Genomic DNA, 58,126 nt, shown 5'->3' with positions numbered 1-58,126 from the left:
TCCTCCGCTCGCCTCCTCTGCCCAGGCCTTCGCCTTCTCCCGCTCCTCCTCTCATCCGTCTGTCTCGGTCTCTTTCTGACTGAAAAAATCTTTTCTTCTCTACGTGGGTCGCGTCCTGCCGAAGTTGCTCGGTCACCAGACCCCAGTAGTCCGCAGTGTGTCCCCTGTGGCCCCGCACAGCCGCTCCTCTCCAGGGCTCAGGGGCCGTTTCCTTCCGGGCCTCAGAAATGGGGTCGCAGATGTTGGCATCTCTCCAACCAGGACAGGTGAAGGCAGTCGTGACTCGGCCTTGCCTCGGACCCTGTCGTTTTAACGCGATGTTTTAGCAGTGCAGTCCGCAAACCGTTCTCCAGCTGCTCCTCTTGCCCGGACGATGTGTTACGAGCAGATCATGCAGGTTGAATGAGGTTCCGTCTCTGCTCCCGAGGGGTTTGGTCTCTAGGAAAACGGGCATGAAAACCCAGGGACTAGAGTAAGGTCTCGAAAAGGGACGTAATACTTAATACTGAGCCTTGGAGATATTTTGTAGATGTGCAAGATGGGGGAAAGTTCCCTGCAGAGAAAGTAAGTTCAGAAGTAGCAGAAGTGAGGCATCATGGTGCGTTCTGGAAACTGCAAGTAAGGCAGAGAAAGGTTTAAAGAGGGAGTCTTTAGAGGGGTAGTCAGGTCAGATGGTGGAGGTCTTTTGAGAAGTCAGTAAAGGAGCACCATTGAAGATACTTGCTGCTGGAGCCAGGCATATGGATGGAAAATAGGATATTCTGGATAAAGGCAAGAGTCTAAATATACTCAGACAGATGGGTAAATGAGGACTAGTCATCTGCAACAGGTGGAGTTTTTAAAGGATGCAACTCAGTTCCCACATTCTTAGTGGATAAAAACTGCAGATATTTGGAGTATAATAGTGACTTTTAGGGAATATGGGATAATCCCTTAAGCCTTTTGTAATAGTAAATAGTAAAGGTTTTTCTATTATACAACTAAATTGCAGATGACTCCAGTGGACTCTGTTTGCAGTACGCTCTGGCCCATGGTATTTTGATAATACAGAGTAAGAATGAATGGAAATTTTAAACCGTGACAGGGTTGTCAGAGGTGGAGGTATAGGAAAAAATTTCTTTTAGAAAACTCTTAAAAGAGTGTTGTAAATCTTATAGGTGAGACAGATGCTTTTTTTTTTTTTTTCCTTTTTGTCTTTTTTACTGACCGGCAACGGGATCGCAACCCTCGGTGTTGTGCCCGCACCGCGCTCAGCCAGTGAGCGGGAACCAGTCTCCACATGGGATCCGAACCCTCGGCAGGAGCGCCACCGCGCTCCCAAGCGGCCCACTCTCCAGTGCGCCACCGGGCAGCCCGAGACAGATGCTTTTTATAGCTACACTTTTTGTGGGCATCAGAGTGCAGAGTGCACCACCTTTCATATTTCCGTTTCTGTTTCTGTGTATACGTGCCATATCTTTAGGCTTCAAGGAGACAGCCTTCATTTTATAATGCATGAATATTTAGTGATAAAAAGGTTTCTTACCAAGCCTGCTTGTTTTGGTGCTCAGAACTCAGACCTGGACTCATTGGTGGTTATGTGGTAGTGGTAGTTTGTCTCCCGTTAATTATGGTATATAATTTAAATTTTACCGTGTCAGATTCCACTTATTGTAAGTTATGTCCTTAAAATGCAAAAAGTTATGCCCTTAAAAGCAGATCTGCAGCTCTTACTGTTTCATAATAATGAGATTTAAGTAGGTGCATTTACGTTTTCCCTCCATTCACTGATACATTTGGAAAATATTAAGAGTGCTTCCAATGTTCCAAGCGTGGTGCTAAGCTAGAGATATAAAGATGAGGACAGAGGCTTTACCTACCTTTAAGGGCTTATGGTATAGTAAGAGACAGATATGTAGTCTGCATAACATGTAAAAGTTTCTGTGATCTGAGTATGTTCAGGGGAAACAAATTGGGGATATTTAGTTTTGTGTGGGGTAGTAGTCTCTAAAGTCTTCTGCGATGGTCTAAAAGATTTGTTGGGAAGCTTCTGAGAAGAGCCTTCCGTGTTCTTTTTCCTGTCAGCTGCACGTGTTTAAAAAAATACTTTCAAGCTTAGGTGAAATCTTGAAAAGTCACCATTCCTTCTGGCAGAACCATGTTTATTGTGTTTCTTCTTAAGAAAAAATGGTGCATATTTGAAAAGTGGGTTGATCAAAAGGCAGTGTTTCCATAAAAAAGAAGTAAATAACCAATATTTTAAAGATGTTATAAAAATCATCTGTTTATTTGTATTTATATTTGATCCTGGCTTCTTAGGGTATATCCAAGTGTTGGTGCTGCTTTTTATTACCTGGCACCAGACCTTATGAAATAAGTGTGTTATAACATTATGTAATAGCTCAACATTAATTCGGTTAAGTTTGGGTCTTGGCAGAGTCTTGTTAATGATGCACTTCAGTGGTTGCAGTGGAGTGAATTAATGGATAAACTGTGGTATGTTCATAAATGTTTAAAATGGCTAAAATAAAAAGTACTTTTTAGGGAATAGGTACACTAAAACTATGTAAATAAAATACGGAAGGAGGAAAGCAAGGAAATAAAGAGAACAGGATTTGGGAAATCACATGGATGGGTTGGGGAGTCATATGGTTGAGTGTGGTTTCTTGTCTAAATCCTGTCTTTTGTTTTGGATGGTGCTTGTAGCATTATAATCTTTAAAAAGCGGACCATAGGTGAATGGATGGATTGTGAAGAGTGTGTTGTTAAAATGATTAATCTGGTTCTGTGAACATAAAGTTGAGTGAAAACAAGAAAAACAAAGAAAGGCCTTCCACATTTACTGTGATGTAGAGATTTGATTTTATAAGCTCTGTGTTAAAGAAAACTAGCAGATGCTGGTAAGCTGGCATTGTTTCTATTATTTAAAGTGTTTTTGAAGGTTTGAGAAGAGAAATGAACTTTAAATGAACTTAAGATTTTGCTGCACAATGATTTTTAAAGCTTGCAGAGCAAGACAAATCAAATGGAATTGTCAACAAACCATCTTAAATGAAATAGAATGAGGAGAAGTATGGTCTCATAAAACCTTATGAATTCAGCAAGGAAATTTTTAAGTATCAACTTCTTAGATGGAAAAACTGTTGGAGGCTGAGATCTACACTGCTTGAATTTAGGAAAGTATTTCTATCAGAGTTGACTCTTCTGAGTAGGGAGTGTTGTACTCGTGTTAACTAGTGTCACTTACTTCTTACCCCCCAGTGCTGCTTCTTTGCCTATTCTTTTATTTTTTTATTAACTTTTTTTTTTTTCCTTTTTGTCTTTTTTACTGACCGGTAACGGGATCGCAGCCCTTGGTGTCGCGCCCATACCGGGGACCGGCAACGGGATTGCAACCCTCGGTGTTGCGCCCGCACCGCACTCAGCCAGTGAGCGGGAACTGGTCTCCACATGTGATCCGAACCCTCGGCGGGAGCGCCGCCGTGCTCCCAAGCGGCGCATCTCCAGTGCGCCACCGGGCCGGCCCTTTATTAACTTTTTAAATTGTAAAATATACATAAAATTTGCTAACTGTAAGTGTACAGTTCTGTAGCATTAAGTATACTCACATTGTGCAACCATCGCCATCATCTATCTCCAGAACCTCTTGCCTATTCTTTAACTTGTGCACATTGCTTAGTTTCACTGCCAATTCATATGGCTAAATAGACTGTTTATTTTATTATTAATATTTTTATTAGATGTTTAAAAGTGTTTATTAGATGCCTTCTCTATAACAGAAATTGGAGATGCAAAAATGGATAAGTTAATCTTTCCCCTCCTAGTTTAATGGGCATTTGGTTAACCTATTTCCATTGGCACTAATGTATTTGTAAACACCTTTGATGAAGTTCTCAAGTTTTTTATGAAGAGATACTGAAAAAAGTTAATATCGAAAGTGGAGTTTGGTTTGGGTTACAAATTTTGATAATTTGTTTGTAATTTCCCAGAAAGTGTCATTGTTTATATTTGTTTCTTAGAATGTATTAGTCTTCCCCTGCAATTATATGAATAAAGGAAGAACAGGTGAACCCATAGTTTAGTAGGCTTTGAATTGGTGATCAATTGAATGAAGAGGGCTCAAAAGATTAAACTGAGTTAGATGAAAAATGCATGGTCATTTCTGAAGTAGTTTTTTAGGGAACCACAATGCTGAGCTGGACACTTAGTATTGTTTTTTTTTTTGCTATTGATCTGAGCTTTTTCAGATTTAAGTTTAAGGATACGCATCTAGATATGAACAATAAGCTTTGAATTCTGCATAAGCTGGAAGAAAAGTGCACAAAAGCCTAAGAAGCTGTTTGGTGCAGTGTTCTTCCTGCTGGCCAAAGTAATTGTTGGCCAGAAATTTCTAAAGAGGTGGATTGGGAGGGCTTTGCAAGTAGAGTATTAAGTGTGTGTTTGGCCTCATTTCCTGTTTGGCTCTGAGTTAGACATTGATCTTAGTCTGGGCCTAAAACAGTGAACAGGACAAACTGGATCTGGGTTTTCATGGAGTTTACAGTAGAATGGATTAATAGATTTTAAGTGGACCCCAGGAAGATTCACTCTAAAACTTTGAAGACATGTTTGTATTTCAGCCATACTTGTTTAGAAATGGAGTTCATTCCTTTTTCTTGATTCGACCTCAGTGCCTCAAGCATAATGTCACAAGCATGGCCAAAGTTCCTGAACCAGATGTTCACTTTGGCACTGAAGGAAGGGCACGTTCCCTGGTGGACGTCCTGCTGTCCACCAAGCTGGTGAGTAGTTAGAGAAGCCTTAATGGGGAGGAGAATCTGTAGGCATTTCTCTGTTTTTATATGCTTTGTTGGAGCAGTCAGCCACTAACACCCCCAGCAACTATGCTTCTATAAACCCTGCTTCTCTGAGGCCATGTGGGTCTTTTACTTAAAAATAAAAACAGAGAAGTTTTAAGTAATCCGATTGTTCATGTATGAGAGAATAGAAGAAACTGAGAAGTTCCGTGGGGTACTGATTTCAGGCAGGGAGTCACTGCACTTAAAGACCAGAGCAAATGGGTCTTTTACTTAAAAATAAAAACAGAGAAGTTTTAAGTAATCCGATTGTTCATGTATGAAAGAATAGAAGAAACTGAGAAGTTCCGTGGGGTACTGATTTCAGGCAGGGAGTCACTGCACTTAAAGACCAGAGCAACTATCCCAGGGGAATAAAAGTTGGTATCCACTCCCTGTGCTCCACCCCACATGTGGAACTAAGGTCAGCCCTGGTGTTGCGGTGGCAGGGCCTTAGAATACCAGTAATGGGAGGGCTGAGGAGGAAGAATACTCCAAAGAGAAATGCTTGCTGTGGGTGAGACCTGCTCGGTAGGTGTGGAGGGATATTTTCCTTCTCTTCTAAGTGACAGAACACAAATGGTTTCTGTGGGAAACCATGGTTTCTATGGGAAAATGCTTTCTGGGCCCCTGGGAGCTGACAGACTTTTGGAATGTGTCCAAAAACTGGGAACTATGGTGCTAAGCATTTATTTGCAATTAATGGATTTCAGTTTAAACTTTGTCTATTAGAAAGAAATTGATCTCTTATTTTAAGAAGTGGTCCATGTTGGTAGGTTTCAGGATGTTGAGGTTTTTGTGAGGTGACAGTTGGGATTTACTAGCAAGGGCTCTACATTTAGCTTGACTGGGTTGGAAGAGGCTTCCCACTGTGACCTTGGGCAAATTAATCCCCTAATCCTCAGTTTCCTCATCTATGAAGTGGTGGGCTTTGTTGGTATCTACTGCGTTTACTGCATTTGATGGTACCTACATGCAAATATTTAACATCCCTGGCCTGACAAGGCTCAGCAAGTGTTAACTCTTACTATGTTGTTGCTATCTTGCATTCTTCTGTTCTGTAAGGATATTGTGTATTGCTTGTTCACGTGTAGATTGTTGATTATCTCTTTGTAATTAGTGCTGTTAAAGATTACAAACTTTTACTTGGTGGGATATGAGGAAGTCAGAGTATTTAAGACATAACCCTTTACTTCCCCTCAACAGACAATCATAATTTACAAAATTACAGGATTTGTGAGATCATTTTTGCCTTTTTTTTTTCTTTTTTCTAGGAGTTTGTTTAAATACTTTCTTTATAAAAGGGTAGCTAATTGTGCTAGATCAACCTGGTAATTGGCATTTTTGTAAGGCTTCTACCTTTTGCCATTGAGATAAATAGAATTTTGAAAAATTGGGCACATGTAATTAATAATGCACCAAATCTATAATTTCTGTCTTACCTCATTATATGCTGTAGAACTGAAGGATTTCACTCATGAATCACTTGACCACATCATCTTATAGGTAGAAAAAATTAATTCTGAATGTCCGTTTTTTAAATAATACGTGATGTAGCTTCATGTGTTAGAAAGAGCCCTGCATTGGTGATATCAGGGATCTTGGCCTCTGTTGCTGAAGGGTTCTGGACCTTTTACTTCTAATATTTTATTATACTCTATTACTTTAACATGAAAAGCTTTAAAATCTTTACTGCGTCTTGACTTCTTTAATCCTTACCCACTTGCCTTTCAGCATTAAACGGAAAAGATGTCCCTGTACGACGACCTGGGAGTAGAGACCAGTGACTCAAAAACAGAAGGCTGGTCCAAGAACTTCAAACTCCTGCAGTCTCAGCTTCAGGTGAAGAAGGCAGCTCTCACTCAAGCAAAGGTAAAGACAAGCCCAGAGCATGACAGCAGGAGTCTGCAGAGCAGGTTCCTTGTTAGGTTTGCGAGTAATCTGGTTTTAGCTTGCTATTCTCTCTTTTTATTGGGTAAATAGTGTTAAACATTTACAGAGACAGAGGAATGAAGAAGAATAGTATGCTTAACTTCCAGTACTGACACTGGTTTTCAAACTTCATATGTCTAAAATTGACTGAGAACTCATTTAATATTGCTAATTCTGTAGCCATACTCCTGATATACTGGTAAATTCTGATTGTAGTCTGGGGCCCCAGGAGTGTACGTTTTTAAGTAGCTATATTAGTACATTTTCTATTGCTTGTAACAGAATACCTAAAACAGTAATTTATAAAGAAATGAAATTTATTTCTTACAGTTTTGGAGGCTGGGAAGTCCAAGGTCCAGGAGGCACGTCTGGTGAGGGCTGCTTTCTTGGTGGGACACTCCGCAGAGTCCCATGGCGAGCATGAGGGGTAGCACGTCAACATGTTTACTTGCTTTCCTCATAAAGCTGCCAGCGCCCCCCCTGTGATAACCCATTGTATTAGTCTGTTTATGTTGCTTATAACAAAGTACACAGAACTGGGTGATTTTTAAAGAAAACGAAATTTGTTGCGTAGAGTTTCCGAGTCTGGGAAGTCCAAAGTCCAAGGAACACATCTGGCTGTGGCGACAATGACCCAGGGGTCTCATGCTGCAAGATGGTAGAAGCAGAGAGAGCAGAGAAAGAAAGACAGACTCTCCTCTTCTTTTAAAGCCCTCAGAATCATGCCCCTGACCACCACTTTTAATCCATTCACTACTGCAAGGTCCTACAATCCAATCACCTCTTCAAGGCTACACCTTTCAATTACCATAATAGGATTTCCCACCCTGTTCGCAGTCACAGTGGGGTCTAAGTTTGTAATACATAAAATGTGGGGGATACAATTGAAGCTTCAATGAGTTTTGGGGGGACATAATTCAATCCACTACATTCTGCCCCGGCATCACAAAACTCTTGTCCTTCTCACATACAAATATGTACATTTTATCCCCAAAGTCTTATTTCAACTCAAAAGTCTGAAGTTCAAAGTCCCATCTGTGAAATTCAAAACAAATCGTCTACTTCCAAGATATAATTGTGGGACAAGCATAATGTACATATTCCCATTCCAAAAGGGAGAAATAGGCCAAAAGAAAGGGGTAACAGGTCCCAAACAAGTCCGAAACCCAGCAGGGCAGGCATTAAATCTCAAAGCTGGCAAATCTTGTAACTTGACTCCATGTTCAATGTCCTCTGCATGCTGGTGTGGGGGTTGGGTCCCCAAGTTCTTGGGCAGCTCTGCTCCTATGGCTTTCCTGGTCTTAGGTAATGCTTTAGTTCTCACAGGCTGGCATTGCACGCTGGTAGTTCCACAGATCTGGAGTCTCCATGGCAGTCCCTTTCTCATGGCTCCACTAGACATGGCACTGATGAGGTTTCTCTGCTGCAACTCTGACCCCACGTTTCTGCTCGGCATTGTTGTAGTGAAGGTCATCTGCAGTGACTCTGCCCCTGTGACAGATCTCTTCCTGGGCCCCTAGACTGTTCCATACATCCTCTGAAATCGGGGTGGAGGCTCCGCAGCCTCCACACCTTTAGTATTCTGCAAGCCTGCAGACCTAACACCACATGGATGCCGCCAAAGCTTCTGGCTTGTATTTTCCAAAGCTACACGACCAGCCACACCTGGGGCTAATTTACCCATAGCTGGAGCAGCCAAAGCAGTTGGAGTGCTGGTGCTGGAAGCAACTTCTTGAGGTGGTCCTGGGCATTGAGCCTGTGGAGGGCTCCTCAAGCCTGTTCCCCAAGACCATTTTGTCTCCCTAGGTCTTTGGACCTGAAATGGAAGGATTGGCTCTAGAGGCTTCTGCAATGCCTTTAGGGCCTTTTTCTCCTTCTTTTGATAATCCCTTTCCTTTGTACTTATCTTCCTAGCACCATTGGATTTTTCTTCTGAAAATGCTCTCTGCTTCTCTACCACGTGGCCAGGCTCCAAATTTTCCAAATCTTGATGCTCTGCTTCCCTTTTAAATTCTGGCTTTATGTCATGCTTTTGCTGCAATAACTCAGCGTAGGCTGTTACAAGTACCCATGCAGCTTCCTTAATGCTTTGCTGCTTAGAAATTTCTTTGGCCAAGTACTCTGGTTCACAACTCCTAAATTCCAACTTCCACAAAGTCCTGGGGCATGGACAGAATGCAGCCAAATTCCTTGCCAGTTCACAGCAAGGGTGATCTGTGCCCTGGTTTCCAATAAACTCCTTATTTTTATCTGAGGGGTCTTTACAGACCATATTTTTATCAGCATTCTGCTCGCCACCATGTAACCAGTCTCTAGGACATTCTAAATATTCACTCGTGTTTTTTCTTCTTAGTCTTCCAAACTCCTCCAACCTTTGCCTAACACCCAGTTCCAAAGCCAGTTCCATATTTTCAAGTATCTGTTACAAGAAACACCCCACTTCTCTGGTACCAATTTTCTGTATTAGTCCGTTTATGTGGCTTATAACAAAGTACATGGAACTGGGTAATTTATAAAGAAAACAAAATTTATTGTTTACACTTTCTGAGGCTGGGAAATCTAAAATCCAACGAACACATCTGGTGGTGGCAACAGTGACCCAGGTGTCTCACATTGCAAGATGGTGGAAGCAGAGAGAGCAGAGAAAGAAAGACAGACTCTCCTCTTCTTTTAAAGCCCTCAGAATTATGCCCCTGACCACCATTTTTAATCCATTCACTACTGCAAGGTCTTACAATCCAAAACCGCTTAAAGGCCCCACCTTTCAAATACTATATTGGGGATTAAGTTCCAACATGAGCTTTGGAGGGGACAACATTCCTTCATAGCAGTAGTACTCCTGCTGGTTTATTACAGGTGCTTTGGAAACAGCACTTTGAGAATGAGGCTCCTCAGAATAACTGAGCTGCTGCGTGTGCATTACTGAGTGCTCAGATTGCTTGTGAATGCATTGGGCATATGTAGTTTGGATGGTATTGCTTTTGTTCCTGTTGTATACATGTTGGGCACTGGCAATATCCTTGAAATAATTCAACATGTAAAACATTAAAAACGTAGTTGTTGACTGGAAATTTGTTATGAAAACACACTGTCAAATATTCTTAGGAATGAGAATGGTATTATGGGTTGCTCGTTGTTTTAAAGGTTCTTATGTTTTAGGACATACACCCTTATGGAGGCTATATCCCCCCAGATAGGGTGAATATTGGTCCTTAGGGGGTGTAGTGGATTGAATTATGTCCCCCCAAACTCCCTGAAGCTTGAATTGTGTCCCCCAAGTTTTATGTATTAGAAACTTAGCCCCCACTGTGACTGTTAAGAGTGTGGGAGATCCTATTATGGTAATTGAAAGGTGGAGCCTTGAAGAGGTGATTGGATTGTAGGACTGTGCAGTAGTGAATGATTAAAAATGGTGGTCAGGGGTGTGGTTCTGAGGGCTTTAAAAGAAGAGGAGAGTCTGCCTTTTGCTCTCTCTTCTCTCTCTGCTTCCACTGTCTTGCAGTGGAGACCCCTGGGTCACTGTCGCCACCACCAGGTGGACTTTGGACTTCCCAGCCTCAGAAACTGTAAGCAATAAATGTCACCCAGTTTATAAATCACCCAGTTTCAGGTATTTTGTTATAAGCAACATAAACAGACTAATACAGGGGGTGATAAAATCTTTCTCTTTTAATGCATAAAGCCCTGATATAAATATTGCACATAAACAGATATACAGCGTATCTCTGGTGTTAAAATTTCATGGGTAGGATCCTGGTTCAAGAAAAATTAGCTACTTAAAAGACATTTTGGGGATAGTTTGAAAAATCTCATTATGAACTGGATAGGAAATGATACAGGAGAAATCTTGTTTTAATAGGTGTGGTGATAGTATCATGGTTATGTAGAATGTCCATAGCTTGAGGAGATTAGGGGTAAAGTGTTGTGACATCTCCAACTTTCTTTCAAGTGGTTCAGCCAAAAATACAGGTGTAGGGTAAAGAAAATACGGTAGAACATTAATAGTGGTTGAATGTATGTGAATGATCATTTTTTTCTTTTTAAAATTTTTTTCCTGTTGGTTGATAATAAAAAAGGTAGGGCAGGGTTTCATATTCTAGTGGGAGGGAAGAAACTCTAATCTTCCAAGTATCTTTGGCCCAGGATGTAAAAACATACCCATTTCTTGTGAAAGATCCACACAAGTTAAAGTATAATGTGCTGCAGATGTGCCCTTTTGTGGTCAGAGGGAAAGTGCAATACAGAGCTTTTTTCATGTATTATTTCACATGTAAATTTAAATAAAAGTGACTAGGGTTACTGTTAACCTTTCACAAAAATGTCAGAAAACTGGTGTTTAAAAAAAAAAAAAATCCAAAGAAAATAGTATATGATTATAGTAATTGAGTTAAAAGGCAGTTATTTTAAGATTATGGTTTTCTCAAAGATTGTTAGAGAGACCAGAAGAAATCTTTGTTGCAAATAATGTGAATTTGAATTTGAAACTCTAGTACTTTTTTCTTGTTTTTGATGATCATAGAGCCAAAGGACAAAACAAAGTACAGTCCTTGCCCCGGTCATTGACCTAAAGCGAGGTGGCTCCTCAGACGAACGGCAGATTGTGGACACACCACCACATGTCGCAGCTGGGCTGAAGGTAAGCCCACACCTGCCTGTGACCTGAACACAGTTTCCTACTTTCTGTACATAGACAGAATATTTTTATGTATATGTCACTATTAACAGGTTTTCACCTCAATAGGCCTTTGAAATCTAATCAATATTGTTTCCAACTTAATTTTTGCTTTTGTTTTATGAATTCTAAAGTATTTATGTATTTAAAATAAATAGTTCATTATTAATAAATTGGAAATGAGATATACAAAGAGAAAAACAAATGACCATAAATCCTACCCTCCAGAGATTAAAAACTTTATATATGGAATGTGTTTTCATTCTGTGCTTTCTCTAGCTTGTTTTTCCCACTTAATGTATTGTGACTATCTGTCTGTGTCAAAAAATATAGGACTGTATGATCATTTTAGTGACATCACTATTCCCTTGTATGGGTGTACTATAATTTATTTAATTCCTTTAATGCTAGATATATGGCTTTGTTGTAATTTTTGCTATCATAAACAGTGTTACTGCTTATGGTTTTATTGCGGATTAAAACAGAGAAAAAGGTGCTTGGAAAAAAACCACCAAAACAATTCTACCACTCTAACCTTTATTATCCCAGTGATACACATGCTTAGAAACAAAGACACAGGTATAGTCAACTCTCCATAAACTGGGTCAATGAGGATGAAGAAGATTTGGAAATGGATAACTCAAAAATCATAGTTAAAACTAGACAAAATGCGGTACATATGAATTTATACAAACTGTAGTTAAAATTACACTCACTTTTTTTTTTTTTTCCTTTTTGTCTTTTTTCGTGACCGGCAACGGATCGCAACCCTCAGTGTCGCGCCCGTACCGGACCGGGACCAGCTACGGGATCGCAACCCTCGGCGTTGCTCCCGCACCTCGCTCAGCCAGTGGGCGGCCGGTCTATATGTGGGATCCGAACCCTCGGCGGGAGCGCTGCCGTGCTTCCCAAGCGGCGCACTGTAGCAGTGCGCCACCGGGCCGGCCCAAAATTACACTCACTTTTAGTTATACATTTATCTTTCTGTAGATGGCATTCAAATAGTATGACTGTGGTAGTTTAAACAACACCATGCATTGCACAAATCACTTGATGAAAGATGACCAAAAGATTAATGATAGATTATGCTGCTATTGTTGATTCTTTCTCAGCAAGGTACTCCTTCCCCGCTCATCCCCCATCTGTTAGGAAGGACCCAGGCTGAGACACAGTCCCAGCTGCATGCTCCCTCCCTTCTTTATTTCCTTTCACCATTGTCCTAGTTTTGACTGTTCTGGATTGGACTCTGCCTGCTCCCACCGTCCTTTCGTTCTGATGCAGGCTGCAGCTTAGCTCTTGTAGCTTTTCTAACCAGAGGAGGTTGTGCTGCTCCTGAAGGCTAAGAGGGAAGGCATTCCACAGTGGAGGTGTTTTTTTTTGGCTGATTATTAGTTATTTAACATTTTTCCCATAAATCTGCTACCAAATTTTTCTTACTGCGTCTAATCAAAAATTGGTTCATCATCTTCTGTAGTTTTATATTGATTCTAGAATCTATAATGTTGTCTCCCCCATTTAATCAATAAGCATTTTTCCTTCTTGTTACATAATTTTCATGACTAATGTTTAATCGTAAAATTTTCCCATCAAGGGAATTCATCCCACTTTACACAAGCATTCCCAATCTGTAGAACCATCTAGATCTGCTTTTACGTTGTCTGATAAGTAACAGCCTAATGAACATTTGTACAGAGAGCTTTCTATGTGGTAGAGTTATTTTCTTAGTATAGATTTCCTGAGGTGGCATTAAGAGATGAGTCATTTTTGTGGCCAACTTATTTTAGCGCCAGCTTGTTTCCCGCAGTATACAATGTGACCTACCGTACGTGAATGTTTTAGTTTTACCCCATTCTTCCCTCCCCAGAATTGGAATATTAACTTTTAAATTTTTTTTAACTTGAACAAACTGCTTTATTTTTTACAGCATTTAGAAAGGGATGATTCATTATTAAGCTTATCAGGGTTTATACAGTAAAAGTTGTTTCCTTTCAAATTTTGAAATGACAGAGAATTAACCTTTATATTAACAATTTGTTCTCTTAGATACATTGTGATAATAATATTAGTATAAATTGAGTGGCTGATTGTTAGTTTCTCTCCAGTTGTAGTAATAACTGAAAAGGAATCTCTTTCATGTGCTTTTGTGTTTTTAAAATGTCTTTTATGTGAATACAAATTTATAACTACCCTTTAGAAGCCCTATGTTAAATAAATTTTCCAGTGGTAGGGCCTGGGAGGTGATCATAGTTATCTTCCTAATTGCTTTTATTCATCGGATCACAGGGTTTTTGGGTTTTTAGTCTAAGGAAATGATAAAGCGTTTATCTTACAATGTAAAATGCCAAACAAATAGTGGACTATGAGAATTGTTAGATTTAGATCTGTTGATATTGAACATAAGCTGTCTTCATCATGTCACTCCTGTGTTCATATACAAATACATTTTATAAACAATCCTGTTGCCTTCGATAATATCTTGGCAGTGCACTTCCTGAAAGAGGCACAGACTGGGCCCTCAAGGGCACTAACTCTAACGTGTGCTTGTTCAAGGTCTCTGTATAAGCAGCACAGGCATCTTATTGTTACAGAAAGTAAGGAAGAGTTATGCTGAGAAAGCTAACTGAAGTATGGAGGTTTAGGAAGGTTGGGTCAGGGCTTAGAGAACTGCATGTAGATCAAGGCTACCATTCTAGGATAAAGCCCTGTTTCTAATCACGCATTTTCTAGTGCTCTGCTTCCCTTTTGTTTTTTTTCTAGTTTCTTTCTTAAGGCTACCTCTTTTTTCTCATAGTAGTCCAAGTTTCTAATGTATAGAAGAGAAAATTTAAAATGTTATACTCTGAACCTGATCTTAGTGAACCTTAAAAAAATTATGATACTGGGAAGGAAATTACATCCACTTGTGTCAAACAAATTGCCTGAAATGCATCCTATCTGGGGGGGATGTATGTTCCAGAGGATTTATAAAGACCAAGAGGATGCTTCCTAAAATCTTAATATATTGTTATCTCCATGTAGTCAGAATCTAAAGTTACTCTATTAAATGATAACTAAAGAATGTTCTGTTTTTTAAGTTTTCGTAGAGAAGTGTTTATTGCTGTACTGTACATAGTCATATTTTTTTGCTTCAGTGTACCAGTGTCTTAAAATTTTAGTTGGTGGTGGCTTATTTAGAAGTTCCAGGAAAATGCCATAGAGAATTATGGAAATAGTGCTAAACTAAGAAGTGAAATTTTTTGTCATGATTCTGCTGCCACCGGCTAAGTGTGTTGCAAAGGGGAGGGGAGGGATGACCCTCAAGGCCCCTTTTAATCTCATTCTTTGACCTTAGTTTTGAGTAAACCTGTGAGACATGAAGACGGTATTTACTTTGATGTCTTTACCTTCCTCAGGACCCTGTTCCCAGTGGCTTTTCTGCAGGGGAGGTTCTGATTCCCTTAGCAGACGAGTATGATCCTATGTTCCCTAATGATTATGAGAAAGTGGTGAAGCGCCAGAGAGAGGAACGGCAGAGACAGCGGGAGCTGGAACGACAGAAGGAAATAGAAGAAAGGGAAAAGTAAGGCTGCATTTGGACTTGGGGGTGTTTTGCAGTTGAAGTGTTCATTAGAATATTAATGAACGAACTTTAGTGCTGTCTGTAAGGCACTGTTAGTTGTCACGGTTGAGCAGTCAACAGAAAAAATCACATTGCTTCTAAGAATTTGTGGTGGTACATCCCAGCATGACGACAAACTCACCTGTATATCTATATCTATATTTAGATACAGATAGTGTATTTTTCATCTGTAGACTCTGAAAACCTGAAGTATAAATTTTGGGTGGGGTTATTAGAAAAATAACTTAGAAACCTGATGTTTAAATTTTTTTCCTATACTGTGATTCTACTAGAATCAAAATTATTTAAAATACTTAAAATATTATTCTGAACTTTACTATTTTTGAGCCAGATGGAATTTTTTAAAACTTACATGCATTTATTTATATTTTTTGAAAATTATGGGTAACAGAATTTAAAATATTTAATATACATTATTAAGTAATGTATATTAAATTATACTATATTATACTCAATTATATTATTATTATTATTTTTTTTCCCTTTTTTGTCTTTTTTCGTGACCGGTAACGGGATCGCAACCCTCGGTGTCGCACCCGTACCGCGACCGGCAACGGGATCGCAACCCTCGGTGTCGTGCCCACACCGTGCTCAACCAGTGAGCGGACCGGTCTCTATATGGGATCCGAACCCTCGGCGGGAGCGCCGCCGCACTCTACCGAGTGTGCCACCGGGCCGGCCCCTCAATTATATTATTAAGTAGTGTATATTTAATATTAATATACTATTTCCCATTTATTGAAGTATTTCATGAGTGCATGTGAAATTGTTAAACTATTACTATGTTGATATGTTTTCAAATTGAAAGAGGTAAATGTCAAGGAAACTTTTTTCTTCCTAGTTACACTCGTGCACCTATTAAATTTGTTCAATTTATTTTTAAAATTATTTTCAATTTTCATACTTTTTCTACTTTAGTCTTCAACTAGTTTTTCTTTCCGCCCCTGCTCCCCACAAATTAACAGTTTATTGTGAGAGAGGATTTGGATATTTCTGGCTAAGAGGAAGTCAAGGTGACATCCCAGGTTGACATCTCTAAATGAGTTCATCTGAAACGAACTTGTGATTCATTACCTTTCTTACCACAGGAGGCGTAAAGACAGACATGAAGCTAGTGGGTTTTCAAGACGACCAGATCCAGATTCTGATGAAGATGAAGATTATGAGAGAGAGAGGAGGAAAAGAAGTAAGGCGTGAACATGAATACTTTGTTTTAAACTTGGCACAATTCCACTGTTTGCTTTTTATGTTCAACTCAATAAGTAATTCATTGGACATGATTTGGGTAATTTTCTCTCTGAGATCTCTGCATTCCACATTTGCATAACAGTTTTTTTTTTTTTTTTGTCTTTTTCGTGACCGGTAAGGGGAATGCAACCCCTTGGTGTGGTGTAGCGAGCGCACGCACCGGCCAGTCCTATATAGGATCCGAACCGGTGGCAGGAGCGTCACTACGCTCCCAGCACTGCACTCTCCCGAGTGCGCCACGGGCTCGGCCCTGCATAACAGTTTTAATTTATATTGTGTTTTCTCATATATTCTCCTTTGAGCTTCACTTTCTAACATTTATTTATTGGATATTTCGAGAATAGCTTAAAACACATTCATGTACTTTTCTCTACTTGCAGCACAGTCTTGTTTGCCTTCTCGGTCAGGCTGCATTTCTGAGAAGCACTAGACTGGGAGTGGACAACCGTCTCCAGAGCATGTTTGCCACTAGCATGCATGAAGTTAAAGAAACTGCTTTGCTCTTTTTGGTTTCTTTCATCTGTCACATGGAAGAGCAGGCAGACAGGAATTTATTTGAACTAGGTACTTTGTAAGGCCCTTGCATCTCTAGTTCTGTGAGCAGGACTGTATCTGTGTTTGAGAGAAGTTCTTAGTAATCATTAGCAGTGTTCTAATAGGAATCTTTGAGAGAATGGCTTCATGGTGTTTTCATTGCTGGGATTTCCTTGGTTTACTTGACTAGTTTGGTTGACAGGTTGAGGTTTAAATGAGAAGTTTAAATCTTCTCCTTGTCTGCTAGGTACCAGGCATTGTTCCAAGCACTTTCATAGATTATCTCCTTTAAACCTCACGACTATGAGCAGACTCTGTTACCACGTTCATTTTAAGGGTGGGGAACCTGAGACACACAGGGAATGAGTACTTTATATATACAGGTCCACTTTTTTTCTTATCCAAAATCTTTATTTGCCTGCAAACCTCTTTACAGTGTGTGTTTAGCATGAGGTATGTTCTTATGAAGCTTGAGAATGTGCCGATGTATGTGAATTCCGTTTAATGACCTGCACTTTGGCAAGTGTGGTCTCTTCAAGTGTACACCTTAGTGTTCAGGGTTATTGAGGGCATCTGTGTGTCAGTGCACGCATTTCATATCCATATCTTAGTCAGTCAACAGGTGTTTGGTTTTGATTAACTTGTTTTAGAATCCAGTATATAGGTTGAATATTTGTAGTTCTCATCTTTCCAGTTTACCAGGTGACTGCCCTTTTTTGTAACGCATTGTGCCTTCTACATTAAGGATGTTAATTTTTTTCTTAAACATTGATAGGAACTATACAGCTTCTAATGAAAAAAATTATCTATTTGATTGACCTTGTAGCTAGTATTAGGGAAGTAGTGTTCCATTATGTGTACTGCTGTTAACAGATTGATGTTCATATCTTAACCTGATTAGTAGCAAATTTCCAGTAATCACCCTGAATTTTTTATACTGATCTTATTAGAGCTAATCTGCTTTTCTGAATCAATAATCACTGTGGGTCTTAGTGACAAGGTTTTAAAAAAAGATCATAGGAAATATTTCAAAAGAAATATAAGGTTTTAGTCAAGGTCATATTTCTCCCTAAGTATTTTATGTCATTCGTTCCTGTTAATCATAACGCATGTTTGCTGGCTTTAATTTCTTTTGTGAAACATTTTATGCGGATACAGCATAGTTTTGTAATCTTTTTCTAAAAATTTAAAATTAAAAAAAATTTTTTTGCTAGTTGATTATGCTGAATTTTTATTTTCGCAAAGCAAAATTCACAAATTTTAATTAATAGAGAAAGTAATCTGTAATCAAGGCCTCTCTCAGGAAGGAGGTAAAACTATCAAGGCCCCTGTACCAAGACAGTCTCTCTTGCCCACACGTTCAGTTCCATCCAACACTCATTTCTTTGGGGTGGCCTTTGAGTGATCTTAAAGGAATTTCCCCATAAATGATCTTCTGTTCATGGCAAATAATAAATTTGTTTCTTCTTTTTTATTCTTTGTTGTTTTAAGCTCATAAGGATTTGGAGGATGTTCTGTGTAGCAATTTAGCCCTTAAGATATTAAGCACTAAAATATTAAAAGAGAAATCTATAACAATAGATATCATATCTAAGCTGGCCACTTATTCTGTTTTGTTTTGGTTTTTAATTTTTTAAAAAATTTATCATTATACAGTGTTACTGATTTTTGTGGCCCTTTACCAATTCCTCCGTTCTCTCCCGCTCCCACAACCTCAGTTCTGTTTACTTAAGTTCAAGGAATTATTGTGATTGTTGTGTCTTTTTTGTTGGTTTTTTTTTTTTTTTCTTTTTCTTTTTATTAGCTCCTACATATAAGTGAGAACATGTGGTATTTCTCTTTTTGTGCCTGGCTTGTTTCATTTAACATAATTTTCTCTAACATTATTTATTTTTTTCATTTACAATTTTAAATTTCTTTATTTCTTTAACGATCAAACCATAGGACATATATTAGGCTTGTACCTAATGAGAAATTTCTTATAGTCTCCTCTCATGTTCTTCTGGTTGTCAGTAGCAAATGGAAAAGATCTCTTTTCTCTTTTTTGGTTTGTTTGTGTCCACCATTATCTGTCCAGGAATCACCAGCAGGAAAAATGACAATATGTAGCAGGTTGTTCAGGAGCCAGAAAGACCCACACTTCCAAATAGATGTTTAGCTCCAGTGGTTTGCACCCTGGAAAAGGAGTATGCTATGTGGAGGGGGAAAGCTGGGTTTATTCCATTCCAGCTGATTTGCTCTCCTCTGATAATTTTCTCATCTGTAAACTGAAAACGGTAATACCTACTGCAGAGGTTTGTGAAGCCTAGAGGAGGTCAGAAATACGAAAGCGCTGATGGGCCTCAGTAAAGAGTGACATTCCTCTTTTTTAAGTAACTGCTACTTCTTTGGGTTGTGTTGTTTTGCCTTAAAATTCATTTGTTGACTACATTCTAGGGCTTTTGAATGCCTTTTATGAAAACAATTTTATCTGTGGGTGTTGCCAGTTCTCCACATTTTCAATCCTAGTTTCAGATATTTAATTGTTTAGATGCTAGCAGGAGGGATGAAGTAGCAGTTCTTTTCCTTTTTTTATTTTCTAGGGGAGTGGGTTATATAGCAAGTGGCTTGTGTCCAGGTCCCGGGAATCTGGCATCTGAAACATTTTCCCTCTGATCTGTGGATTATGTTTTTGCAGGTATGGGTGGAGCTGCTATTGCCCCACCCACCTCTCTCGTGGAGAAAGACAAGGAGCGTAAGTAGATCTGTTTCTTCCCCTTTTGCTCTGGTACACATCCTCAACCCCATGATGGGGAATCTTAGCTTGGATCACCACGTTTCCTAAGTTTAAAGGGAAATAACCTGAAAAGCTGTCTTCTGGCTCTGCCCCTGAGGCTGCTTGTGGGTCTGCTACTGTTTTCCATCCCAGTATTAGATATTTTATACCAGGCTCCGAGGTTTGGATTTTTATACAGTGGAACCCATCTTTTTTGTTTTAAGCAATTCATTATGTTTTCTCCAACATTTCATGTTTGTTGTTAGGTTCCTTTGGAATTAAGTTAAAACGACAGCAGATGCACGTACAGTTTTTTTACTCAAGGGTTAGAGGCTGTTGTATTCATGACCTTCCACAAGGTGGCAGTACATTCTTTGATTAGATTTTTTTCTCCTGTTAGTTTCTGTTTCAGTGCAGAGGTGTGTCCATTTAAGAACATTGCCAAACCATGGCTACCCACTGCTGCTTCTCCCAGTGGTCTAGTCGAGCATTTGTAGGTTGAGATTGGACTTTGTATATCATCTATATCATTTTCCCATGCTCTGGGTTGGGCCATACCTAAAGTATCCCAAGAGAGTATAATCATTTAGGGTACTCTTTAATACCTATTGCATTATGTATGTTATCTTTTTAAAGAAGATAATTTTAAAAAATAGTTAAATAGCTATTGTGTGAAAACAACGGACAAACAATAAACTCCAGTTGAAACCAGTCTCTGGGAGGCGGGGTCCAGGCATCTGGATAGTTTTAAAGCTTCCTGTTGATTCTAATGTGTGGCTAGGCTTGAAAATCACTGCTCAAGTCTATGGCCCCTAACCTCAAAGACCTTTATGGTCTGTGAGACTAGTGAGATAGTAAAGTTAGAGTCTTAAGACAGAATCGTAAGATGCTATGGGTATCAAAAGAGAGTTAGATTGTATCTACTTGGAACATACAGAAAATCTTCAGGATTAAGGCAAGAATTGTCTTAAGAGGACTTTAAAGGATAAGTGACATTTCAGTAAGATGTATAAAGAACATTTAAGGAGATATAAATAGCAGAAGCAAAGTTAGAATCAGGAAAGTAGTGTTCTACCTCAGATTTTTTTTTTTTTTCCTTTTTTTGTCTTTTTTCAGATATAAATAGCAGAAGCAAAGTTAGAATCAGGAAAGTAGTGTTCTACCTCAGATTTTTTTTTTTCCTTTTTTTGTCTTTTTTCGTGACCGGCAACGGATCGCAGCCCTCTGTGTTGCACCCGCACCTCGCTCAACCAGTGAGCGGCCGGTCTGTATGTGGGATCCGAACCCTTGGCGGGAGCGCCGCCGCGCTCCCAAGCGGCGCACTGTAGCAGTGCGCCACCGGGCCGGCCCTCAGATTTTTCTTAAAAAGTCATGAGGAGGCTATAACATTGATTTGGTTTTTTTTTTTCACTCCTTGTGGTAAACCAAAAATGTAGGTCAAATTAGTTCAAGATAAGTAATTTATGCAACTCAGTTTCAGAATGTTTTCTGTAGTATTTTGGTGAACCTATTTTATTTTTCTCCAATAGTACCCCGAGATTTTCCTTATGAAGAGGACTCAAGACCTCGATCACAGTCTTCCAAAGCTGCTATTCCTCCCCCAGTGTACGAGGAACAGGATAGACCGAGGTCTCCAACTGGGCCTAGCAACTCCTTCCTTGCTAACATGGGGTAATGATTTAAGTGTTCTTATCTAAGAAAATGTAGAGAGGATTTGAGAAGCAGTGTGAAATGTTGATAGCTCTTTCAAGATGCAGCTTGTTTGAAAACAGAGATGTCAGGGTTTATAGGGAGACACTGTTCAATCACATGGTGCCCTTCCCAAGAATTAGTGCTCAAGTCCTGCGGGTCGTGCATCAACACAAATGTGGTATGGTTTGTACATACAGAAAACTTCTAACATGTTTTGGCTGATTTAGGTGTTGAACGTTATTTCTGTAGCTCGGAACAGTTTTTGATAATTATTTACATTTATTTTCATAACATTTGCAAATAAAATAGCTCATGTAAATTAGAGCTGACATAAGCTATTTCCAAAGGGGTGAGTGACGTGACATCTTTTTTTTTTTTAAAGCAAATGGGTCATTTGCTTTAAGGTCATGGTGATATACCTTTGGTCTAGAAACTCTTGGTCATTCTGACCATTATTAGATATTGTTTGCCAGCGTATAAAAGTCAGTTTTAAGGTTGATAGATAGGTGGGGCTTGAGGATTTTTTTTTTTTTTTTTAGTCCCACTGGATTTGATGTGCATTTTGGTTAAGAGAGTGTTTTATGTTGTTTAATCTGATGCTGTGAAGTGGCTGTCAAATGAAGCGGTATCCCACTAAGGCCTTTGTCCTGTGTCGCTTAACAGGGTGGCCTGTGATAAAAATACTGCCAGTGAGACGTCGGGAGTGCTGGGCACACTGAGCTACTTGCCTGTTTGCATCTGCTGTGGTTCTGGGAGCCCTCGGGGAGGTGCCAAGTCAGTTGGAGTAGGTGGCTGGGTCCGCACACATCAGGAGGATTTTTTAGTTTCTGACTCTCAGTGTCCATCTTCTAGATCTGTATGGTTGCTTTTAGCCACAGGTGGCTGTCATTTAAAATACATAAAACCTGAAGTTTAGTTCCTCAATCACACCAGTTTCCTTTCAAGTGCTCAGTAACTACATGCAGCTAATGGTGACTGTACTGAGCAGGGCAGATATAGAATATTTCCATTATTGAAGAAAGTTTTATTGGACTGCTCTAGGATGTGTGCTGGAGGGTTAGATAGACATGAAGCTGGTTTTATTGTTTTATTTTTCCTGCTTATGATTATAATTGAATTTGCTGAATTCTCTTTTAAACAGGAATTAAATCTTTAACTAATGCTTAAGAAAGATCCAGTGTGGTATAGTTCAGCAGTTTTCGGTCTTTTTAGCCCTAGAACACCTTGTTCAAATGAATGTTAAGGGAATTAAATATGAGAAATAATGTAGTGGCAGTTCTAGTTGGAGCAGGCTTTTGTAGGCCAAGCCTGGAGTAGCAGTGGTTGCCAGGGGGCTCCCTTGAGACCCATGAGGCACCTCCAGGTGCAGTATGAAGACTGTTACTCGGCTGTAGAAAGAGCAGCAGACTCAGAGTCAGAGTTGTAAGTTCTGGTTCCAGGTCTACCAGTAACACCTATAGAAGTAATTTCTAAATGTGGCATTTGGCTTTATTTCTGGTCAATCTGATGCTAGCCGGCTAATCTGGGTCTCAGTTTCTTTATTTTCTGTCAAATAGATTATCTCTAAGCGTTCTTTCATTTATAAAGTCTGTCATTGGAAACTACTGTGCTGTTTAGACACATGCAGTCATCTTTATTATATGAAACTTACTTTTTTTGACAGGCCACTTTTTAATAAATTATGTCATAAGGTATGTGATAGTGCAGATTTCTAACAGGGGTCCCAGGGAGATTCCATCAGGGAAACTAGTGTTTCCCCTGAAAGATACCCTCAGGACATTCTGGATTTTAGTCATTAGCTTTTTATGTTTCTTTCGTCCTGAACATTCCCACAGCTTCCATCTAATGGCTCACTGTCAATTATGTGTGACTTCATTGAAGCCCTTGTGGAATTTATACTCTTTCCTTCCAGAAGGAGCTTGTTGTGACATAAAATCCAGTTTATACTATAGTTGATAGTGTCAGGTGTAAGGATTGTTTTCCTTTCTTCTCCTGCTAGTGGCACAGTGGCACATAAAATCATGCAGAAGTACGGCTTCCGGGAAGGCCAGGGTCTTGGGAAGCATGAGCAGGGGCTGAGCACTGCATTGTCAGTGGAGAAGACCAGCAAGCGGGGCGGCAAGATCATTGTGGGAGAGTCCATGGAAAAAGGTGAGTCCCCAGAGCAGCGTCGTGCCAGGATGGGGACAGGGAAGGATGCAGCCAGAGAGGGTTGGCCCAGTCTCAAATAGAATAGTCATTCCTGGTTTTTGTGCACTTCCGTTTTGAGAAACCAAGAAGCCTGAGGCTCATCTTAATTTTGTCAGAACAGAGGTAGAGAGATGAAGGCCAGAGGGAGGAGAAAACAATGAGAGACTTGGGCAGAAAATGAATAGTCCTCAGGAAAATTATTTCATGTCTGCCTCAACTAGGCAAAAAATCTTGTTAACTTGCTAAAATAATGGTTGTTCTTCTAGCATGAAGAACAGCCATGTGCAGTGTACCATGATTATATTCACTTTATCTGCAGCTTATAGGTCTTCTCTACTCTTTCCTCTTTTTTCTGCCCTGTCATTATATGTGTGGCTTCTGTTTTCTTTCACATTCCTCGCTCTGTGAGATGTAGTTATTTTGCAGTCTTTTGGTAGATGATGCCTAGTTGGTGTTTTATTTTCATTTATTTTTACAGTCTTTTCTGTACTGAGGGCATATAGAAATGAGACAAACACGTCTTAGTATTTTGAAATCGAGTTAGTTTTGAGTCAGTTTAGCTGAATTCCCTTTCCTAAAGAAAGGAGAAAACTTTTCTGGTGGCGCTATTGATGTGCAGCTTAGGAAGCAGCCAGTCAGCCTGACAAGTGAGTACCAAAAACCAACAGTTGTCCCCATTTGTGAGGATCTCTGAAGTACATCAGCCAGTGGCTGGGTGATTAGCTGCCTATTACTCTGGTCTAGTAACCTTGGACTGTTGCTCCAAGCCAGGCCTCACCTGCAAGGGTTGTGATCCATCTCTGTCAGCCCTTCAGGAAGTGAAATGAGCAAAAACTGCAGGTAATGGTGGAAACTAAAAACTTCCAAAGTAATGTGAAAACAAATGACATAGTGAAAAGCAGAAAAGCAAAGCAAATGCCTTCAGTGCAGGTAAGCTTACATTTTGGCTCAGAGACTGATTGTGTAAATGCTCATAGATGACTCTAGGACATAAATCATGGGGATTGCTATTGAAATTAAATTAGTCATTGTAAGTAGGATTCGGTTCTGTAACCTGTCTAATGTTATATTTTGATATAGATGCATCCAAGAAGTCGGATTCGAATCCATTAACTGAAATACTTAAGTGTCCTACTAAAGTGGTCCTACTAAGGGTAAGAAGCAAAAGAAAGAAACCCGTCTGCTCACCTTGATTTTTATGTCACTCCACCCTACCCCCACACGCTTTCACCCTCACCAATATTATAAGAGTTAAAACTGAAACTAATACTTTTTTCAAATAATACCTTTGGGTACATCACATGTAATGTTGATTTTAGATTCCTTTTTCACTAAAGTGTAAGTTTCTTTGCTAAATACAGTGTTTAAGGCTACAGTGAGGAGACTGGCCAGTTAGCTCAGTTGGTTAGAATGCCGCCCTGTAACAGCAAGGTCAAGGCTTCACATCTCCATACTGGCCAGCTGCCAAACAAACAAACAAACAAACAAAAAACTGCAGTGAGTAATTACTTTAAGGTATTTGAAATTGTTGGAACTTCAGCTTGCATAGATGCTCTTGCCACTCTTTACAAAGCTTAGTGTATATGTTGGTGTTTTAAGAAATACCAACTGTTGGGTATTTCAGGGATGAAATTTTTCATTGTCATTTGGGATTGGAACATTCACAGTTATGAAAGTAAGTCTTATTTATATACCTCTGTTATATATTTGTGAATTATATTTGGCACTTGAATTTTTTTTTGTCGCTTATAGAACATGGTTGGTGCAGGAGAGGTAGATGAAGACTTGGAAGTTGAAACCAAGGAAGAATGTGAAAAATATGGCAAAGTTGGAAAATGTGTGATATTTGAAGTAAGAGGGTTTTCTTTTGTTGTTTATAACCTGAGTTGTAATTGGCAGATTATAAAACATTTTCTATAAAGAGAGACAAGATGTGCTATAAGTAACACAGTGTTTTACTGCAAAAGGTGATAGATGTACTTCTTTTATTTAGTTGTAACAGTTTTAAACATAAAAACAAAAATGACTTCAAATTTTATTTGGTGAAAAAATAGAAATGTTTGATTTTATGATTGAGGATAGTATGGTGATTAAAGATTTTGATTGTAGTGTGCCCAATAGTTTAGTTATTTAGACATGCCTTTGGTGTCAATCATTTGGCAAGTATTTAGTGCCCCTCACATACTCTGCACTGTATTGAGAGTATTTGGGATACAGGAAACATGTTCTGTACTCTCAGTGATACATTCAGTTGAAGAAACACAGAACAAACATGTGAGATACAGAATATTTAGTTGCTAGACTTGGTAGTATTGACAGGAGTTGAGAAAAGAATTAGATCAGCACAAAATAGTTAGAGAAAGCTTCATGAACAATATCAGATGTGAGCTGAGCTTTGAAATGAATAGGTAGGATTTGGGGGAGGGTATTCAGATTGGGGTGACAGCTTCTGGGAGACAGTGAGGAGGACTACCGAAATGGAATGGTTGGCATGTTGGGGATTAGTGGGAGATGTGCTTACAAAGTGGAATGGAGCCATATGATGGAGGGCTTAGAAGCTAGACAAAGCCAGCAAAGTGTAACCTAATATGAAAGGCAGTGAGAGGACTGATCTTTTCATCTTAAATCTCTGCTTCTCTTTATCATATTGCTGTTTGTTGACTGTGTAATTATTTGTTTACATGTCAGCTGGCGCAGTACCTCCATGTGGTCAGAGACTGCCTTGCTTATATTAACTGCCATGAATTCCTGGCACCTATGTGTTCCCTGCACCTAATGCAGTGCCTGCCATAAAAAAGACATTCAGGACATTTTTGATGACGAGCAAATTATACTTATTTCCTAGGTATTTGACTAGTCCTTGTCCTTATACGATGATAATTAGAATATTTACTCTGGCACAAATCATTTAAAAGAGAAAACTGACATTCAGTAATCTCTCAAGTGACCACTTCACTCCTCACACTTGCTTTTCCTTTCCAGATTCCTGGTGCCCCCGATGATGAAGCAGTGCGAATATTTTTAGAATTTGAGAGAGTTGAATCAGCAATTAAAGGTAAGTTGTACAGCTAAATATTTAAGAATTAAAACGTTTAATTTGTGAACTTAATATTTATAATTAAAGTTATTGTTTATTAAAGTTATTGTTTAAGTTAAAGCTAACGTTGTAATGTCTTATGGGATATCTGTATTAACTAACTGTCTTTTTGTTTGCCTTTTAGCTGTTGTTGATCTGAATGGGAGGTATTTTGGTGGACGGGTGGTAAAAGCATGTTTCTACAATTTGGATAAATTCAGGGTCTTGGATTTGGCAGAACAAGTTTAATTTTAAGAACTAGAGCACAAGTCATCTCCGATGATCCTTAAATGACCTGCAGACTGAGCAAAGAAGAAAGACAACAGCCTCCATGGCTGTTGGATACTGAGACTCTTGGAAGGACTTCTAAGATATATGTTGATTGATCCCTTTTTTATTTTGTGATTTTTTAATATAGTATAAAAATCCTTTTAAAAAAACAACAATCTGTGTGCCTCTCTGGTTGTTTCTCTTTTTTATTGCCACTCTGAGTTGATTACATTTTTTTGCTAGGATTTCATGGTAATTTTCAAGTGCTTCAGTGATACAGCATTTCTTGCACTAAAAAAAATCTAGAAAGTTTTGGGACATGGGGTTGTATTAAATTATCCTTTTTTTTCCCCCCTTCTTTTAATAAAGCCTACAAGTTATTAAACTGTAGCGTCATAAATTCTATAATAAAGTATCATCTTGGCAGTGAGCCAAAGGTGAAAATGTCTGCTTTCTCTAACAGAGAAATTCTTCTTAGTTACTCCAGTCATAGAAAAAACTCTTTACAACCTGAACTAAGATTGAAGAATTGTGAGCCTACCTTAACCTGTTTGGATGAATCATTTGCCATCAAGCTAAGTCAGACTATAGGGTTTATAATGGATTTATGGAGTATGGGGGTATAGAAATCATGAGCCTAAGCATTTATTTTCAAAGATTCAAGCAGAGTCTTTAGGGTAGAACAGAAATGACAAGTTAATTCAGAATCTAGCAGGCACATTATAAATGTGTGCCCAGTTATGTTTTGGAAATGGCAATCTCTTGGGGTCATGTTTCTACTGGCAAAATTTGTGATAGTATTAGTTCTGTTGTATGTAATTTTAAAATTTATAAAATTCAGCCACATCAGCTACTTAAATAGTACTGCCAATTAATATAATTCTAGAATTGTGAAAAATTGTACCATTGAAGTGCAGTGGTATATGTGGCTTAAAAATTTAGCAGGACCACAAAAAAAAGAAGTGTTCGATACTAAGGTTCATGGCCAGGACAGGAACAAATACTCGTGCCTGTGTTCTGTTCCTTGCTTTCCCAAATACTGCATGTGACTTTCTGAAATGGCAACTAAAGGACATGAGCCTGTGTTGTCTTTTGGTTATTACAACATGAAAGTGTATCGTGATCCTTGGTGGAAAAGAACTCAATATTTCTTTGCATCCGTGGACTTGGTTTGGAGACATAAGGAATATTCTGACCCTTTTTAAAAAAGGATTTTCTCATGTTTTTATTTAACATAAATAAAAGAATAACATTTTACCTTTTGTGGTATTATTTTACTGAATAAAATTGAATTAAGACTGGAGTTCTGTGGTAAAAGTGCACATGTTCTATAAAATAAGTTTGGGTTAAAGAATTATAAGGTGACCCCACAGATATGTACAACCAACTATGTTACAATTAAAAAAGATAAAAGAATTACATAATTGAACATTTTACGGGACAAGAATCAAAAGCAGCCCTGAAAGGACAGTTTTACCTGTGGAGTTAGGGTTACAAATATGACTGAATATGTTTGAGCTTACAGTACCCAAATGTGCTATGCTGAATATTATGATGGTGAGTTTATGTGGTATAAACTAATGTGCTTGATACATAAGCTCCAAACTGCCTTTAATGCTTGCATTTATTGTTATGCTTTATAGTAACAACTGTTTGTTTGCATTTAGGTGGCTTTTCCTGACTTTCTCATGATCAACAACTGGAGAAATGCAAGTGACTCATACTACTTTGATTAACTGAAATTCAAATAACTTCAATATAAAAGCCTTAATATAAATTGAGTTACTTAAGCTACAGTATAAATCACAAGGTTCAGTGTAACAGACATTTGTCATTCTTGGTGACCCATCTGTAATCCTTTGAAAACCCTTTTTGTGTTTAGGGAATTTCCTGCTCTCATCCCCCTCCCTAAGACAGAGACTAGAGCTTTCTTTGCCAGCCTGTCTTGCAGGTCAGACGGGATCTTCTGATCAGAGAGCCAGCCCAGGACTTCAGGCTGGGAGAGTGCTATGTGAAGAAACTGCTCACACTGGGAAGAGTCTGCTCGCATGGTGCTTAGTCTTGGGGGCAGCAGCAGCAGAGACATATCATCTGTAGTGGTGTGTGTGGTGACTGGCAGGGCAGTCTTTGTGCAGTGATTTGGGAGTTTTCTTGCTTTACAAACCTCCAAGCTTGACCCTGGCCTGTCTGTAGATTGTGTTTGCTAGCTATGTTTTTTGCTTTTTTTTTTTTTTTTTTTTTTTTTTTTTGGTAAATTCCTTTTCTGCTTAAACAAGCTAGAGTGAGTTCTTTCATTTGCAGCTAAGAACCCTGACTTATAAACAGGTTGATATCTAGAATTGCAAATGACAAATTATAAAAAGTGGAGGTGGTAGGACAGGATCAGCAAGGATCCATCTTCCCTAGGCTGAAAAAGTATTGAACCTAGTTATTTGGTGTTGAAATATTTAGCCAAACCATTATCATACTTTGGAATATAGACGAGACTGGTGTTAAGGGAAATGATGGGGAAACTGGAGAATGGTGCCTGTGTTGGTCACTTCTTAGGGAACCAACCATAGTGCTGAGCCATAGTGCTGGTTTCAAACTCTGGTTCTCCTGTTTGCTCTTGTGTGGCTGGTTGCCTCATCTGAAAGTGGAGGTGATCAGTATACCTACTTAGGACGGTTAGGATTAAATAAATCACAAGTTGTCTTAGTCTATTTGGGCTGCTGTAACAAAATACTTTAAATGGGTTAGCTTATAAACAGCAAATATTTATTTGTCACTGTTCTGGAGGTTGGAAGTCCAAAATCAAGGCACTGGCAGATTTAGTGCCCGATGGGGGCCCACTTTCTGGTTTACAGTTGGCCCTCTTCCTGCATCCTTACATGGCAAAAAGGCTGAGGCAGCTCTCTGTGGCCTCTTTTACAAGGGCACTAATCCTATTCATGAGGGCTCCACCTTCATGACCTAATCACCTCCCCAGAGGCCCTGCCTCCTAATATCATCACCTAGGGAGTTAGGATTTCAGCCTCAATTTTGGAGGGACCAACATTGAGACCACAGCATATGTGAAAAGCAGTAACACACTTAACGCAAGCTGTGGAGTCCTGCCAAAGAGTGATGAAGCTGGTTTGAAAGCTGAGTGAAGAAGAAAATACAGCCTGGTTGAGAAAAGCTTTCTGTGCTTGCAACTTGCAAGTGAAGTTGAATGAGAGCCCCAAGAGTTAGAGTCCTACTGGTTTGAGAAAACCTACCGTAATTAAAACTAGATTAAAGGGCCCAGTAGCTGCCTTAGCAGGAGTTTAGATTGGAGATTGTAGTCTTGCAAAAATGGAATTAAAGGTGTTGCTTTTCTACTTCAAGTGATTTTGAATTGTTTCAGTACAGCAACCATTAAGGTAAGGGAAAAGGGACTGGGTAGAACACCAGAGACCAGCTGCTACAAGACAAACATTCCCAGTTTAAAGACCACCCAGGTAAGATCTTTGTGTTTACTTGAGAATGGAATGTGCAGGTAGCCTTGTCTTCTTAGCTGTAGGTACTAGACCACATAGGGCCACATTTGCACCTAATGAGAAAACGACAGTTCATCTAGAAATGTTGAACTGAAATCAATAACTGGAAGAGACTTGAGTTGTCTTCCTTAGGTTGGGGTGAGTGCTTTTAAAGCTTATGTATAGGAAGAACAATCAATATTTTGCAGGGAGACGAAGAGTTGGATGGCAGCAGACCCTACATATCCCAACTCCTATTCCTCCCTATCTTATGCCTCTGTTTTAAACGCTGGAAGAGTTAAATTCTTACCTAAAGCTAGAGGCAGCCATGTGACATTTCTGGCCAGTGAAGCTGCAAGTGGCGATGTATAGGTAGCTCTAGAAATACTTTTTAATTTTCCTGATTAAAAGGAGCACCTGCAGCTGGTACCACCCTGCCTTCAGCCTGGGTGTAATACTAGAGCCATGGCAGCTGCTTTGTGAGCTTCAGGTGATGAGCCAGCAAGCCAGGGATGGCTGCGAGGACAGGTCTGGTCATGCCAGCGAGATACTGCAGCAGCCCTGGGCAGAAACACTGTGAGCCACTTGGAGGCAGTTTCTCTTGCTGGAAGCCAAATTCATCCCTTGTTGATAACCATTGGTGTGCTGCCCAGAAGATATGTAATATATTCAAAAGCTGAGGGAAATTTTTTTTGAGATAATTAAAAATTACCTATTAGTATGAAATTTTAGACTTATCTTCTTATAGTTTGCTTTTCTTATAATTAGTCCCCACTTAAACTGAAAGAGTTCAGTTCATTTTGTTTCAACAAGTATTTCTTCACCGATTGCTATGTGTAGGTACTGTTTTTAGCACTGAAAAATGAATAAGGTGGCAATCATTGCTTTCAGAGCATCTGTAGTCTATTTCAGAGACAAAAGCAAAGCAATGCCAGGCAAGAGGTCCTGTGTGCCAATCTAAACTGAAAGAGAGTTCAGTTCATTTTGTTTCAACAAGCATTTCCTTACCGATTGCTACGTGTTGCGAAAATATAGGTAAATGGTCAGGGCCTCTCAGATGTTCAGAATCTTGCTGAGCATTTGCTGTGAATGGGTTGTGTCCTGCGCAGCACCACCACCTTGGCTGGCGACTGCCTTGGGCGGATGCTGCACTGAGCAGCCATGCTTTCCAACCTATGGCTTCCAAGGACCTGTTTGCCAGTTACCTAGCTCATAGACCTGCATGTAAGGGGTCTGGGGACCCAGCCTGGCGTGTGAGGGGTTTGTGACCCAGTCTGTGAAGGAGCTTGAGGGGTCTGGGAGCTCTACAATTGGCCCAGTTGGTACAGGATTACTGGCAGGTAAAAGAGCCTGACAGCTGGTGTAGTTGAGTAGCTCGACAGTTGGCCTCACGAACAGGATTAAGAGCTCTACACTAAGTATAGATATTGTTTTTAGCACTGAAAAATGAATAAGGTGGTAATCGTTGCTTTCAGAGTATTCATAGTCTATTTCAGAGACAGACAAAAGCAAAGCAATGCCAGGTAAAAGGCCCTAAGTGTGATATGTCACTAGACTGAGACTTTGGGGTTAGGGACTGTTTTTATCTCTAGTCCCAGCATCTAGCACAGATAAATTCTCAGTAAATCTGCTGGATGAGGGTGTAAAGTACTGAGAGACCGTGGATGACTGAGCAGCTCCATAGAAGTATAGTCTGAGTCAGCAGTGAAGAAAAGGTGACCGGTGCTAGGTCTTGCGGGATGCATGGGGATTACCGCTGGCAAGGTGAGGCTGTCAGAGTGGTCGGCGCCTCTGTCTGTCTCCCATCTCTGCCTTGTAGCCTTCTAACCTTGGGTGAGATCTGATTTGATCCCTGTTAGTTATTCCTTTCCCGTATTTTTTGAATTTTTTAAATATTTTATAAAAATGTTTCATTTACAGAACTATTGTGACAGTAATACAGGGAGTTCCCTTATACCCCGCCTCCCAGGACCCCCTATTGTTAATATCTTACATTAGTGTGGCACATTTCTCACAATTAGTGAACCAATATTGACACATGATTATTAACTAAAATCCATACTTTATTCAGATTTCTTCAGTTTTTCCCTAATATCCTTTCTCTGTCCAGGATCCCATCTGGGATACTGCATTATATGTAGTCAGTCAAGTCTCCTTAGGCTCCTATTGCTTTTGACAGTTTCTCAGACTTTCCTTGTTTTTAATCACCTTGACAGTTTTGAGGAGTGTTGGTCAAATATTTTGTAAAGTGCCCCTTCTCTGGGATTTGTCTGATAATGTTTAGACTGGGGTGATGGGTTTTGGGGGGGAAGAGCACAGAGATGAAGTGCCCTTGTCATCACCTTGTGTCAAGGGTGCACACTGTCAGGATGGCTGCCTCACCACTATGGATGCTGACTGTGATCACCTGACTGGGGCAGTGCTTGTCAGGCTTCTCCCCTGTAAAGTTACTCTCCCCCCCCCCCCCCCCCCACCTTTCTGTACTCTCCTCTTTGGAAGAAAGTCGCTGTGCACAGCCTATTCTATTCCATTAAGAGCAGGTAGGCTCTACCTCCTGAAGGGTGGAGTATCTACATAAATTATTTGGAATTTTGCATGGAAGATTTTCCTGTACTTCCCCATTCATTTATTTGTTCACCATTCATTTATGTCAGTATGCATTCATGGATATTTATTTTACACTTTGGTTTATAATCCAGTACTATGTTTTGTTACTCACATTGTTCCACCTTTGGCTATTGGAAGCTTTTTCACTTGGCACCTGTATCCCTTTGGCCTTTGACATATCCCCATCATTGTGTGATGTTTTTTGGTTTTTGTTTGTTTTTAGCACTTACTTTCTTGCACAAGATGCTCCAGGCTCATTGTGTATCTCCTGCCCCACTCCTGCAATCAGCCATCTCTCCAAGGACCCCTAGTTCCTTCTGTTTAAGAATGGTATTAGAAACCAGGATCTGGACATTAAATGGCTCTGCTAATGATCAGTGGACCCACATCTAGGGGAATCTATTCAGCTGCTGTCATTTTTCGGTGTGTGACTCTGTTAGCCCCTCCCTTCGTGAGCACTGCAACCACTGTTCCTGCTGGTGTTTCCCTTATTACTCACCCTTCACTCTGTTCCTGGGTGATTTTATCTATTCTCTTGGCCTTTAGTTTCTTCTGTGACTAACAATCTCAGCCAGTCTTCGTTACAAAACTTCGGATCTATATCCAGCCGACTATTATACATCATCGCCTGATTGTCCCCTTCAAACACATGTCCCAAACTTAACTCACTTTTCCCCTTTCAAGCTTTGTCCTGCTAAATTCTCTAATTTGGAGAAAAGCATCATCTATTCAGTTACCTAAGTCAGAAACCTAGGAATCATCCTAGATTGCTCTCTTTCCTTTATATCCCAATCCAATCTAATTGAGATCTGTTGGTTCTATTTCTTTTCCATCTGTCATATTAATCCAGTGGAGTTCCTTTATTTCAGACCCTCTTCCTCTCTTGCCTAGAGCAGGCCCTTGGGCTCCATCCTTTCTCCCTGCTCTACTCCTGCACTCTTCTAATCTGCCAGAATAATGCAATGGCTGCTCAAGCTACTCCACATATAGAAATCTTTTTAGTTGTTCTCCGTGGTCAAGTCTAGACTCTCTGGGCTCATAAGGTGGGGATTCCCACTACCCTGTGCTATTCCTGTCCCGGCACTCCTGCACCTAGGTCCCAGCAGGGAGAAGCATTGGCAATTACTTCTGCTCATGGCTGTCCCTCTGCCTGGAGAATTGTCCATTCCCCCTGTTCTTCCAGCAACTGTTTTGTGCCTTGTGAGTGGCTACTCTCATGCAAGGTTCATTGGCACCACAAGCCTTATAATGAAAAACAAGTTTTACTCTCTACGTCTCCCGTGGTAACTACTGTTAACTTTTTTAGCTGGATTGCTTCTGGTCTCTGTCTCCATATTTCTAAATACGTTCTTATAATACTTCTTCCTTTCCTAAGCAGATGTTGCAGGAGAATAATTTGTACTCAGTCTGTACCTCCTTAATTTCCATTCACCTTCAACCCACTACCACTCAAAGAGTAAACCCAGAAAAAGATGACATTGATGCAGGGAAATAGGGAACCCAAGGCAGGAGAGAGGACAAGTAATTCCCAAGATGATGACGAAAGCAAGTCTTGGTCTATTAGCCATGTGGAGGCCTAGAGAACCCTCAATCCATATGGGAGCAGGAAGATGAAGGGCTCTCAGAAGGCTATCTCCAAGAGGGGAAATGGAATTGATTATTACATCCTCTGTTTGACTCAATTCTGGGGAAAACTTTAATTGTATAATAATGAAAATTAATCATGGTATACAACTGGCTCAACTGAGAATAATATACAGAATATCAAATACTGATTACGGATTTGTTTTTTGATGTTGTTTTATGATTAACTTGACAGAATAAATGGGGGGGGTAGGAGGGAGTGTCAGGAGGCTAAGCTCTTCCATTTTCTAGGAAGTCAGTGGATTGTGAGAATTCTCTTTGTCTTTGCTACACTGGACCCTTGGTGCTGAGTCCTTTGTCTTCATTTTTGATTTCCTGTCTATTTTTGGTGGAGCTTATCCTCCAGTAATTTCTGAGAAAAGACTCATGGGAGATATATTTTTGAGGACTTGCATGTCTGAAAATATATTGATTCTGTCATCATACTTAATTGATAATCTGACTAAATGTGGAATTCTTGATTAAAATCCACTTTCCCTCAGAATTTTGAAGGCATTGCTACATCATCTCAACCTGTACTGCTGTTGATAAAATCAGTATCTTCCTTTGTGACCTGTTTACTTCACTCTGGAAGGTTTTGGAACCACTGTCCTGAAGTTCCATGATCACATGTCTTGGCATGGGTCTCTTTCCATTCATTATGCTGGGCATTTGGGACGGACTCTTCCAGTCTGGAAATTCATATCCTTTGATTCTTGATAATATTTTCCCCTTTTAAAATTATATCTCTTTTGGCCGGCCCGGTGGCGCACTGGATGAGTGCGCCGCTTGGGAAGCGCGGCGGCGCTCCCGCCCGAGGGTTCGGATCCCACGTACAGACCGGTTCCCGCTCACTGGCTGAGCGAGGCGCGGGGGCGGCGCCGAGGGTTGCGATCCCGTTGCCGGTCCCTGGTCCGGTGCGGGGGCAACACTGAGGGTTGCGATCCATTGCCGGACACGGAAAAAGACAAAAGACAAAAAAAAAAAGAATAAATAAATAAAAATAAATTATATCTCTTTTTCTGGAGTTTCTTATTCAGTACTCAATTATGATAGAGATGTTATTTGCTAAATGGAGAGCAACACATAGACCTTATTCTGTTTTGGTTATCAGCAAGACATTCATAAAATAGATATAGTTTTTCAGAAAGTAACCTAAAACTGCATTTTTTAGAAAGTATAAGAAAGGGAAGGATTATAGAAATTTTTACATGTAGAATTTCTTGGGTTCATGGTAACTATGATAACAGAGGCAGACAATGTTGTTATTGTCCCTTTAGAAGTCTGTTGATAGGGCCGGCCCGGTGGCACACTCGGTAGAGTGCGGCGCTTGGGAGCGCGGCAGCGCTCCTGCCGAGGGTTCGGATCCTATATAGAGACTGGTCCACTCACTGGTTGAGCGCGGTGCGGGCACGACACCGAGGGTTGCGATCCCGTTACCGGTCACGAAAAAAGACAAAAAGGAAAAAAAAAAGTCTGTTGATAGTTTTAAATATGTTTTTAGGGTACCAGTGACTTCTGGATTTGGTAATAGCTTGATCTTTTTCTTTAGCAACCACCTTTTCTCCCTCCTCTTAGTCTCACACAATATTAAAAATACCTGTAATTGAATCTCTGTTATCCTGTTCTCTTCCTGTTACAGTTTTCTCCTACAGCTAAGTCTCCTGTGTAAGCAGTGAACACACAGGAAGTTTTCAAAGTTTCCGATACTCCAAGATACTGTCCACCCATGGATAGGTTTGCGACAAACCCATGTGGGTCCCTGGCTTACTGGAACCAGACCTTACCTGAGGGGAGGAAATGTACCGATAAGAATGGAGTTGCTAAGAGATTTTTATTACTGATTTCTCTTGGAAAAACAGAAGGAACAAATGGAATCAAAGTCTGATAATTTGGCAGAAAAAATTAAAGTAGCAAGGACACACTTTACAGTTACTTGCAATACAGTACTTAAGGTCAGAATCAGGAACTAAGAAACAAAATCATACTGATGCTGAGTCACCTCAGAGTAAGCCAATGCCAAGCTGTCAGACCACCGTAGACGACCATGGATTTGGGAGTCCTATGAAGATACAACTGCATTAAGTTGTTGCAAACTGAACTTCAAATAATTATTACCAATGCTTCGGTTGAAATGTAAGTTCAGGATTGTTGTTATTCCTATTTTTAGTTAATTTTAATTTTTGTCAAAATAGTATCTGTACCTTATTATAAAATCAACCAAGTCAGTCCTCAAAGACTTGTAGCACATTTCAACAGCTCTGAACAGTGCTGTTCCCGAAAGGAAAACACATTCAACTTTTTGAACTATACTTTTTTTTTTTTTGTCTTTTTGTCTTTTTCGTCCTCTGGCCTTCTCTCCACTCTGGATGGGTCACTTAGGTTTGCTGTGCACTGCCATCTTGAGACTCCCCTTGGCTGTTTTTCTGGGTCAGGTCCCTTATTTTCAGAGTCTCCTACTGTCTACATTTTTTGCTCACCTTCTTTCTGTAACAATACATCTCCCAGGAACTTCATTAGAATGTTCTAGTTTGTACTTGTCTGAAAATGTCTTGATTCTACACCCACCCTTGGTTTTTCCACTTATATATGTGGCTGGGTTTTAAGTTGTGTTCCATCCGACTTCTGAGCTATTACTCCATTTTATTTTTGTTTCTAGAGTTCATGTTGAGAAGTCTAGCACTATTTTGATTTTTCTTTAAATATGACATGTCTTTTTCTTTCTGGAAACTTTTAGGATCTTTTCTCTATCACCAGTATTCAGAAATATCATGGTACGATTGGTCTTTTCAATCTAGAAACTTGTTTGTTTGAGGCTTGGAAATTAACCTCATGTTATGTATTATGATGATTATGTCATAATTTTAGTTTTCTGTTCTTGTTTTCTGGAACTCCAATTAGTCAGATATTGGATCTTCTGAATTGATCATTTAATATCTTCATCTTTTCTTTCCTGTTTTACATTTCTTAGTTTCTTTATCTTAAAACTCTTGGGGGAAAAAAATTTTTTTTTTATATACTCCTCCTTCCTTTTTCTTTTTTTATTTTTAACATGGCATCCTGGTCTTTTTTGCCCCTGTACTTGATCTCTTTGAGGATATTATTGAGTTTTTTTGTTGTGTTGTTTTCAACAAATATTTATTGAGCAGCTACTGTGTACCAGACAGTGGTCTAAGCACTTGAGATACACCAGTGGACAAGATAAACAGCAAAAAAAAGACAGGCCACCCTGACTGGATGACTACCTGTTTTCTACCCTAATATACAGTTACCTCCTTCTCCTTAAAAATAGATCTCCAAGTTTTAGCTAGACAGAAAACTGTTTGATAAAAGGCTACATTCCCATATGGTATTTTGGGAGGTGAACTGGCGCTCCCTCCATTTAATTCAGCAAACTTCTTTTTTTTTTTAAACTTCTCTATTTTAACCTGAAGTGTGGACTTCACCCTCGACTGAGTCTGGTATCTTCAAGCCCAGAACTGCTCTGGATTTGTTTTATGTGCCCTGTGAAGCCCTGAGTGATCTGGTTCTCTGTTGACTTCTCCATCCTCACTTTTCATCACTGCCCGCCTCTCGTTCCTAAACTTCTTTTCACACTGAACTTCTTTTAGTTTTTCAGCCTTGTTTAGCTTTAAGGCATTTGTTCCACCTTAACCCAGGTAATTTCTAGTCCTTCAGGTTTTTGTGCTTAGGTCATTAATTTCTATTAATACCTATGTATACATATGCATACATACGTGCATACACGTATGTGAGTACACAGCCAGTGAAGGTGTGGACTCTTCTCTGCTCTGTTACACTCCCTGTCAACCCATATCATGCTCTTGTCACATACTGAGATTGTCTGGCTACCCCATAGCCGGCAAAGTTCATGGCTGCGGAAAGTGCCTATTCTGTGCACTGCCTGGATGCCCCATATCACGGACATACAGCAGGCTCTCTAATATCTCCTTAAGGAATGAGCGACAACTTCTTTGAGCCCTGAACATTTTGGGTGTGACTTTTGGACAAATAACTTATCTTTGCCTTTTTTTTTTTTTTTTCTAATAATCAACAAGTTAAGTCTTGTGATGTTTTAAGGGAAATAGTAATATGTATCGATGAACTGAAACCCTGAACATTTTGGGTGTGACTTTTGGACAAATAACTTATCTTTGCCTTTTTTTTTTTTTTTCTAATAATCAACAAGTTAAGTCTTGTGATGTTTTAAGGGAAATAGTAATATGTATCGATGAACTGAAACTTTTTTTTTTTAAATGTTTACAGTCCCTGTTATAACCTCTGCCCTCAGTAGAAGGAAGGAGTCTCTGTACGTAAGTGGTGGTGACTCATCTGAGGGGCTAGTGTTGTGACAGTTGGCAGGTGAGTGGACTTTCTTACTGTGGGAAAAGCAGAGCGTGTAAGTTCTCGGGTCACTGTTCCTGCCAGCAGGGGGGCCCTGGGGTCAGGCTCTCGGCAGAGGTGGTGTGTGCTCTGCAAACTGGCACTTGGCCTTCACAGCAGGAGAAGAAACAAGGAGCAAGTAAAAGCACCTCTTTTCTAGTTTTTTGTTTGCCTTGGCAGCTGGCCGGTACAGGGATTCGAACCCTTGACCTTGTTGTCGTTGACACCACCCTTCAACCAGCTGAGCCAACCAGCCAGCCCTTTTTCTAGTTAATTTGATATGCAATTATTCAACTAAATCTTTGGTTTTCACTGTTTTCTTTTTAGAGTTAATACAGTTATATATCTGAAACTTGAGCATGTAGGAGGCCTAGTTACCATAGCTACTTTAGACAGGCCTAAAATGTACTCTCCCAATTAGCATTTTGAGACTTGCTACTGGGATGACCCAAAGGTTACTCCTATCCAGAAAGGATGGGGCAGGGGTAGACAGCGAGGGAGGAGGGTGAGGAGGGAAGACAGAGCAGGAATGAAAGAGAACCCGAGCATTAGAAGGAAGCTCTGCGTCATCTCGCGAGCTGACCGGTTCTGCTCGCTCTCCTGACCTCGTGCTGCATTTTTACCACATTGTGTAGAAAGGTGGTTGCAGAGAATGCTGCTAAGCCCTGTAGGGGTGCACAGGGGACTCAGAGTGGAGCTGGTGGTGAAACTGTCTATCAGTCGGCATCAGGATAAACGGTGTAAGTTCTGCATGATGAGTGTACGAAGGTTAGGTTTGGCCTTGCATAACAAAGGCAACAAGATATAATAGTGGCTGTACAAGTTTCCTAGACTGCACAAACGACCACAGGCTCATTCTCACAGTTCTGGAAGTAAGATCAAGGTGCCAGCAGGGCCCTGCTCCCTCTGAGGCTCTAGGGCAGGATCAGTCCTTTGTTGCCACTTCCAGCTTCTGTGGTTGCCAGCAGTCCTTGGCCCGCCTTGGCTGTCACCATATCACTCCAGTCTCTGCCTCTCTGTGTGAATGTTTGTCTCCGTGTCTCCCTTATGAGGACACCAGTCATACTGGATTTAGGGCCCACCCTACTCCAATATGACCTCATCTTAACTAATGACATTGCAAAGACTGTGTATCCAAACAAGGTCACAGTCCGAGATCCCAAAGAGGACATACATTTTGGGGGTGCACTATTCAACCCAGGACCGAGGCTTCAGTAAGATAAGCATATTTTTGTCCCTCACAAAAAGGTCTGAGATAAGCAGTCCAGAGGTGGCTGAAAGAGTGGGGAACCCAGATGGCACCTATCTAATCGCTCTGCTGTCCTTACAGATACCTTCCACCTGCGAGAGAGAGGAAGGGGTGAGAGAAGAGCCCGAGGCACATGCCAGCTGCTTGTCAGTGTGGCAGTACCGTGTTTCTGCTGGCATTGCTCCGAACAGAACCACATCACATGCAGAGCTAGCTGCTGAGGAGGCTGGGAGATATGTCCAGCTGAAGCTTGGAGGTTCTGTCTCTAAGGAAAAGAGGGTGACTGGCTGTCAGTTTAGGCAGCCAGCACTTTTCTGTAGTCAGGATAGTGTGTCTTTCTTTGCCACAGCATGCATGGAAGGTAATTCCTTAAGTCAATCTCTCCCAAATTTATTGTGCTTGTTGATGATTTCCTAAATGTCTTGATAATATTCTTCCTAAAAAGAGGACCTATGTTTGTAGGATAAGAGATGGCTCAAGAACTCCTGCACTGTTTTATGAATGAAGTTCTTCCTCACTTTAGAAGCTCAAGGGCAGTTCTGGTGCTTAGCTCCCACCAGCTGTCCAGCACAGCTGTGTGTCTCAGTCCGTCTCCAGCGTCCTGCCCCAGGATTCCCCTGGGCTCCCTCCCTCCATCCCTACACATGGTGTGGGCTTCCCTGTGCTGCTGTCCTCCGGGTGCATTCTTTTTCCTGGCCCCCTCCCTGTGAGATGTTCGTTAAGCATCCAAAGTTGCGAAGAGAGTTAGGATTTCTGTAACAATCTAGTAAGTCTGGACATTAACAAAGGGAAGACCTTTTTTGGTTAAGATGTCACATTCACTAAAAAACAAAAACCGAAGGTTGGTCCCATAGGCAGTCTTAAGGAGACTGAGACAAGGATAGAGCAGGGCTGTTTTTTCTTTTTCTCCTCTCGTCCCCCGGTTCAGTGAGTCATGGTCCTCACCGTGACTCACAGTCTGTGACTCACTTTGCTGGTTTCTTTGTCGCGCTGCTCCTTGTGTTCTTGCTGAGGTGAGCGCCCCGGCTACAGTGGTGCTGTGCTTCTGCTCCGAAGTTCTTCTGTACATCTGTCTTCTCTGTAGCCTTAACTGTACCAACAGTGTCACTGCCTCCTGGTGGGAAAGGCTTAGCGATTTCCCAGCTCAACTCCAGAACTCGGGGTGGGTGTCTCTGGTGGTGGGGAAGTTGGGGCTGGGAACTGGGGCAGGCAGGGCTCCCTGTGACTGTTGTGCTCCTTGGCCTGAGACCGTTCTTGTGCATCTCTCTTTTCCCATGTGTTCCTTCCCTTGGAGCAGTGGACACTGTAAATGGCAGGGCATGGTGCAAGCCAGCCTGCTACTTGAGATGGCTCCTAACCAAAGAATCCTATCGTGTGTGTGTGTGTGTGTGTGTGTGTGTGTGTGTGTGTGTGTGTGTGTGTGTGTGTGTGTGTGTGTGTGTGTGTGTCATGGGGATCTGAGCCCTTGACCTTGCTGTTATAACACCATGCTCTATCTAACCAATGGAGCTAACCGGCCAGCCCCACAATCCTACCCTTGTTCTTGAGAACTATCTGAGGAAACAATGAACAATCTTCATGTTAATGACAACTCTCGGATTCCATGTAGACTTCACAGTGCGCAGTTCCTTATAAAACCCATGAATGCATTTACAACAGCCATGAGGATGGTGTATTACTTCCACATTTTCCTACATCTCACCAGTTGTATTATTTTTATAACAGTGACTGTGCAGGAATAAAGGCAGTGCTCTTTCCTCCAAGCATTTGGACAAAGCATATTTTTGACAAAAATAAATCTTCCTCCTCACATGTCCTTTGAGGCTTCCCACCAGTCACCCACTCAGCCTTGCTATTCTGCATAGCAAGTCCCCTCCTGCTAATGACAACCTTCTGGGCTCCCAGAAGTTGTGTGCAAAGATTGAAATAACATTTCCCACTGAGTGGTGCCACCAGGTTTGCTGTACAATTTGGTGGCCTGGGGCAAGCTTATTTGTATTGAAATAGATATCTTCCCATGGCATAAAGGGGAAGAAGAGGCTAGAGGAAGGTGTCGAACTCCTGCAACAAGTAGATTTGGACATATTGGGAGAGGAGGGAATAGTGATATAACTTTCTTTTTCCAGTATTGAAAGATGCCATCTCTCTGCTTATCTATGTAGAGTAAGGATGATTCAGGGAAATTATATGTTTATACCAGTTAACCATTGAAGAGATATTTATTAAGTGCTTCCTATTAGGCATTATAGACATTTTTTAAAAAGTATTAGATATCTCAAAATCATGTTCAAAAGGACACAATATGGTTCTAAAATATGTAAACAATAATGGTAGTAAATAGATGAAGGTATAATATAATTGACCTGAAAAACACATTTGGAGCTTAGAGAAAAGATATTTTTTCTTTTTCTGGCTTTTACAGTCTAATTAAAACAAAAAATTCCAAAGGATGAACTCTTCACTGAAGCAACTGACATCTCATCCACACTGACACTTCACACGTTTGGCCCACACGGTTCTCCTGACCGTTGGAAGGGAAATGGACTCCTCCTGTCTGGCCAGACATGATGGAGCTGTTGCTTCTGAGTCTCCCCAGCCAGTGAGGGATCCTGAAGTATCCTTGGTCCGATGGCAAAGCCATGACAACGTACCGACCTACAAGACATGTCAGTTCTGAACTTCAAATTAATCTTGGGAATCTGAGATCATTTATTTTAGCAAAATGTTTTAAAATCCTAGTCAAAGATGGGTGTTTGTCTAAAAAATTTGGTTTGAGTAAGTTTTAAGGACTGGGGTATGAGGTACCTTAAATACCACCTTGGGGCATCTTGAACAGGCCCTGGAAGGCCACCAGAGCCCCTCTCCACCTCAGACAGGAGCACTGCGGCCATCACCAAGCTGGCACATGCCCTTCCTCTAGGAAACATGAATGTCCTACTTCCCTACCACCTAAGGGAATGCCCTTCCTCTAGGAAACATGAATGTCCTACTTCCCTAGCACCTTCTGTCTAATGAGATAAAAATAGAAATATATGGGGTCTTTTGGGAACAGGTTTTGCTTTCCTGGTGAAAAGGAAGATGAAGCTGGTGCTACTCCTTTATTCCTAGCTTCATGCTTGAGTGAGTGGACTGATGACTGGAGACGCGCAGTGGTCTTAGACTGTGAGCAGCTGGCCAGTTTGCTGCAGCTGGTGGAGCAGAATGTCATTGCATCATTGCACCAGCTCTGGACTGCCTACCTCTGGACTTCCCATATAAGAAGGAACCGCTTTTTGATAGGTCACAGTAAATTAAGGTTTCTGTTACTTATGGACAGAAGCATCCCTAACATACGGAATTTGGTATCTGAAAATGAGTGGCTCCAGGGAAGTTACTAAAATGTCGAATTGGCTAAATGGAGGAGGTCGGGTGGTAGGTACAGGAGACCTAACTATTTCAGGCTGGAAAATTAGAGACCCCTTGACATTTAATGGTAAATAATCAGTTATGTTGCCATGTGCTATGACATAGAAGCTTAAACAAATTGTGGTTTGTTTTTCTCACATAATGAGAAAGTCTGGAGGCAGCAGCAGTTAATCCTGCTAAAGAGACAGTAACGTCAAGGATGGCCTCTCTAATTCCCTTGCCCTTTTCCTCAAGGTCACGGTCTGGCTGCTGTAGTGACACACATCACATCTGTATTTGGGACATGGGTAGCAGCATTATGTCTCTTATCTAGAAAGCTAAGTACTCCCAGAACCCCTGCCCCCACCCCATAGTAGATTTCTGCTTATGTCTTATTGATTAGCTGTAAGGGAGGCTGAGAAAGAGAATTTGACATTTCCAAAAAGTAAAATACAAGGAACGGTTTGGGAATGAGAATTGGGTTGGCCTTTTCACAAGTCTGCCCCACTCTGTCTCTTGTTGTAGAATGCACTGCCTCCCCAAGGGCTTAGAAGACCACCCTCAAGTCTTACCAGGACATTACATCCAAATTAACCCAGCCCTGCATGTCGGGATGATGTGCGGTCTTCTTTTTCAGATCTGCATGTTGGATCCTTGTGATCTGCAAAGACTATAAGGCTGGAGTGTGTGGGAAAGTGGTAGGAAAAATTTAGATTGCCAAATTATTTATTAAATGAAGTCTCTAGGGAGACTTGCATGGGGTGGAAAAAGTCATTTAATGTGTACTAATCTGGAGCCAATTGAGCAGGGTCAGTGAAAAGCCTCCTTATCAGAAGACAAGATTAGCAGCCATGGGGGTAAAGATCTGATTAAATATGCTGCTTTCCTACTCCAAAACATTGTTTTGACCTACTTCCAGGTGAGAGCTATTAGGCTGAGTAAGAGGGCTGTGGGCAAGATACCAAAGCCAGCCTGGGAACCAAAAGTTGTCAGCTGGATGACCGTGTCAGGAGGTGGTCTTTGCTGTGGTTCCGTGAGCACGTAGCCAAACAGAATGGACCAGAAGCTGACTAAATGTTTGAGGGAACTATAATGTCAAATAAAACAAAACAACCTGACTAACAGTAGCCCATGTCTGTTCAACCCCTGAAGCAAACCCCACCCAGCCTCTGAACCCATGGCAAGAAGAATTGGACTGCAGGCTGGTCCGCAGGTAGTGAGTTGATCGTTCAGTCAGTTACAGGTCAAACTCCTTGTTCTATTCTTTACTACTGTACTTGAGAAGTCTTATAAAAAAAAAAATTGAAACACAAAACTCATTGTTCCCTGTGAAGGGTATTCTGCCAAATGCTCTCCTCAGATAAGGCCTTGGAGGATCCTCCAGAGTCCATGCAAGTAGATGGGAGGGTGTCCCAGAGGACAAAAATAAAGTGCCAGGTCAGCTAATTGAGGAACTTGTTCTATTGCCAGGGCACAGTGACCTCACTGCGCCTGTCCAGCAGTACCTGATATATATGACTAACTTTGTCTTCCCATCCTCTCAGTTTCTGAAAGGGGTTTTATTGCAAATATTCTGTTCCTTTTCCATAACTACTTATTGGATGTGTTGGGATAGACTACTTGTCTTTCAGGTCTAATTGGCTGGATCATGAGGATCTACATCTAGACCAGAAGGAGAAGACTGCACATTTGTGTAAGACTTTGTTAGTCAGGTTTTCATTTACATGCAGCCAAAAGCATTTTTAGTGGGTGCAAACACACTCAAGAGATAAGATCCTACCCTGTCAGCAAAGATCAGCCATGGTGACCTTGATGAGCCTTCAGTAGTCAACACTGGTTTCGTGTAGTAGCTCAGTTATCTTCCTGTGGGGTGATATTTGGGATGAATTGGAGAAGCCTCCCTACCCAAAGTACCTCCTTCAGTCCTGTTGCCGATGCCTTAGCTTCTGTTGTACATGCAGGGCCCCACATGATCCGTGCGTGGAGTCTGCGCACACAGCCATTAGGAGGGTCCCGGGCAGCTGGGGGTCAGGGTGATCACACTGAAAGCTTGTCCGGGCTATGTTTTTGCCCATTGCTGATCCTATACCCCAGTATCCATATCTATTTCTGACTGATTTCACTTTTAGCAAATTCTTCCATTTAATCCAAATCTTTCATTTTATAGTATAAACCCCTTTCCTCTTTTTTCAGCATTGCATTTCTGATGGCTTAAAAAAAGTGTCGTTTCTCTTTAGCTTGTTTGCAAGTCACTGCTATCCATCTCTGGCCTTTTCTACCCTGCACCCCTCCACCCTGCCTCACTGGAAACCTCATGGTGTTCTGGACAGCGGGGACTCCTGTCTTCCTGAAGCCGTTCACTCCCTGAGCTGTGTGTGCTCTGCAGCAAGTCAGCCTGTCTGTGATGCCTGCGCAACAGGAACAGGAAGGAGTACAGAGGAGCCCCAGCCACTCCTGCCCTGGGGACGGGGGAGGAGGTGGGGCCAGGGCACAGCTACTGTGGAAGGATCTAGTACCTGGGAGATGGGGTGTGTGTGTGTGTGTTTACTGCTTAAGTTTGCCTGTGTTAAACCTACTCTTCCTAGGGAAAGAACAAAAATACTTTTTCTTTCTATGGAACAGGGAGTGAAGCACACGGCATAAAGATTCCAGCAGAAACAAAGGGTACCTTGTCACACCCTGTCCCCTTCCATCTTCAGCCTTTGTGCCTGACTCCAATACCCTTCTCGTTTCTCTGTCTAGTCAACATAGTCAAATCAGAAGAGTCTTTTCCTAATTCCAGACTGAATCAGGAGAAAAGCTCTGCTAGACCTCAGTTTAGCTGGAATTATGGTAATGACTTATTTATACACCAAAATTAAAGCTATTTAGTTATTCTTCCATGAAAAGAGAAAAATGATTTGGTTTTTTTAAATCTGCAGTAACTGAAATAGATTTTTTAAAAAATTTTACTTAAATGGTACATATTTGTGGGGTACAGTGTATTGTTTTCAATACATGCATACATTGTACAATCAGTGACTCACTTAGGGTAGATAGCATACCCATCACCATCATCATTTGTCACATCATCATTTGTCTTTCCCTTGTGGTGATTACGGTTAAGATCCTCTTTGAAACAGCTTTTTGGTAAGGGTGGCGAAATGCTGATTCCTCATCCTCACGTGAGAGGGTTGCTGTCGACAGTTCCGGAGCCTCTGACCTGGATTAGGGCAAGACTGGGACATGCCCATGGTGACCTGAATTGGCCAGCCCCACATCTGGACAGGTGTGGGCTCTCCCCAGCCTCAGACCAGCGTGGTCTTTGAAAGAAAGTCGGGGGGTCTGGAAGCCTAAGTGGCTGGGGCTTGCCCCTTGTGGGTGACGGGAGCCACAGGTATAATGGCTCCAAAAAGCCTCAGTATTTTCTAACCCTTCTACCTGCAAGGATTAAATTAGGTCCTGATCGGGGTCTTTCTGGTCTGTAAGTAACCTCAGTTTCTTGGGACAGGACCCCCGACTTGCTGATTGCTGTGGATTGGATGTCTCCCCCAAAGATCATTGAGATAACTCCCACTGTGACAGTGTTAAGAGGGTGGGAAATCCTATTATGGTAATTGAAATGTGGGGCTATGAAGAGATGATTAGATTGTGAGGACCATGACCTAGTGAATGGATTAATCCTTTGATGGTTTAATGGTAGTCATGGGTGTGGTTCTGATGGCTTCACAAGGAGAGCAATTGAGGAGTTAGCGCTCTCTGCCATTTGCCATGTGACACTTGCATCACTGCAGAGTCACTACCAGCAAGGCCCTCACCAGATGTGTTCCCTGGACTGCGGACTTCCCAGCCTGTGAAACTGTAAGAGAATAAATTTTGTTTCTTTATAAATTACCACGTTTCAGGTATTCTGTTATAAGCAACAGAAATGGACTAATTCACAGAATGATAATGACATAACTATTTCTTAATTGGGTAAGTTTCTCTTAACCCTGGAAAAAGTTTCTGTTTAAGCTTAGAAATGGAAGTAAATTAAACCCATGCTTTTGATATTTGGGGGCTAAGTATAGGTGATCTGTATGTATTTGGTATTTTAAGAACTTGTCACTTGAAGAGAATGTGGCCTCTGGAGTGTGCTGTGCACTGGCCTCGTGCTTCCGATTTAAAACACATGATTGGGTAATTGCCAAGGACTTGTGAGTTAAGATGAAAGGTTCAGTACAATTTTATGAAGATTATAAGCAGTACGGGAACATTTAAGAGAACTTAGGATTCACCATATTTAGGGCTGGCTGGAGGCTCACTTGGTTAGAGCACGGTGCTGGTAACACCAAGGTCAGAGGTTCAGGTCCCTGTAAGGCCAGCCACCAAAAGAAAAAAAAAGAAAAAAATTCACTGAATTTAGCTGGTTAAGCACTTGGGAAAGCTCATAAGAAAGCTGAAGTATTAAAAAGTATAAGGTATTATTTGTATATATGTATTTTAAAAGTTTTAAGGCAGTTAAAATTTGTCAGTATTATAAAATAAAGTTATAAATAGAATCATGGCTTTAAAGTTGAATCTAAAAGCTTAAGGAAAGCATAAAATTTTGAATTTGAATAAGGGGAATATTAATTAAAAATGAAAATAGTTCCAAGTAGTCTTTAGTATATATAAAAGCCACCCTCAATTACAATAAAAATATAAAATCTGATTTTTTTTACAGTTGTTCAAAGTCATTTGCTCCTTACATTGGCCAAGAATGAGTATTCTCTGCATTTTACAGGTGAGGAAACACAGGTAGAGGCAGGAAGAAGTGACCGTGTAGCGGCCCCAGCCAGCTCGAGCAAGTGCCGACGCTGGGCCTGGTCCTGCAGCCCCCACCACGGCCTCCTCCAGCCTGGCTCTCGTTCACTGTTTACTTTGGCCTCTAAAGTGTCCTTATTACAGGTGACATGAAACCCGTAACAACGAATTTGCTTTTTTCTCTGGGAGTGATTATGTATGGTTAACTTGAGATCTCCATGGCTCTGTCTTCCTTTTCAGAAGGCAGCTTCATGTTCTAGGAACATTATGCAGTAGAGGGCAAGCTTGATTTTCTGGGAAGAAGGCAGTTGGGCTCCTCAGCCCTAAGTGGGTTATAGAGTCTCAATGCACTAAGATTGAAGGCCCTCGGTCCCAGTGAAGCTAATCTCTAAGGACTGGGATGTCCTGACCTTAGGACTTGGCTGAGGGAGGGAATACAGCTCCCCAGAGAGGCTGTGGGGAGACAGTGTGGGTCCAGAGGCCTAGGTTTAGGACTCTGCTCTGCTCTTGTCTGGCTGAGTGACCAGCAAAGTCACACCCCTTGCTGAGGCCAGCTCTGTCGTCAGTGAAGGGAGGTGAACACTGTCTCTGCTTGAATCAAAAGTTTGTTGGGAGAGCTGGTCCATGGCTCACTGGGGAGAGTGTGGTGCTGATAACACCAAGGCCACGGGTTCGGATCCCTATATAGGGATGGCCGGTTAGCTCACTTGGGAGAGCGTGGTGCTGATAATACCAAGGGCAAGGGTTCAGATTCCCATACAGGCCAGCTGCCAAAAAAGAAAAAAAAGTCTGTACTCTTTGAAATACCCAGAGTGGTTCCTATTTTTCTGAGGAGACCACAGGTTTTGGAAACCTGGTTTTGCCACCGGCCTATGGCTCACTCGGGAGAGTGCGGTGCTGATAACACCAAGGCCATGGGTTCGGATCCTATATAGGGATGGCCGGTTAGTCACTTGGGAGAGCGTGGTGCTGACAACACCAGGTCAAGTGTTAAGATCCCCTTCTTTTAAATTGTCACTTGGGAGAGCGTGGTGCTGACAACACCAGGTCAAGTGTTAAGATCCCCTTCTTTTAAGTTAAACTTCTTTTAAATTAAAAAAAAAAGTTGGGGTACTATAAAAAATATGTGAAAGTTCTCTGTAATATTAAAAAAGCCTGTTATGCATTTGACCCAAGGTGGGCTTCCTAAGAGCAGCCTGGTGACAGCTCAGAGTCCTTGAGGCTGTGGTGTTTTTGTGGCTCTGTCCTGAGGGCAACTCCATCCTTTGGGTTCCAGAGGCCCCAGGTCAACCCTGAGAACAGACTGCAAGAGCCTTCCACGTAATGACTGGTTCATTCTGAAGAAAGGGGAGCTGCCCGCCTGTCAGCCCAGGGTAATGGTAGTCTCCTTTCATCAGGGACACTAATCACAGATTTGCCAAGAATCTGTACTGGAGACTAATAAGTCCTGATTTCTGAAACTTCAGGTTAGAGGAGAAAGGATGATTATTTACGTGCTACCAGAGTCAGGGCTGTACACAGGAGCAGAGTTCAAACAAGAAAATTATTCAGAGAGAAGAACACACTCTTTGTGAATCACTGTTAGCTGGGCCAGGTTGAGCTGACTTGGGGGTATTGGGGAGCCCACATCCTCATTGCAAATAGCCCATTCCCCCCCCAACCATAAACGTGCTGATAGTTAATAGCTATTCATTTGGTTTAAGAAATTGCCCTCTGTGGCAGGCAGAATCCTAATACGGCCCCAGATTCCCAGGGCCTCGTGTGACCCCCTCCCCAGTTATTCAGTCCAGTGCTGACCTAGGTGCTGCCCTGATGGGATCTGTGGGTGTGATTAAGGTCGCAGTCAGTGGACTAGATGAGGAGATGATCTGGAGGATTTTTGTGGCTGGTCCCAGAAGAAGTCAGATTTTAAAGGTTTCGGCCACCTCTTACCAGCTTGCAGATGGAGAGGCCATGTGGGAGGGAATGCAGACAACCTTAGGAGTGGCCCCCAACTGACAGCCAGTGAGGAAATGGGACCTTACTCCTACAACCACAGGAACCAAATTCTGCCAACAGGAAAGAGCGCAGAAGTGGATTTTTCTCCAGAGGGTCCAGATGAGAGCCCACATTGACCTCAGCCTGGTGGCTTCTCACCTACAAAACCATGAGCTAATAAAGGGGTTTTAACCATGAAATTTGTGGTCTTTTAAAAAAATCTGCATAGTCATAGAAATGAATTACTCCCCACAATTAAAATGCGGATATTATTGAAAGGTCAGCAGGTGTGAATTAGTGTATCAGTCCCTTCCTTCCTGAAAGCATTTATTTGGAAATAATTTCAAACTTAAAAATAACACCTGTGTCTGCTTCTCCCATATTGACTAATTGTATATTTGCCATGTTACTCTGTGTGTGTGTGTGTGTGTGTGTAATTTTTCCTGAACCATTTGAGACACTCGTGCCCCTTTACCACTATAAACAAAAATATTCACTTACATAACCACAGTAAAAAACTAAATCATGACAAAATATTACCTATTCTGCAGATGTAATTTAAAGTAAGCATGAATATGCCCTCTTTACAGATGCGAAAAACTAAGGTAGAAAAAGTTACATAACACATCCAAAGTCACGCAAACGGTAAGTGGCAAAACCAGGTTTCCAAAACCTGTGGTCTCCTCAGAAAAATAGGAACCACTCTGGGTATTTCAAAGAGTACAGACTTTTTTTTCTTTTTTGGCAGCTGGCCTGTATGGGAATCTGAACCCTTGCCCTTGGTATTATCAGCACCACGCTCTCCCAAGTGAGCTAACCAGCCAGCCCAGACTACACATTTAATATAGGGAGTGGGTTTAGAAACTTCTGGAAAAGCATGAGGAGCAAAAGTCACCCAGAGATTTGCAGCTGTAGGAAGCCAGGACCACGCGGAACAGGGCAGCAGTGCCCAAGATTACGCTCAGCACCTAAGCCTCCAAGTGCTTCCAGTTCTGAAATAACTAATTCTGCCCTGGTTTTGTCCCTCAACTCTCGACGACTCACCCGGCTGTTCTGTACCTCAAATTTTTCTCTAGCTTCTTTAAATGGAATAGAAATCCAAGGAAAAGCAGGGGAGAGGCCAGAGGAGGTAGAGAATGCCAGCAACAGCCAACCATGTGTGCTTGCCAGGGCTGGGCTCTGTTCCCAGGCGTCCAACCCCTCCTGCTGCTTTTGTCCTCCTCAGCATCAGAGCCCCTTTTCCTAGGTCAGGAAATCCCCCACCTTCCACTATGGATGCTGAGCACATTGGATATGTGTTTCCCTCGCCTTCCTTACAGCCGGAGTGAGAGTGTGGGACCTGCGGGGGTGAAATCAGACACACCTGACCCATGCTTTGAAACGGTGACCATTGCCACAAAGAAGCGGGTTCAGAGGGCAGTGCCACTGTGCGGATCCAGTGCTGTGTGCTTGCCAGAGCAGCTCTCTGGTGTGAATGTGTCGATGGTCGTGGATGCTTTGGCTTGTTCTGTAGACTTTCCCGAAAAACCTAGGCGCTTACTCAATATCCTTTCAATTAATTCCTTTTCTGATTAAATGACCCAGGATTGTATCTCTAGCTTGCAATCAAAAACCCGACTGATACACAGGTTATCTCATTTACTGTTCACTCTCCACCCCCAGTGATAGGTATTATTATCATCTTCATTTTACAGATGGGGAAACCAAGACATGGTGCGGCCAAGTAACTCGTCCATGAAGCCACATGGCTACTGAGAGGTGATGTCCCATGTTACAACACCAATGCTACCCCAGACACGGGGGTCACAAGGGGAGGGGGCAGTGCTGCAGGAACAAGAAGATCCCTGGGACAGAGTCACGGTGGTGAGTGTCTGCTCAACTCCGCCTACGGAAGAGAAGCCTTCACATCTCAGATTCCTCCAGAAAGTGATGCTCCCTGTAGATTCTTTTCTTTAGGAGCGGATGATCGCGCTGTCTACAGCAAACTAGGAAAATTAAACATATACTGTTTTAATGGAAGGAAATGGATTTTTCTAATCTAAGTAAAACATAGAATCCAGTAAATGACACTCATGCTGCTCATGGAGGGGCATGGAAATGAGACATTCACATCAGTGACATAATGAGTAGCTGATTGCCCAGCCAAATCAATTTTGGAGTTTTCTTATTTAGTAAGTCCTCCAGCATCTATAATCATCTTTTAATTTTTTGTAAAACTTTTCATTTTGAGTTAGTTTCAGATTTACAAAAATGTTGTAAAGAGTACAAAGAATTCCCATAAACCTTTCACCCAAATTCCCCAAATGTTACATAACCACAGCACAATTACCAAAATCTGGAAATTAGTATTGGTACAACACTACTCAGAGTTCACCAGCTGTCCCACCAGCGTCCTGTCTGCGGTTCAGGAGCCAGCCCAGGATCCCACGGTCCAGTTGGTCGTACCTCTGCAGTCTCCTTGAATCCGGAACACTTCCTCCATCTTTGTCTTTCATGATTTTGACATTTTTGAAGAAGTACTGGCTATTTTGTAGAACGTCCCTTATCTTGGGTGTCTCGTGTTTCCTCATGATTCAATTCAGGTTGTGCACTTTTGGCCGAAATACCACAGACATGATGCTGTGCCTTTTCCATGAATCATACCAGGAGGCACCTGATATTGGTTTTTCCATTCCTGGTGACAATAACTTTGATCACCTGGTTAAGGTGAGGTCTGCCAGGCTTCTCCCCTGTGAAGTGACCATCTCTCCTTTTGTAATTAACAATTATCTTGTGGGAAGATACCTCGACACTGTCCATACCCTGCTTCCTACTGTATTTCTGCTGTAGCCTTGGCATCCACTGACAGTTCTTCCCTGATACACCTGTTACTGCAGTGTTTGCCAAACGGTGCTGTTTCCGGTTCCTCGATTCCTCCTGCACTCACTAGCTGGAATTCTACTGTGGATAAAGCTTTCCCTTCTCCCCCATTTATTTATTCATTTATACTTATTTATATTAGTACAGATGCCTGGATTCTTATTTTATTCTATGGATTACAATCCATTTACTACCATGATTTTATCTTGTTGCTTGAATTGTCCCAAAGGGGCCCCTTCCAGTTGGCTCGTGTGCCTTTTGGATGCGTCCCCATTATTTTTGGGCACAACCACAACAAAATGGTTGCTTACTTTCTGGCACCACAAGATGTTTCAGGCTCATCTTGTACTTTTCCACCCTAACCCTTCATTTCTCCAAGGCCTCCTGATTCCTTTTATTGGAGAAGCCGAGATCTGTGAGTTAGATGTGTTCATGTAATTACTTTTAATGTTCATAGTTTTCTCCGACACTGTGGGTTGTTAAGCCTTTCATCGTCACGCTCACACACACACACGCGCGCGCGTGCACACACACACACGTGGACTCAGTTAGGGGCTCCCCCAGCAGCTGGACTTCTCATGCCCAACAGCACTGCGTCCCAGCACTGTGCCTGTGCCCACCGCACTCCTGAGGCCAAGGCTTCCTCCTAACTCCCGGAGGACAGTGAAAGCAGCCCCTCCCTGCTCCCAGCTGTAATAATAATAATGATTAATAATAATAATAATGATGACAGCTACCATTTACTGAGCATTCCTTGTGTTCCAAGCAAACATGATGTCATTGCGTCCTTACAACAATCCATGAAGAATGTATCAGCCCCATTTTATAGACAGAATGCTGTGAGGCTCAAAGAGGGTCTGTCACACAGCCTAGGAAGTGATGCGGCAGGGACTCAACCCACCCCAGAGCCCCCCAGCCTTTTGGCAGACTGCCAGCAGCTGAGAAGCCTGAGGTAGCAGGACCACACCAAAGAGGGGCATGGAGCGGGGACAGCCAGGCAGAGGGGATGGCTCTGGACTCCCCACATATGGGAGTGTGGCAGAGGCGTGGGGTGGGTGCAAGAAAAGAAGGGAATTGCCCACAAGTACTGCACGGACCTGCTGGTCCCTGCCCTAGACACCCCCTCCTTCCTTCCTCCCTTCCAACACACACTGTGCTGCCGATGTCCCCTGCCCCCCATCAGAAGGTTCTCTGCTCACTCCCCATGGCTTGGAGTTCCCTCCCTGGGAAGGGAGACAAAGACTTACATTCTGCCACTAGAGAGGAAAGGCTCAAAATGCAAATAGCCTGCAAGGGAAAGGCTGAGGTGGCACGTGTCTCAGAGAATAAAGAGCAGGAGACCTTTTCCTACCAGAGTGCCACCCTCCCTTCAGAGAGGGCATGAAAGCCTTGGATCTGCGGACCAGATGAAACCTAGGAAGGGGCCCTTTCCTTCCTGCAGGAAAGACCACCAGGAGCTGTGTCCACGGCAGCTGCTGGCCTTGGAGCCTAGGCACCGACACAAGAGGAGAAAGGTGGCCATCTGTTTCCCCGGGCCCCGGCCAAGGGACTCTGGGGGTTGTGATCTGCTGTGCCATGGGTGGGCCTGCCCAGGGAGGGGTTTCCTGTACAGGGGATCATGAAGCCCATGGGGCCCTCACCTCACAACAGAGTTCCTGCCCTAGATCAACTCCAGGCATAAATTGCGCCTTTCCTCTTTAGTTCTCAAAGTGTGGTCCAGGAGCAGCAGACCTGGCACCGTCAGGATCACCTGGGACCCTTGCTAGAATGCTAGAAATGCAAACTCTCAGGCCCCACCCTATATTTACTGAATCAGAGACTCTGGGGTGAGGCCCAGGAATCTGCTCACCAGCCCTCCAGATGGTTCTGAGCTCTGCTCAAGTTGATAGCTCTGTTCTAGGAAACTCAGGTTACCAAATTACGCTACTTCATGTGACATTCTAAAATGATGGTAGAAGGAAGGCTGAGGAAGACGTGAGCCCGGCTAGGAGATCCTTGCAGTTCCCTCATGCATCCTGACAATGAGGTTAGATTTTTAAAACACTGCTTTGATGTACTAAGAGCTCCATGGGAGTGGAGAAGTGTTCAAATCAATAGTCCATTAGGCTGTACACAGAAATGTCGGCAGACACAGCTGAAAGTTTGGTGAGTAATGATAAAATTACTTGGTTCTGCAACTCATGCTATATTGTTGACAGTTCTGAGAATATATTCTCAACTTAAAATTGCTTCAGATCTTTTCTCCAGGTCTAAAAACCAAGGGACCATGTCCCACTGCCCCCCTGCCCATTGCCCCAACCAGAACAGGGTGATGAGAGTTCTTCAGCCCTGATGGCTCAGCAACTCCAATCTCCCGTGCCCTGTTCTTTCACTGTGTGAACTTCCCACGGTGGCCCCTCTCAGCAGGTGGGTGTCTCTTTGCCTTCTGCGAGGAATAAGGCATGGCCACTCTGAGTTATTAAACATTGGCATCAATTTTTGTTGGCTGATTCTGAATGGCAGTGACAGAACAAACATTCCCAGGGATGATTAAACAACAGGAATCCCAGAGGGCTGTTACCTGAACATGGACCGGAAACAAGACAGTAAAGAGTTTGTGTTCTCTTTTTCTATGCAGGACTTAAAAGGACTCAAAGTAGAGACAGTAGAATACATTCATCTGACCTGCTTGCACTCACAGCACTTCTGATATCACACGTGTGGGTTTTTTCCACACCACCAACTGGTTCTCCAGCTCTCCAGACACCAACTGGGTGTCCTACAAGTCAATTCAGTTCTGACACTCACTCACAACCTGGAGTTAAGTGTCAGATCCCAGGTTCAAGGGCTCAGTCCCTCAAGACCACCCTGACTTCAGATGCCAGTCAAAGGTACTGGGCGCCCAGGGTACCCATACTTCTGTCCAACCTGGCTACAAAGTTCCCACAGCCCCCTTACCCCCCACCCCCAGTTTCATGCTCAGTTATATGCTTCAACAACTCACAGTACTCATGAAGGCACTCTACTTACTGTCAGTTTAGTATAAAGGATGTGACTCATGAACAGCTAAATGGAAGAGATGCACAGGACAAGCTAGGGGGTGTCAGGGAGCTTCCCTGGGTGTCCCATCCTCCCAGTGCCCCCTGGTGTTCACCAACCTGGAAGCTCTTCGAATTCCATCATTTAGGGTTTTATTTTTTGAGGCTTCGTTACATAGGCATGACTGATTAAATCACTGGCCATTGGTGACTAACTCAATCTCAGCCCTTCTCCCCTTCCTCCAGGTTGGTGCTTGGGCCAAAATTTCCACCCTGTAATCCTGCCTTAGTCTTTCGGGTTACCAGCCCCCACCCTGAACCTGTCTAGGGCACCTGGCCCTCAGCCTTCTCATTGGCAAACAAAAGACAATCTTATCACTCTGGAGATTCCAAGGGTCTTAGAAGCTCTGGATCAGGAGCCAGGATGAAAGATCAAACAGCCAGCCACGCATGCCTGTGAACACTGGGTCCACGGGGTAAGGTGCCAAGCAGAAGGCATAAGACACGTCCCCCTCTACATACGTGTGCTTTGGCTTCCTACAGCTGCCACTGCAGTGAGTCTGCAACGTGCAGCCTGACACGGTCTTTATCTGAAACAACTGGTCTTAGATAAAGTTTGCCTTCTGCTGTGGCGAAGTCCATGAAGTTAAGTCCATGTCCACCTGGAGTTATAATTATGGCAGGAAAAGGGGCAGAGGGAGCTGGGTGTACCCCCACATCCCCCACTTCCTGCTCTTCTGACACACACTGAGCCCCACAACTAAAGGCCAGGCACAGGAGCTGAAGTCTGAGCCTTCCTGGCCCGGATCTCCAGCTGGGCCCATGCCGCAGTGTCTGTTCAGAAGGCTCTGCCAACTGCTGCTAACCCCACAGTCAATCCCTTCTTCCTGGCTTCGTCTCCCTTCAAGAGTAGAGAAGGAGTCTGGACTATCACCCCCCCCCCAAAAGCTGGTGGGTTAGCTCAGCTGGTTAGAGCGTGATGCTGATAACACCAAGGCCCAGGGTTCGATCCCTGTACCACCTAGCCCACCAAGGAAAAAAAAAAAAAGATAGGCTAAAAAACTGATTTGTGATTAAGGAAAGGATAAAGAAAAAAGTGCCCCACATACTGGCTGCAACTCTTCAGCTCACCTGGGTGGCTTTTCCCACTATATAGGAAAGTAGGCCAATTGCTATTTGCATGGGTGTTTTAAATATTAGGACATCAGGAGATTGTTCCCAACATTGTTCCTTCAAGGTGCGATATAAAATAGCACTTTTCACAGAAATTAACTCCTAACGGACTTAAACAGGATCTGCCTTTGAGCGATTTGGGCCACCAAGTAATAAACAAGGCACACTCTCAGGTGCTGACTTTGCAGAGGCAAAATTAGTGGTAACGTGCGGTTATCCCCTCTCCTTTTCTCCAGCCACAGTCCTTACGTCGCGCTGTTTCCCCTGACATACGAGCATCTACCGAGCTGTGTGCGGGGCTGTTCCAGGCTCTGGGGAAACAGCAGTGCACAAAAGAGAGAAAAACATCTGCCTTGGACCTCAGAAATAAAAAAGCAAACCTAAACTTTGTCAGATGGTCAGCGCCGCGGAGAAAACCAGAGCAGGGCAGGACTCAGGGAGCAGAGCGATGCTTAATCCGGGGCCAGGAGGCCATCAGAAATGCGTTTTTCTGGGCTGCTCTCTCCAGTCCTCATTTAATTTCGAGTCACCCGGCCCTGTGAGCGCGTCCCCCGTGGCCGTCCCACGCGCCTGAAGAGCGTACAGGTGAACACGGCGTGGGTTTCCCCGGGAGGGCTTCGTAGGGCTCCGTGGCAGCGGCTGCCGCCCGGGGCGCCCGAGTGGGACGGGGCGTGCGCGCAGGGCGCACCGACTCGGTGCCGCGCTTCCTGCTCCGCCGCGAGTCCTCCTCCGCGCGGTGACGCGCCAGGCTTTGACCAAATATGTCCCTTTCCCCTCCCTCGCCAGCCCCGCCGCCCGCAGGCGCCCCG

General features: G+C 42.1%; 1 protein-coding gene and 1 long non-coding RNA gene across 2 annotated transcripts; both read left to right on the top strand.

The window, feature by feature from the left end:
* Window positions 1–6,539: 6,539 nt before the first annotated feature.
* RBM17 (RNA binding motif protein 17) lies at window positions 6,540–27,187 on the top strand. The gene is made up of 11 exons (XM_008591094.1): window positions 6,540–6,686; window positions 11,266–11,382; window positions 14,811–14,977; window positions 16,126–16,223; window positions 19,497–19,553; window positions 21,104–21,245; window positions 23,266–23,417; window positions 24,537–24,610; window positions 25,209–25,307; window positions 26,439–26,511; window positions 26,678–27,187. The coding sequence occupies exons 1-11, from the start codon at window positions 6,564–6,566 to the stop codon at window positions 26,779–26,781; spliced, it is 1,206 nt and encodes a 401-aa protein (XP_008589316.1). The 5' UTR covers window positions 6,540–6,563; the 3' UTR covers window positions 26,782–27,187.
* Window positions 27,188–47,159: 19,972 nt separating this feature from the next.
* On the top strand, window positions 47,160–53,864 carry LOC103606505. The gene is made up of 2 exons (XR_551895.1): window positions 47,160–48,435; window positions 51,963–53,864. It is a non-coding gene; the product is annotated as an uncharacterized LOC103606505 (long non-coding RNA).
* The last annotated feature ends 4,262 nt before the right edge of the window (window positions 53,865–58,126 follow it).

Source organism: Galeopterus variegatus, unplaced genomic scaffold (genome assembly GCF_000696425.1).
Source record: "Galeopterus variegatus unplaced genomic scaffold, G_variegatus-3.0.2 Scaffold6625, whole genome shotgun sequence".
Lineage (NCBI taxonomy): Eukaryota > Metazoa > Chordata > Mammalia > Dermoptera > Cynocephalidae > Galeopterus > Galeopterus variegatus.
Note: the sequence above shows the minus strand (reverse complement) of the source record. Positions and strands in the feature narration are given on the sequence as shown.

What these genes read in the sequence shown, in the direction of transcription:
- RBM17 (XM_008591094.1), top strand. Translation starts at nt 6,564, where the DNA reads ATGTCCCTGTACGACGACCTGGGAGTAGAGACCAGTGACTCAAAAACA. An exon ending in GAGAGAGAGGAGGAAAAGAA is followed by an intron (nt 16,224 to 19,496) that starts GTAAGGCGTGAA and finishes ATGTTTTTGCAG; the next exon opens with GTATGGGTGGAGCTGCTATT. An exon ending in CTAAAGTGGTCCTACTAAGG is followed by an intron (nt 24,611 to 25,208) that starts GTAAGAAGCAAA and finishes TGTCGCTTATAG; the next exon opens with AACATGGTTGGTGCAGGAGA.